The sequence below is a fragment of the Pristiophorus japonicus genome, chromosome 2 (genome assembly GCF_044704955.1).
Source record: "Pristiophorus japonicus isolate sPriJap1 chromosome 2, sPriJap1.hap1, whole genome shotgun sequence".
Taxonomy (NCBI): Eukaryota; Metazoa; Chordata; class Chondrichthyes; family Pristiophoridae; genus Pristiophorus; species Pristiophorus japonicus.
In genome coordinates, this window is record NC_091978.1 from 276,732,837 (window position 1) to 276,804,925 (window position 72,089).

At 47.1% G+C, this 72,089-nt stretch overlaps 1 protein-coding gene across 1 annotated transcript in view; it reads left to right on the plus strand.

Moving 5' to 3' along the window:
• The first annotated feature begins 69,889 nt into the window (after nucleotides 1-69,889).
• The window catches only part of plrg1 (pleiotropic regulator 1), a 68,516-nt gene continuing 66,316 nt past the window's right edge, over nucleotides 69,890-72,089 (plus strand). The window contains exon 1 of the mRNA XM_070871418.1: nucleotides 69,890-70,049. Within this exon, the coding sequence (XP_070727519.1) occupies nucleotides 70,041-70,049 (9 nt within the window). The 5' untranslated portion in view covers nucleotides 69,890-70,040. The remainder of the gene's footprint in view (nucleotides 70,050-72,089) is intronic.

The following is a 72,089-nucleotide window of genomic DNA, read 5'->3' on the forward strand; positions in this document are numbered from 1 at the left end:
CCCATCTGGCGTGGGTGGCTGTCTTTCGGGAGCCACTGCTCAGGAATCCATACCACCACGACCGCAGTTTTAGGTGGCAAGCGGATGAGAGGGCTGTGTTTGGCAAGGTGACCAGGGTCAGGGATCTTCTCGACGGCGGAGGAGCGGGCTGGATGGTGCCAGAGGAGCTGGCATGGCGCCTGTCCTGGGCCGAATTCCCGCGCGCAGCCAATGCTATTGAGTCGCTAAAAACAGCGCTGGGCCCTGACTCCATTAGGTGTGTCAAGAAGGCTGAAGCACGTGGGGCGTTCCCGTCCGAGCTGATCCCCGTCCGGATGGAATTCCTCATTGGCACCAAGCCCCGAAACCTCCCTCAGGAGCCGCGCCTCACAGCTTGAGCTTCCTCCAGGAAATCCCCTCGATGCCTTTCAGTTCTGCGCGGAGGGGATTCCTGCACGGGCTGCTCTTGCACACTCTCCACTTTGCCATCCTCGTCTGCTGTCCGGACACGCCATGGCGCACCATCTTGCCATCCGGAGGAGGTGGGGATCCCCAATGGAGTACTCTCTAAGCAGGACTCCTCCCTTTATTTATTAGGGACTTGGCCTGGAGTGTGTTGCATGGAGCAGTCCTGTGCAATCGGTTTCTAAGTCGGTCCATGGACTCCCAGGCCGCCTGTAATTTCTGCGGTCTGGAAGAGTCCATGTTCCATGTATATGTAGAGTGTGCGAGGTTGCAGCCCCTTTTCCATTATTTGAATGGGCTGCTCCTCAAATTCTGGTTGTACTTCAGTCTCACACTCCTGATCTGTGGGCACCCTGTGCGGAGGGGAGCGGGCAGGTCGGAAGGCCTCCTCGTAGGACTGCTCCTGGACATAGCCAAGGTGGCCACCACCCGGTCCAGGCAGTGGACGGTCGAGGGGGTCGTTCAGCCCGAAAGCCTGCCTCTTTTCTGCGGTTACATCCGAGCCAGGGTGGCCCTGGAGATGGAGCACACGGTATGCTCGCGGCCTTCCGTGAGAGGTGGGCGCCGGAGGGACTGGAGTGCATTATCATCCCTGGCAACCACATTTTAATTTGAATTAAGTTGATGGCCAAAATTTAATTTGTTTACTTGTTGGTTTTAGTGCCCCCTCTAATAAGGGGGCATTTGATTGATGAACTCAACTAAAATAGTTGTAGAGCTGTTGCATTGAGAGTGGCTTAGCCAGTCACATGATGTTCAGAAGACTCAATAAAAGCCCAGTCAATTGAGTCTAGGTCATTCTCGATGAGGTATGCAGTTGTGAGCCTAGTGGATGAACTGATGTATAGTTTGATAAACTGTTGTTAATAAACCAACTAGTTCTTAATAGCAATGTGTTGCTATGAATTGTTAAGCAAAGAACCCATGAAGCATACACACATTACATTGGGTATTGCTAAAAAAAAAGGGGTGGCAGCAATGTTCCCTCTAATTTTTTTTGGTGCTGCATAGCCCCTTTAAGGGGCTGCATGGGCCATTCAAAATATAGAGCATGCGCTATTTTTGTATTGAAAAGCCAGCAAGCTTTTCAATACAATACGTGGGATCCCTGGAGCACAGCCACGCAGCTTACAGGGAACATTGGGTAGCAGTATTGATCAAAGATACTGTTACAGCACTAGAAGGGATGATGCACTTTAGGGTTCAAAGACTGAATCTATTTAGTTAGAATTAAGGAGCAATCGAGGAGCTATTATGCTGCTGGGTGTATTCTGTAGTACCCCAAATAGTGGGAAGGAGATAGAGGAGCAAATTTTCAGGCAAATTGCAGAAAGATGCAAGAACTTTATAATAGTAATAATGGGTGACTTCAATTATCCTAATATAGACTGGAAAATAACACCAAAGGATAAAGAGGGGAAGGAATTCCTGAAATGTGTACAAGAGACCTTTCTTGATCTGTATGTTTCCAGCCAATGATGAAGAAAGCAGTGCTGGGGAATGAAGTGTGGCAAGTGGAGCATATTTCATTGAGAAAGCACTTGGGAAACAGTGATCATAAAAGTTGCGGCCTCACCAGGTATGTACGTAGTGCGCAAACGCCCGGCGAGGCCTCGCAAAAGCCAGTCTCGTGCGATGCGCAAGCGTCGAGAGCCAGCTTTTCTGATCTGTCAAAATTTCCTCAGACAGATTCTATGCATCCCCGCAGGGATGACATCTGCGGGGCAGAGATTGGGCTTTTGCCCAACACATGCTCAGCGAATGTCCTTCAAACTTTTACGCCTGGTTAAAAGCAGACATAAAGTCTACTTTTACCAGCGTAACACTTTTAAGACAGAGAAAAAAATAAATGTAATCATTCCTTTTTATATTAAAAACCTTATTAAAACACATTTTTTTTAAATTCCAAAAAATATTTTTTTTTCTAAAACATTTAATTACATTTAATTTCAATTAATATTAAATGTGAGTTTTTATTTTATTTATTCTGCTGTGTATCTTGTTTTAGGGGGTTATTCTCATAGATAGTTATTGGGAGCCCGTACAAATAGAGCTCCCATTTTTATCAATGAAAATACTAGATAATGATCGGTGGTTCAGGCCCACGTAATTCCAGCAGATGTGTTGTACATAGAAGACATCTTCCCCCGTGCTGTGCAGCGAATGAAGGCCTCCGACCGGAATCCTACGTTCCTCTGTATTATGTATGCAATAAAGGTACAAACTGGGTACTGTTTAACTGAATAAGGTACAACCTTGGCGTTGCTTTATTACGGACCAAAGTGCCTGACTCACAAAATGGCTGGACTTTTATACCAGAGCAGCACCATGTGCATGTTGCTCAGTGGCCTCCAACAATGACACCATCTGGTGGCTACAAACAGCATGTACATACATGACAATACCCTCCTCTGAGATCTTATCACAGTCTTTCACAGGTTGAGACAGTCCGGTGCTTTATGCTCTCGGGTTGACTGTCTCAGTTCGATTCTGACCTTGGGTGAATGTGCGGAATCAGTTGTGGCTGGTGGCTGGATGGCTGACTTGTTGGGGGTGGCAGTGGTGGCCATGTCCGGAATTGCAATCCATTTTTATTGAACAAGTCCGTAATGGAAATTCCGGGTTCACTGGTGACCCTTGAGTCCACTGAAGGCTGCGGGTAGGTTGGTTGGTCGTTGACACTTTCTTCGTCTGACTGCTCTGGCTCGTCTGTGTGCCTCAGCTTTGTATGATCCATGTGTTTCCTGCAAGTTTGCCCATTCTTGAGCTTAATAACAAATACTCTGTTGCCCTCCTTGGCCGTGACCATACCAACGATCCATTTGGGACCCTGACAATAATTGAACACATAATAAGGATCATTCACAGAAATCTCATGTGACACAGTTGCGCGATAGTGGTACCTATGTTGACTCTGTCTTCTGTATTCAACATGATTACTTAAATCTGGGTGTACAAGAGATAACTTGGTCTTAAGACCTCTTTTTATCATGAGTTCAGCAGGCGAGACCCCTGTAAGTGTGTTGGGTCTTGTCCTGTAACTCAGCAGTATGCAGGACAAGTGGGTCTGCAGTGACCCTTGGGTTGCTTGCCTCATGCTTTGCTTGATAATTTGTACTACAGGTTCTGCTTGCCCATGGGTTGCAGGCTTGAACGGTGCTCACCTAACATGTTTTATGCCGTTAAGTTTTACAAACTCCTGACTGGTGAAGCATGACCCATTGTCGCTTACCACTATGTCAGGCAGACCATGTGTCACAAACATGACATTGAGATTCTCTATGGTTGCCGTGGATATACTGGATGACATGATTATGTATTCTATCCACTTCGAATAAACATCCACCACCACTAAAAACATCTTGTCCAGGAAGGGACCTGCAAAATCTACATGGATCCTGGACCAAGGTTTGGATGGCCATGACCACAGACTCAGCGGCGATTCCGCTGGTGCTTTGCTAAGCTGCATGCAGCTGTTGCACTGATGTGAGCATGCTTCCAGCTCAGAATCAATTCCTGACCGTCCTTCGTGGGACCTGGCGATGGCCTTCATCATCACTATTCAAGGATGTGTGCTGCGTAACTCATGCACAAACTTCTCTCTCCCTTTCTTAGGCATTACAACTCGATTGCCCCACAATATGCAATCTGCTTGAATAGACAGTTCGTCCTTGCGACGAATGTATGGTTTGGCCTCCTCCCACATTTTCTTAAGTATGGCAGGCCAATTCCCTTTGAGGATGCATCCCTTTACCACCGATAATATTGGGTCCTGGCTGGACCAGGTCTTAATTTGTTGAGCTGTGACAGGGGTGCCTTCACTCTCTCAAAAGCATCCATGATTAACATTTGTAGGGGGTTTTTGCTCTGCTCAATTACGGGGGTCTTTGGTGGCTGTTGGTGTATTGGGCCTCTCTGTCCCTTCTAGGGGACGGTCCAGCAGCTTATGGCTCTCTGACCACTAAACTGGCAGTTTCGAAGCGCCCTAGTACCCCTATCTGGTTCTAAGCTCAGAATTTTGGTGGATTATGAGCTTCCACGAGGGAAAACAAAACACTTAGGGACAGTGGTCCTTGGAACGAAAAAAAAATGGGTAAGTCCAATTTATTAACCACGGTAAGTTTCCAACAAGGTCAAACTTCATCAAAACACATATCTGACACACACTTATAAACTATGAAAATCTATGGGAAGAAACGGACACAACGAAAACCTTACAGAATTTTATCTTTACAAGACATTTCCAATACCACCTCCACACCCCTTTTTACCTGACTGACCTAGGCTGACAGTTGGGAAAAGAAACCCCAGGATAATACTTACGATCCCTTTTGACAGTTATTTTTTTAGCCTTAGGATGGTTGGTTTACGGGGTAGCTGGAGTGAATGTTGCCTCTCCCAATTACTTCGGTCTCTGGTTCTTCAGCTGGTTGGCCTCGGAGCGGTGTTCAGTGTGTGGCTTGGCTTCTTGAGACGATGTTGGGCCTCTCGGTAGTTGGGTTGTATATTCTGCACATAAGTCGAGTCCAGGGCCCGTTCGATGGTAGGTTTCCCAGCCAGTAACAGTCCATCTCCGTTCTCTCTCGGTTTCTGTCTGTCTGCGACTGTTACTGCTCCTCGACTCCTTCTCCTGCTGCTCCAGCTGCTTCTCCCCTCTCGGTGGTTCCGTAGGTCCTATATTTGTATCCAATTTAGTTCTGGCTTCTTCGCGCCCAAACTCAGTTGGTGGTCCATTGTGTAAGTTTGGGCAGGGCGATAGCTTTGAATATTTAATCAGAAGATGTCACTGGTGTGAGGACAGGGGTATTGTTTCAAAGTCTGCTGGTCCATTGTAACAGTCCTGGGAGTCAATCGGTTTGAGCCTCCCCTTTGATGGGCCATCACCGTAGTGATCTCAGGACTATTGTCCACTGTCCATATTAATCAGGTAGATGATGGTCCACATTCATAATGTGATTAGGGGTGAGTCATATTTTCGAACTGGGCCGGGTAATTCCCATTGGTTGAGGATTTCCCCACTTCAGGCCCGACTCGACCCGATTGGCCTACCAGAATGCACTTTTCCCCCATTGGCCAGTGCCTCTGTCTCGCTTGTGAGCCAGACTCCACAATGTCTGTATCCGCCCACACGTTTCCCAGCCTGCCTGGTCTGAGGATTTTATTTGGCCAAAAGTTTTCATTTAAAATGTATAGGACGATCCCATATTAGTTTTCTTGTCCTTGGGGTGTTCCAATAAAACGCGGCCGTGGATTTTTAAATCTTACACTCCCCCATCTTGACACACCCAGATATAGACGGAATGTGTCAAAAGGTTTGCAAGAAAATCCTAGAGCTCCCCAAGTTTCAGCCATCCCCATAATTACTCTAAACTACAGACCCGCATAAACCAATGTGCACAAACAATATTTCTATCCATAATTTGTGCACTACCCACGCTCCTTTACAGGTAAATTACAAACAAGGTACCATTGTGCTTTTAGTTACATAGAGTTAAGTACATAATTATAGCACATCATGTCGCGTGTTCCTTGCATTCCTTGAAAGATTTTTCCGCCATCACAGCATATCGAACAGATGTATATACACTGTGCAAATGTATATCTGTGATAAGTAAGTCCGTATTGTGTTCTGTCATGGATAGTTTTAACAGCTTACGTAGTTGACAGTGCTAGTCAGTTTCCAGGTACGGGCTTTCGCGGTGCTACAGTAAACCAGAATGTTCCCTTTTGTTTAAAACCACCTGGAAACAAAATGGCATTCTTGTGTGTTAGACTGGGCTGTCCTTCTGTTGTTTCTGGAATATTTTAAGATAACCCCGTGCTATTCGGGCTCTTTTGGATCTGCAGGCATTGATGATGAGACATAGGACAATGACCTGTTGTACAATCACCAGTGTGTGGGAGGCCATGCGAAGCCAAACCGGGATATCTACTCTCGTACCCCATTCCCACCACGCTGGTGACTGTAAGTCCGCAATTTCGAGGGCTATGACTTTGGTCTTTTGCTGCAGGGTGTAATAATGTTTTTGGCTGAGATCCACTGCCTTCAACAGGGCAGTGAGTTTCTCAGGTAGTAAGGGTATGGGGTACCCAAAATGGGCAACATAGTTCTGCAGATCATTTGCGTTATACTGTACCGTGAGGTGGACCGTGGAGGGTTCTGGGATTGGGATGATCCCTTCCTGGACCACTTGAACTTCTGCCCTAGGTTTAAAGCAAAAACTGCTGTCCGGAATATCACACCACTTACTCGGGCCGTGTCTATACCGGTGGGCAGTCGTGACGACATAATACGTCCCACCACCTACATATGCTATCTGTGGAGATACATGGCCAGGTGCCATCACCTCCATCGTGAAATTTATAGGTTCTGCCCCAGCAGTGCTAAACCCGCACTGTGGCCTCCAGAAGGCGTTCAAGTGCTGGGGACATAGGATGACCTGTGCTCCCCGGCTACGGCAGCCAGATAGGTCTGTACCCCTCATTGCGCGCTCCCACACAATGACATAGGGTGGGACCATTGCGAAACGGATGTGTACCCCCCCGCGAATGACTCCAATGTTCTCCACACGGAACAGGGGTGCTGGCTTGGCGGATGGCCCCATCACTGGCATTCGCACAACTACACCCATAATAGTGTGGTTGGATTTCCCACAGTCAGCAGTGACAGGATAGGCTTCCGACGCCACGTGGAGTTGGCAGGGACTGAGGGTGTTGCTGGATGGGTGTAGTGCCTCCAGGTGCTGGTTGCTGATCCAGGAGGGGACCCGACCTTGCCTAAGGTCTTCCAAATTGCTCCATCCCTCTCCCAGCAACCAGGCCCCATAGAGTACACACACCTCGTTCTGTGCAGCCTGATCCGAGGCCAGCCGGTCCTCCTTGATCAAGGTGTCTATTGTCCGGGCGTGAGCCTCTAGCTGCGCAATAATTTCTTTCAGATGCACAGTCATAGCCACCCCCTCGTGAAGCGTGGAACCCAACACATTATTCTCTTTCCCTAGGATGCTGCGCAGCTGTGACTTTAACCCATTGATCTGTAGGGCCAGCTGCACATCATCCAGGCTGCCCCAGTGTTAAATCCGGTGAAAACGTCATTCATGACCCCCCTGCGTTATCGGCCCCGCTCGGTTGTACCTTCTTGTCTATACAGATCCGCCACATTGACGTCCCCAAAGTCCAGCTTGTAGAAGCTCCTGAACATTTCCTTTAGCAGAGCTTGGTACAACAACTCTGTTTCTCTGGGGCAGAAAACAGGTAGGCGTACTTCTGTCAGGTTTAGAATTACTGAAGCAACAGCATAATGTACTCCCTGGTATACTAACTTATCTGTCGGTACTAACACTAACCCATTCCCAGGTCCCCTCGTGGTGGGCGGACATCCATAACAGTCAATGGGCTTGGGCGTGGGCAGGGGTTTTTTCACCTGAGCCAGCAGCTTGGTGGCGTTGACTGGTACCAGGAAGCGAGGGAGCACACAGTCTTCCCTGCTGCGATCTCATTCCATCCCCTTCCCCGAGTCCTACCACCATCTGGCAAAGGATTTTGACAAACCCGCTGGGCACACCTGGGCCGACCCCTTTAGGCATATATAGATCCCCTGTGCCTGCCTCTCTTCCGCGCGTACATCCGCGCCAGGGTGTCCTTGGAGATGGAGCATGCGGTGTCCACCGGTACGCTCGCGGCCTTCCGCGAGAGGTGGGCGCCGGAGGGACTGGAGTGCATCATCACCCCCGGCAACCAAATTTTAATTTAATTTTATATGTTTTAAAGTTTAATTTGTTTTATTGCCGGTTTTAGTGTCCCCCTCCCCTTTTATAGGGGGCACTTGTAAAATTTTTGATTTTAGAGCCCAAAAAACCCCCCCAAAAATTTTTTTTAAAAAAGGGCAGTTGAAAGTGTCTGGAGTGTCCCCCAGATCGGCAGTGAAGATCGGGGGGGGGGGGGGGAACACTTGATTTAATGTTTATTTTTGTTTCCAAAAAGAGTTGTATAGATCCCCTGATCATAGGCCCACCATTTCTCCCAACACACTGTGACCTCCCCGGTGACCCCGTGATCGTCCGGTAGGTGTCATTGCTCAGACGTTCCCAGTCTGAGCTGCTGTCCCCGACACCACCAGCATCCCAAAGGTATGTCCCCAACACACGTTAAACACTACTCTCCTTCCCTCTGTCACCCTAACCCGGGACGTGGCCATCTCGATTTTGGGGCAAGGGATGGAGGCCTCCCCATAGGTAAAACTCTCGTGGCTCGAATACCGGGCGGAATTCGAACCCAACCACCCAGGCCATCTCCCCTTGTGGAAGTAGGTGGCCTGGTCTTCTGCCTCCATGATCCCTTCTCCCGTTGTCACGATTGGCGCCCTGCCCCCGGAGCACCCATATGTCAAAGACATCTCGTTGTCGAGTTTCTGTCCGGTGCAGGTCCCCAGGTAGGTAAATAACATCACGACGGTCCGGAGCATCTTCTGAAACACAAGATTGAACACAGTCTTGCCTGAGACTTCTTCAGGCTCAACTGGAGTAACATCACAAAATAAAAAACACCATCCCCTCACTTTAAAATCTCCCTAAACTATAGACAGAACACCGGGCTATATACAATGCCACCCGTCTCTGGGTGGCCAGGCCAGTCTCTGATACTGACTTGGCTTTTGTCGGCCATCTTGCTGACCTTGCCCCAGGAGCTGGATGCCCCCTTTTGCAGGGCTTGCAGGAGGACTTCTTTTAAATATCCTGCTTCCATTTCTGTGAGCCCTTCGGTGTCTGGGATTTTTCCCGGGTCTTTCGGTGGTGTCGCTTTTTACCGCACAGAGTCTACCATTCTTGTGCTTCTTTTCTCGTTTGACTCTGGGACGGGCGGGAAGGTATACAGGGGACCAAGGCATCCTAGGCTGCCCTATTCTGGAACTACGCCAAGCCAGGGGCGTGGAGTCCCATGCTACGGGCTGCACCCCTTGGTCCTCCCACTGGTCTATCCCTTCCTCTATCTGTCCTGTCGTTATACTGCACAGAACTCCCTTCTCCTGTGCTAAGTCCCTTTCCTGCCTATCAGGCTGTGCCACTTCACTTTGCTGTGTGATGGTCCGACTGTGGCAGTGGGCTATTCCGGGTTGTGGGGCTTCGGGGCTGGGGTTGGCCTCTGTTACAGCCTCCACATCCACCAGAATGTCCTCTGCCTCCCGTGAGGTTTTTTTACCTGTGGGAACCTTCCTTTTTCCTGCCCTAGTAGGGTCGAACCGCATCCTCATCACTGGTTATGATACTGAAGAACACCTCCACAACCTGGAGGAGGTGCTACGCAGACTGGACCGGGTAGGGCTGCGACTGAAAAAGGCGAAGTGCGTCTTCCTAGCTCCAGAGGTAGAATTCCTGGGGATGAGGGTAGCAGCAGACGGGATCAGCCCTACTGCGTCCAAGACGGAAGCGATCCAGAGAGCACCCAGATTCCGTAACACGACGGAGCTGCGTTCGTTCCTGGGGGTCCTGAACTACTTTGGTAACTTTCTTCCCAAATTGAGCACGCTGCTAGAGCTGCTACACGTGCTCCTACGCAAAGGTCACAAATGGGTCTGGAGGGACAGCCAGGAAAGGGCTTTTAATAGAGCACACAATTTGTTATGTTCCAACACTCTGTTAACACTATACGACCCATGTGAGAAACTTGTGTTAACGTGCGATGCGTCATCCTATGGTGTCGGGTGTGTGTTGCAGCATGTCAATGCCAAGGGTCAGTTGCAGCCGGTAGCTTATACCTCCAGGAGTCTGTCCCAGGCAGAAAGAGGTTACGGGATGGTAGAAAAAAAGGCGCTCGCATGTGTATATGCTGTAAAGAAAATGCACCAGTACCTGTTGGCAGGAAATTTGAGCTGGAGACAGATCACAAATCCCTAACGTCCCTTTTGGCCGACAACAAGGCCATAAATGCAAACGCATCGGCCCACATACAGAGGTGGGCACTTACATTAGCCGCCTATGACTATACAATTCGGCACACACCGGGCACCGAAAACTGCGCCGATGCACTCAGCAGGCTCCCACTAGCCACCACTGAAGGGGCTACCGAGCATGCTGCTGAGATGGTCATGGCTGTTGAAGCTTTCGGAAGCGCAGGCTCACCCGTGACAGCCCGTCAGATTAAAGTCTGGACAAATAGAGACCTGCTATTGTCTCTAGTCAAGAAATGTGTCCTGAATGGGGACTGGGCAGCCACGTACAGGGCATGCCCTGAGGAATTTAAACCATTTCACAGACGCAGGGATGAACTCTCGATTCAGGCTGATTGCCTTCTGTGGGGAAACCGCGTAGTCATGACCCAGATGGGCAGAGAGGTGTTCATCAGAGAACTCCACAATGAGCACCCGGGCATTGTCATGATGAAGGCAATTGCCAGGTCACACGTTTGGTGGCCAGGGATAGACGCAGATCTGGAACTTTGTGTTCGCAGGTGCGACACGTGTGCCCAGCTGGGCAATGCATCCAGGGAAACCCCCCTTAGCCCCTGGCGTGGCCCGCCAAGCCTTGGTCACGCATCCATGTGGACTACGCAGGTCCTTTCATGGGAAAAATGTTTTTGGTTGTAGTAGACGCCTACTCCAAATGGATCGAGTGTGACATTTTAAATTCAAACACATCCTCTGCCACGGTAGAAAGTCTACGGGCAATGTTCGCCGCCCACGGTCTACCGGATGTTTTGGTCAGCGACAATGACCCGTGCTTCACAAGCACTGAATTCCAGGACTTCTTGGCAGCAATGGAATTAACCATGTCAGAACGGCACAGTTCAAGCCGGCCTCAAACAGCCAGGCAGAACGAGCAGTGCAGATAATCAAACAGGGGATGCTCAGAATCCAAGGGGGTTCCCTACAAAGACGCTTATCACGCCTCCTGTTGGCCTATAGATCCCGACCACACTCGCTCACAGGGGTTCCACCCGCAGAGCTGCTATTGAAAAGGATGCTCAAAACCTGGTTATCCCTTATACACCCCACCATGAAAGAAATTGTCGAGAGCAGGCGCCAGCCACAATATGATTACCATGACAGGAATGCGAAGGCGCGATATATTGATGTAAATGATCCTGTTTTTGTCCTCAACTATGCTGCAGGGCCCAAATGGCTCGCAGGCACTGTGATTGCCAAAGAGGGAAATAGGATTCTGGTAGTTAAACTTACCAATGGACAAATCTGCCGCAAACACGTGGATCAAACAAATAAGACTTTGGCGGGGAGGTGATGCCATGTATTCAACCAGCATTGTAACCCATGTATAATCTGAGCTAAGTTGTACACTGTGAGAACAATGACCACTAGGTGGGAGACACTCCTAACCTGGGCCTTCAGGTACAAAAGGGGAAGCTCCACCCACCTTCATCACTTGGAGTACTGTATAGTAAGGACCTATCAGCCACCCCGCTTCCTTTTCCTTTCTGTCTATCCTTCCTAAATGTTGAATACCCTTGGATGTTGAGTTCCCAGCCTTGGTCACCCTGGAGCCATGTCTCCGTGATACCATCCACATCGTATCCGTTAACTGCTATCTGCACAGTTAATTCGTCCACCTTATTCCGAATACTCCTCGTATTGAGGCACAGAGCCTTCAGGCTTGCCTTTTTAACACACTTTGACCCTTTAGAATTTTGCTGAAAAGTGGTCCTGTTTGTTTTTTGCCTTGGGTTTCTCTGTCCTCCACTTTTACTCATCTCCTTTCTGTCTTTTGCTTCTGTCTCCATTTTGTTTCCCTCTGTCTCCCTGCATTGGTTCCCATCCCCCTGCCATATTAGTTTAACTCCTCCCCAACAGCACTAGCAAACACTCCGCCAAGTGCATTGGTTCTGGTCCTGCCTTGGTTCTGGTCTTGCCTAGGTGCAGACCGTCCGGTTTATACTGGTCCCACCTCCCCCAGAACTGGTTCCAATGCCCCACGAATTTGAATCTCTCCCTGCTGCACCACTGCTCAAGCCACATATTCATCTGAGCTATCCTGCGATTCCTACTCTGACTAGCACGTGGCACTGGCAGCAATCCCGCGATTACTACTTTTGAGGTCCTCCTTTTTAATTTAGCTCCTAGCTCCTTAAATTCTTCTCGTAGGACCTCATCCCATGTTTTACCTATATCGTTGGTACCAATGTGCAGCTTGGCAGCCTTGATCCAACTCCCACTCGACCCCTTTGTGTAGGAGCCTGAGTAGAGGGGCTGCGGTTGCTGCATAATCTTCTATGTAATCTCTGCAGTAGCCTGTGATCCCTAAAAAAGATCTGACTCCGGATACCAGGAGTTCCTGCACGGCTTGCCTTCGGGCCTCATCTATACCTCGTTCCCATGGTCTGAGTGTTAGACCCAGGAATTTTACTTCCTTTAACCCTATCTGGGCCTTCTTGGGGTTGACCTTAAAACCCCCCTCCTTGAGCACAGCCAACAGTTCTGCCAGCAGGGGACCATGCTCTTTACTGTTGTCAGTAAAAAGGAGCAGTTCGTCCACATACTGCACCAACTGTTGCGGCTGGCTGAAGCTCTTTAAACAGTTCGCCATGCACTGGTGGAAGATGCTGGGACTGTTGTGGAATCCCTGAGGGAGGCAGCTCCAGGTATATTGCTGTTCCTTAAAGGTGAAAGCAAACTTGTGCTGGTCCTCTCTCCTCACAGGGATAGACCAGAAGCCATTTGAAATGTCTAGGACTGTGAAGGTGGTTGCAGACGCAGGGATTTTCTGATCTGGTCTGCCACTGCTGCCGCTGTAGGAGCACAAGCCGGGATGTTTCTGTTGAGCACCCGGTAGTCCACGGTGGCCCTCCACGAATTGGCCACAGGGGAGAGTTCACGTGCGTGGCTATGGGTCTCAACACACCCTGCTCCGCCAGTGAGCTCAGTGACGCTTCCAAGTTGGCTTCTGCCTCTCTTGGGAAGTTATACTGCCTCTGAGGTCGGGACATGGGATCCCCATCTATCCTGACCTCTACTCCGGTGACTCTCCCACAGTCGTGTTAGTGGGTGGCAAATGCTGTGAGACTGGCTCGCACATAGGTCCTGTACTGACCAGAAGCTCTAAGTTATAACCCCCTTTTGGCTTCACAGTACACAGAGCCCCTTTGTCTTGTATCCTTTCTATAAGCATGACCTCATTGTTTGTACCTGGGTCTACTGTTCCCCATAAACAGTGATTTCGCAGATCCACCAGGATCCGGTGGGCTATAATGAAGTCGGCCCCCAATATACCTTTGTTAGCCTGCTCCCACCTTATCAGGATGCACTTCCATTTGGTGGTCAGTGCTCCCAACTTAAGGGTCAGTGGAATCGAAAAATACCCTGTTTTTTCGTTCCCCGTGAAGCCGATTAGCTCGTAGGGCACACTGCTGGACAGGGGCGAGGAGGCCGGGTCCTCTGTGTGGACAAGGGTGCTTGAAGCCCCCGTGTGCAACAAGTAAGTTCCCTGGTTCCCCTCCACCTCCATTTTTACCCATGGTCTTCCCCACGAGTCATAGTCCAGCGGACACAGGTAGGCAGGCTTGGTGGGTGCTAGTCATGGTTCCTGCCGTATGGGAGCTGTGGGGATCTCTCTACCCACCGCTACATTGATACGGCCGGGACCTGTCAGCAGTTGCCTGAGGGTTTCTACAGCAGTTTCAAACACTGTTGTGGCACCCGCTTTCTCATTACCCGGTTTCACCTCCGTGGATGTTTTTACTTCTTTCACGCGATAGGGGTTGGCCCTGCAGTTGTTGCGGTAGTGGTCAGGCTTACCGCACCGTAACACACCCCCCTTCTATCGGGAGGATGTCCACCCTCCTGATGCCACTCTCTCTTGGGGGTTTGTTTGGGTTGCACCGCATGCACCCGGCCTTTTACTGTTTTCTCTGGCTTCCCCTCTTCCTCCCCATCCCGCCGCCGTGTGGCAGCCAGTGTGCCTATCACGATGGCTTTGGTGAGATTAGGGTCTCCTGGGATGAACCAGAGATCTGCCCTTTCAATTATGGTGCGAAACCATGCTTCCCTTTGTTCCGCTTAAGATTGCTTCTGACAAGCAGGCCACCACATGCTGTGCTGTAGACCAGCCATAATCTTTCCACGTATATCTGTGGGGCCTCTCCTGCTAACTGGTGTGTTTTCGGTATCCTTTCAAAGGGACTCCCTTCGTTCCACCCCATGGCCTCTAGGATAGCCCTTTGTAGTGATGCGAGGGTGCTTTGTCCCCCGTGACAATCTGGGGGAAGAGCCTGGTAGATCTTCCCGTCAATGGAAAAAAGGAGCACTTTAACTGCTTCCGCATTATCGCATGTGTTCGTGTCCACTGCCTGCGCTATCTCCAGGAAGTGAGCATACGGATCTCCCAGTCTAGTGAGCTTTGGGATATGTGACACCATGGCCTTTAATGCAGCAACTGAATGCGGAATGATAAACTCGCTGTCCAGCGGTCCTTCAGGTTGTGCACCTTGTGGGGGACCGTACTTCTTCTGCACAGCCAGGCACATCGGTCCCGCGGCAGACACCACCACTGGCTCCCCCCTTTACTCAGCCTCAACTGCCTCTGAATTTAAATCTACAGACTCGACCCTTTCTGCGGGTGTCCCATACCCCTTTGGCTGGACCGGCTCTACCTGGCCGATCCCATGCCCTGTGGGTTTCTTGGGCTGCACCCTCTGATCCTCCATAAGGCCTGCCGGACACACTACCGGTGCCTCAGGAGGCGGTCGACTGTTCTCTGCCGCCGGATCCTCTTCCACTCCCCAATACCCTGGATCGTTGGTTGCCTCCCTGGGCCCCAACAGACAGACTGCCCCCTTTACCTGGGACAGAGCCTGGAGGAGGGATTGGATCCGCTTATGGCAGGGCGCATGATCTGCCTTCTCATGGCTTATTTCGGTGTTAACTTTATAGGCTGTGCGCAAATCCCTTAATTGGACCTGAAGCTCTTGGACCTGCTGGGCGTAAGCTGCACTCTGCTCCCTGTACTTCTATTCCGTAGCCCGTGACACTGTAATCTGACTCTGCAGCTACTCCTGATGGTTGCGGAACATTTCCTCTAATCGTGCCCTTCTATTCCTTTCCTCTATTAACTCTTCTGGGAGCTTAGTACCCGCGGGCCCCCTGGTCGTTGAGGTGATAACGTCATCCTTTAATTCCTCCTGTAATTTTCCTACCTGGAGGTCTAACTCCCGAACCTGCCTAGTTAAACATATCAGTCAAATTGCCTTTTCTACCCTTTTGTCATGTGTAGGCCCTTCTGTCCACTGGGCTGCCGTGTCCGCTGGACATGGCGCCCTGGTCAGGTTCTGAACCCATGTTTTGGCAAAATTGACCTTGGAGAAAACATATTACCTTAATACTCTCCTCCAGTTTAGATTTTTCCAGTACCACCCTCTCTGAGGTAGTAAGCTCATTCTCCCACTGAGCGCCTACGTGGCTCGCCATGAGTGTTGGGGGTTTTTGCTCTGCCCAATTACGGGGGTCTTTGGTGGCTGTTGGTGTATTGGGCCTCTCTGTCCCTTCTAGGGGACGGTCCAGCAGCTTATGGCTCGCTGACCACTAAACTGGCGGTTTCGAAGCGCCCTAGTACCCCTATCTGGTTCTAACCTCAGAATTTTGGTGGATTATGAGTTTCCACAAGGGAAAACAAAACACTTAGGGACAAGTGGTCCTTGGAACAAAAAAAAACGGGTAAGTCCAATTTATTAACCACAGTAAGTTTCCAACAAGATCAAACTTCATCAAAACACATATCTGACACACACTTATAAACTATGAAAATCTATGGGAAGAAACGGACACAACGAGAACTTTACAGAATTTTATCTTTACAAGACATTTCCAACACCACCCCCACACCCCTTTTTACCTGACTGACCTAGGCTGACAGTTGGGAAAAGAAATCCCAGGATAATACTTACGATCCCTTTTGACAGTTTTTTTTTTAGCCTTAGGATGGTTGGTTTACGGGGTAGCTGGAGTGAATGTTGCCTCTCCCAGTTACTTCGGTCTCTGGTTCTTCAGCTGGTTGGCCTCGGAGCGTTGTTCGGTGTGCGGCTCGGCTTCTTGAGATGATGTTGGGCCTCTCGGTGGTTGGGTTGTATATTCTGCACATAAGTCGAGTCCAGGGCCCGTTCGATGGTAGGTTTCCCAGCCAGTAACAGTCCATCTCCGTTCTCTCTCGGTTTCTGTCTGTCTGTGACTGTTACTGCTCATCGACTCCTTCTCCTACTATTCCAGCTGCTTCTCCCCTTTCGGTGGTTCTGTATGTCCTATATTTGTATCCAATTTAGTTTTGGCTTCTTCGCGCCTAAACTCGGTTGGTGGTCCATTGTGTAAGTTTGGGCGGGGCGATAGCTTTGAATATTTAATCAGAAGATGTCACAGGTACAGGTAGGTGTGAGGACAGGGGTATTGTTTCAGTCCACATTGGTGCCTCAAAGTCTGCTGGTCCATTGTAACAGTCCTGGGAGTCAATCGGTTTGGGCCTCCCCTTTGATAGGCCATCACCGCAGTGATCTCAGGACTATTGTCCACTGTCCATATTAATCAGGTAGATGATGGTCCACATTCATAATTTGATTAGGGATGAGTCATATTTTCGAACTGGGCCGGGTAGTCCCCATTGGTTGAGGATTTCCCCACTTCAGGCCTGACTCGACCCCTGATTGGCCTGCCAGAATGCACTTTTCCCCCATTGGCCAGTGCCTCTGTCTCGCTTCTGAGCCAGACTCCACGATGTCTGTATCCGCCCACACGTTTCCCAGCCTGCCTGGTCTGAGGATGTCACTTGGCCAAAATGTTCATTTAAAATGTATAGGACGATCCCATATTAGTTTTCTTGTCCTTAGGGTGTTCCAATAAAATGCGGTCGTGGATTTTCGAATCTTACACATTAAATCTGCCGATTGTGTCGTTTCCACCTCCAGTGTGGGTACCAGCAACCGGCTCAAAGCATCGGCACAATTTTCTGTGCCAGGTCCGTGGCGAATGACATAATCATAGGCAGATAATGTCAGTGCCCACCTTTGGATGCGGGATGAAGCATTGGTATTGATATCTTTGCTCTCGGAAAACAACAAAATGAGCGGCTTGTGATCGGCCTTTAATTCAAACCTCAGACCGAACAGGTATTGATGCATCTTTTTAGCACCGTACACACATGCTAAAGCTTCTTTTTCTACCATACTGTCAGCTCTTTCTGCTTTAGACAAACTTTTGGATGCATACACGACAGGTTGAAGTTTCCCCGACTCATTGGCTTGTTGTAGCATGCAACCAATTCCGTATGACGATGTGTCACAAACCAAAACTAAACGTTTACATGGGGGTCATAATGTAACAGCAGCTTGTTCGAGCATAGCAGCTTGGTGGCTTTCTCGAAAGCTCTGTCTTGCAATGTGCCCCACACCCAGTTATTGCCTTTTCTCAATAGCATGTGCAGTGATTCAAGTAAGGTGCTCAATTTAGGTAGGAAGTTAGCAAATTAGTTGAGTGCACCCAGGAACAAATGCAGCTCTGTCACGTTCTGCGGCTTGGGTGCATTCTTGATGGCTTTGGTTTTCACGTCAGTAGGTCTGATGCCATCAGCGGCGATTTTCCTCCCAAGGAATTCGACCTCTGGTGCCATGAAGACGCACTTCAAGCATTTAAGTCTGAGTCCAAGTCTGTCCAAATGCAGTAGAACCTCTTCCAGGTTGTTCAGGTGTTCCTTGGAGTCACGACCGGTGATCAGGATGTCACCTTGGACCACGACGGTTCTGGGAACGGACTTCAGTAGACTTTCCATATTCCTCTGGAATATTGCTGCAGCTGAGTGAATTCCAACAGGCACCTGTGGTAGATAAACAGTCCTTTGTGCGTGTTAATGCACGCAAGTCTCTTCGATGTCTTGACGAACTCATGCGTCACACAGGCCGATGTCAAGTCCAGTTTTCTGAACAACTTCCCTCCGGCTAGCATCGCAAACAAGTCATCAGTCTTCGGTATCAGATACTGATCTTGTTTCAAAACCCTGTTGATCGTAGCCTTGTAGTCTCCAAGGATCCTGACTATGCCATCACTTTTCAGCACAGGAACAATGAGGCTGACCCATTCATTAAATTCGACTGGTGATATGATCCCTTCACGCTGGAGTCTATCCAGTTCAATTTTGATCTTCTTCCTCATCATATACGGCACTGCCCGAGCTTTATGATCGACGGGTTTTGCATCTGGATCTGCACCTTGGCTCACGTGAAGTTGCCGATACCCGGTTCGAACAGCATGGGGAACTTGCTCAATACTTGGGCACATGTATCTTCCGACGACAATGCTTTTATGTTTTTCCAGTCGCATCGGATTTTCTCCAACCAGCTCCTGCCGAGCAGTGTTGGGCCATTACCTGGAACAATCCACAGTGGTAACTCGTGAACCACACTGTTATACGACACGTTAATTTGTGCACTGCCAATCACTTTTATCAGTTCTTTGGTGTACGTGCAGAGCTTGGCGTTAACCGGGCGCAGCCTGGGCCTCACAGTCTTATTAAATGCCCTCTCGTTCATGATCGATTGACTCGCCCCTGTGTCCAGTTCCATCGATACCGGTATCCTGTTAAACTTCACGTTAATCAAAATTGGTTTACTCTTGGTTATGAAAGAGTACAGGCCATACCCTTCCTCCTCTGGCATCTCGGATTGCGATCCGGATCCGCGCTAGTCAGACTCTCATCCTCCATGTGGTATGTCACAGCTTGCTTGCTCATCTGCGGACACTTGTGCTGGAGATGCCCCTCTCTCAGACAGCCTTTGCAACGATATTGCTTAAATCGGCACTGCTGATGCTGATGATTTCCCCCACAACGCCAACACGGAGAAACATAGAAACAGAAAATAGGTGCAGGAGTAGCTCATTTGGCCCTTCGAGCCTGCACCGCCATTCAATAAGATCATGGCTGGTCCTTCACCTCAGTACCCCTTTCCTGCTTTCACTCCATACCCCTTGATCTCTTTAGCCATAAGGAACATATCTAACTCCCTCTTGAATATATCCAACGAACTGGTATCAACAACTCTCTGCGACAGAGAATTCCACAAGTTAACAACTGTCTGAGTGAAGAGATTTCTCCTCATCTCGGTCCTAAATTGCTTACCCCTTATCCTTAGACTGTGTGCCCTGGTTCTGGACTTCCTCAACATCGGGAACATTCTTCTTGCACCTAACCTGTCCAGTCCCGTCAGTATTTTATATGTTTCTATGAGATCCCCTCCCATCCTTCTAAACTCCAATGAATACAGGCCCAGTCGATCCAGTCTCTCCTCATATGTCAGTCCTGCCATCCCGGGAATCAGTCTGGTGAACCTTCCCTTCATTCCCTCAATAGCAAGAACGTCCTTCCTCAGAGTAGGAGACCAAAACTGAACACAATATTCCAGGTGAGGCCTCACCAAGGCCCTGTACAACTGCATTAAGACCTCCCTGCTCCTATACTCAAATCCTCTAGCTATGAATGCCAACATGCCATTTGCCTTCTTCACCGCCTGCTGTACCTGCATGCCAACTTTCAATGACTGATATACCATGACACCCATGTCTCGTTGCACCTCCCCTTTTCCTAATCTGCCGCCATTCAGATAATATTCTGCCTTCGTGTTTTTGCCACCAAAGTGGATAAGCTCACATTTATCCACATTATACTGCATCTGCCATGCATTTGCCCACTCACCTAACCTGTCCAAGTCACCCTGCAGCCTCTCAGCATCCTCCTCACAGCTCACACCGCCACCCAGCTTAGTGTCATCTGCAAACTTGGAGATATTGCACTCAATTCCTTCATCTTAATTATTGATGTATATTGCAAATAGCTGGGGTCCCAGCACTGAGCCCTGCGGTACCCCACTAGTCATTGACTGCCATTCTGAAAAGGACCCGTTATCCCGACTCTCTGCTTACTGTCTGCCAACCAGTTCTCTATCCACGTCAATACATTACCCCCAATATCGTATGCTTTAATTTTGCACACCAATCTCTTGTGTGAGACCTTGTCAAAAGCCTTTTGAAAGTCCAAATACACCACATCCACTGGTTTTCCACCTGTCCACTCCACTAGTTACATCCTCAACAAATTCGAGAAGATTTATCAAGCATGATTTCTCTTTCATAAATCCATGCTGATTTGAACCGATCCTGTCACTGCTTTCCAAATGCGCTGCTATTTCATCTTTAATAATTGATTCCAACATTTTCCCCACCACTAATGTCAGGCTAACCGGTCTATAATATCCCGTTTTCTTTCTCCCTCCTTTCTTAAAAAGTGATGTTAAATCAGCTACCCTCCAGTCCATAGGAACTGATCCATAGTCGATAGACTGATGGAAAATGATCAACAATGCATCCACTATTTCTAGGGCCATTTCCTTAAGTACTCTGGGATGCAGACTATCAGGCCCTGGGGATTTATCGGCCTTCAATCCCATCAATTTCCCTAACACAATTTCGTGACTAATAAGGATTTCCTTCAGTTCTCCCTTCTCACGAGACCCTCTGTCCCCCAGTATTTCCGGAAGGTTATTTGTGTCTTCCTTCATGAAGACAGAACCAAAGCATTTGTTCAATTGGTCTGCCATTTCCTTGTTCCCCATTATAAATTCACCTGATTCTGACTGCAAGGGAACGTTTGTTTTCACTAATCTTTTTCTCTTCACACATCTATAGAAGCTTTTGCAGTCAGTTTTTATGTTCCCAGCAAGCTTCCTCTCATACTCTATTTTCCCTCTCCTAATTGAACTTTGTCCTCCTCTGCTGAATTTTAAATTTCTCCCAGTCCTCAGGTTTGCTGCTTTTTCTGGCCAATTTATATGCCTCTTCCTAGGATTTAACACTATCCTTAATTTCCCCTGTTAGCCACGGTTGAGCCACCTTCCCCGTTTTATTTTTACTCCAGAGCGGAATGTACAATTGTTGAAGTTCATCCATGTGATCTTTAAATGTCTGCCATTGCCTATCCACCATCAACACTTTAAGTATCATTCGCTGTCTATTCTAGTCAATTCACGTCTCATACCATCGAAGTTACTTTTTCCTAAGTTCAGGACCCTAGTCTCTGAACTAACTGTGTCACTCTCCATCTTAATAAAGAATTCTACCATATTATGGTCATTCCTCCCCAAGGGGTCTCGCACAAGATTGCTAATTAGTCCTTTCGCATTACACATCACCCAGTCTAGGATGGCCAGCCCTCTAGTTGGTTCCTCGACATATTGATGTAGAAAGCCATCCCGAATACACTCCAGGAAATCCTCCTCCACCGTATTGCTACCAGCTTGGTTAGCCCAATCTATATGTAGACTAAAGTTGCCCATGATAACTGCTGTACCCTTATTGCATGCATCTCTAATTTCTTGTTTGATGCTGTCCCCAACCTCACTACTACTGTTTGAAGGTCTGTACACAACTCCCACTAGCGTTTTCTGCCCTTTGGTATTCCGCAGCTCTACCCATACAGATTCCACATCATCCAAGCTAATGTCCTTCCTTACTATTGCGTTAATTTCCTCTTTAACCAGCAATGCTACCCCACCTCCTTTTCCTTTCTGTCTATCCTTCCTGAATGCTGAATACACCTGGATGTTGAGTTCCCAGCCTTGGTCACTCTGAAGCCATGTCTCTGTAATCCCAATTACATCATATCCGTTAACAGCTATCTGCGCAGTTAATTTAAGAACATAAGAACATAAGAATTAGGAACAGGAGTAGGCCATCTAGCCCCTCGAGCCTGCTCCGCCATTCAATAAGATCATGGCTGATCTGGTCGTGGACCCAGCTCCACTTACCCGCCCTCTCCCCGTAACCCTTAATTCCACATTTGGTTAAAAATCTATCTATCTTTGACTTGAAACCATTCAATGAGCTAGCCTCAACTGCTTCCCTGGGCAGAGAATTCCACAGATTCACAACCCTCTGGGAGAAGAAATTCTTTCTCAACTCGGTTTTAAATTGGCTCCTCCATATTTTGAGGCTGTGCCCCCTAGTTCTAGTCTCCCCCACCAATGGAAACAACCTCTCTGCCTCTATCTTGTCTATCCCTTTCATGATTTTAAATGTTTCTATAAGATCACCCCTCATCCTTCTGAACTCCAACGAGTAAAGACCCAGTCTATTCAATCTATCATCATAAGGTAACCCCCTCATTTCTGGAATCAGCCTAGTGAATCGTCTCTGTACCCTTTCCAAAGCTAGTATATCCTTCCTTAAGTAAGGTGACCAAAACTGCACGCAGTACTCCAGGTGCGGCCTTACCAATACCTTATACAGTTGCAGCAAGACCTCCCTGCTTTTGTACTCCATCCCTCTCGCAATGAAGGTCAACATTCCATTTGCCTTCCTGATTACCTGCTGAACCTGCAAACTAACCTTTTGGGATTCATGCACAAGGACCCCCAGGTCCCTCTGCACCACAGCATGTTGTAATTTCTCCCCATTCAAATAATATTCCCTTTTACTGTTTTTTTTCCCAAGGTGGATGACCTCACACTTTCCGATATTGTATTCCATCTGCCAAACCTTAGCCCATTCGCTTAACCTATCCAAATCTCCTTGCAGCCTCTCTGAGTCCTCTACACAACCCGCTTTCCCACTAATCTTAGTGTCATCTGCAAATTTTGTTGCACTACACTCTGTCCCCTCTTCCAGGTCATCTATGTATATTGTAAACAGTTGTGGTCCCAGCACTGATCCCTGTGGCACACCACTAACCACTGATTTCCAACCGGAAAAGGACCCATTTATCCCGACTCTCTGCTTTCTGTTCGCCAGCCAATTCTCTATCCATGCTCATACATTTCCTCTGACTCCGCGTACCTTTATCTTATGCAGTAACCTTTTGTGTGGCACCTTATCGAATGCCTTTTGGAAATCTAAATACACCACATCCATCGGTACACCTCTATCCACCATGCTCGTTATGTCCTCAAAGAATTCCAGTAAGTTAGTTAAACATGATTTCTCTTTCATGAATCCATGTTGCGTCTGCTTGATTGCACTATTCCTATCTAGATGTCCCGCTATTTCTTCCTTAATGATAGTTTCAAGCATTTTCCCCACTACAGATGTTAAACTAACTGGCCTATAGTTACCTGCCTTTTGCCTGCCCCCTTTTTTAAACAGAGGCGTTACATTAGCTGCTTTCCAATCCGCTGGTACCTCCTCAGAGTCCAGAGAATTTTGGTAGATTATAACGAATGTATCTGCTATAACTTCCGCCATCTCTTTTAATACCCTGGGATGCATTTCATCAGGACCAGGGGACTTGTCTACCTTCAGTCCCATTAGCCTGTCCAGCACTACACCCCTAGTGATAGTGATTATCTCAAGGTCCTCCCTTCCCACATTCCTCTGGCCTGCAAATTTTGGCATGGTTTTTGTGTCTTCCACTGTGAAGACGGAAGCAAAATAATTGTTTAAGGTCTCAGCCATTTCCACATTTCCCATTATTAAATCCCCTTTTTCATCTTCTAAGGGACCAACATTTACTTTAGTCACTCTTTTCTGTTTTATATATCTGTAAAAGCTTTTACTATCTGTTTTTATGTTATGTGCAAGTTTACCTTTGTAATCTATCTATCCTTTCTTTATTGCTGTTTTAGTCATTCTTTGCTATTGCTTAAAATTTTCCCAATCCTCTAGTTTCCCACTAACCTTGGCCACTTTATACGCATTGGTCTTTGATTTGATACTTTCTCTTATTTCCTTGGTTATCCACGGCTGGTTATCCCTTCTCTTGCCGCCCTTCTTTTTCACTGGAATATATTTTTGTTGCGTACTATGAAAGAGCTCCTTAAAAGTCCTCCACTGTTTCTCAATTGTGCCACCGTTTAGTCCTTGTTTCCAGTCTACTTTAGCCAACTCTGCCCTCATCCCACTGTAGTCCCCTTTGTTTAAGCATAGTACGCTTGTTTCTGACACAACTTCCTCATCCTCAATCTGTATTACAAATTCAACCATATTGTGATCACTCATTCCGAGAAGATCTTTTACGAGGAGATCGTTTATTTTTCCTGTCTCATTACACAGGACCAGATCTAAGATGGCTTGCTCCCTTGTAGGTTCTGTTACATACTGTTCTAAGAAACAATCCCATATGCATTCTATGAATTCCTCCTCCAGGCTACCCCGTGCGATTTGATTTGACCAATTGATATGTAGGTTAAAATCCCCCATGACTACTGCCATTCCTTTTTCACATGCCTCCATTATTCCCTTGATTATTGCCCGCCCCACCATGAAGTTCTTATTTGGGGGCCTATAAACTACGCCGACCAGTGACTTTTTCCCCTTACTATCGCTAATCTCCACCCACAATGATTCAACATTTTGTTCATTGGAGCCAATATCATCCCTCACAACTGCCCTGATATTATATTTTATTAACAGAGCTATTCTACCTCCTTTCCCTTCTTGCCTATCTTTCTGAATCGTCAGATACCCCTGTATGTTTAATTCCCAGTCTTGGCCACCTTGCAACCATGTTTCTGTAATGGCCACCAAATCATACCCATTTGTAATGATTTGTGCCGTCAACTCATTTACTTTATTTCGAATGCTGCGTGCATTTAGGTAGAGTGTTTTCATCCTAGTTTTTAAACCATGATTTTTAGATTTGACCCTTCCTGCAGCCCTTTTATATTCAGTGGCCCTTTTTGTTTCTTGCCTTGGGTTTCTCTGCCCTCCACTTTTACTCATCTCTTTTCTGTCTTTTGTTTTTGTCTCATTTTTGTTTCCCTCTGTCTCCCTGTATTGGTTCCCATCCCCCTGCCATATTAGTTTAACTCCTCACTAACAGCACTAGCAAACACTCCCCCTAGGACATTGGTTCCGGTCCTGCCCAAGTGCAGACCGTCCAGTTTGTATTGGTCCCACCTCCCCCAGAACCTGTTCCAATGCCCCACGAATTTGAATCCCTCCCTGCTGCACCACTGCTCAAGCCACGTATTCATCTGTGCTATCCTACGATTCCTACTCTGACTAGCACGTGGCACTGGTAGCAATCCTGAGATTACTACTTTTGAGGTCCTACTTTTTAATTTAGCTCCTAGCTCCTTAAATTAGTCTCGTAGGACCTCATCCTTTTTATTTACCTATGTCGTTGGTACCAATGTGCACCACGACAACTGGCTGTTCTCCCGCCCTTTTTAGAATGTCCTGCACTCGCTTGGAAACATCTTTGACCCTTGCACCAGGGAGGCAACATACCATCCTGGAGTCTCGATTGCGGCCGCAGAAACGCCTATCTATTCCTCTTATGATTGAATCCCCTATCACTATCGCTCTCCCACTCTTTTTCATGCCCTCCTGTACAACAGCGCCAGCCACGGTGCCATGAACTTGGCTGCTGCTGCTCTCCCCTGATGAGTCATCTCCCTCAACAGCACTCAAAGAAGTGTATCTGTTTTGCAGGGGGATGACCAGATGGGACCCCTGCATTGTACTAATCTTCCTGCTGGTCTTCCATTCCCTAGCTGGCTGTGGATCCTTCTCATGCGGTAAGACCAACTCACTACACGTGCCACTTATGTCATTTTCAGCATCGTGGATGCTCCAGAGTGAATCCACCCTCAGCTTCAATTCCGTAACGCGGTCCGTCAGGAGTTGGAGGCAGATACACTTCTCACACACGTAGTCATCAGGGACACCGGAAGTGTCCCTGAGTTCCCACATGGTACAGGAGGAGCATATCACGTGACCGAGCTCTCCTGCCATGCCTTAACCTTTAGATACACTTAAATTGGTAATAACAATGTTACAGTTTACTTACTGATATAAAAATAAAAAGAAAAGCTACTCACCAATCACCAGCCAATCACTTACCCCATTGGCTGTGATGTCACCTTTTGATTCCTTTCTACTTTTTTGCTTTCTCTCCCGCTGTAGCTGCACAAGTACGCTTTTATAGGCCACTCCGACACTGCTCCCACCTCTCACCAACTGCCGCTGGCTCTCGAGCTCCCGCTGGGCCTTTATAGGCCATTCCGACACTGCTCCCACCTCTCACCAACTGCCTTATTACGAATACTCCTCGCATTGAGGCACAGAGGGTTGTCTTTTTAACACACTTTGCCCCTTTAGGATTTTGCTGTATTGTGGCCCTTTTTGATTTTTGCCTTGGGTTTCTCTGCCCTCCACTTTTACTTTTCTTCCTTCTATCTTTTGCTTCTGCCCCCATTCCACTTCCATCTGTCTCCCTGCATAGGTTCCCATCACCCTGCCATATTAGTTTAACCCTCCCCAACAGCACTAACAAACATTCCCCCGAGGACATTGGTTCTGGTCCTGCCCAGGTGCAGACCATCCGGTTTGTACTGGTCCCACCTCCCCCAGAACCGGCTCCAATATCCCAGGAATTTGAATCCCTCCCTCTTGCACCATTCCTCAAGCCACGTATTCATCTTAGCTATCCTGCAATTCCTCCTCTGACTCGCACGTGGCACTGGTAGCAATCCTGAGATTACTAACTTTGAGGTCCTACTTTTTAATTTAACTCCTAGCTCCCTAAATTCAGCTTGTAGGACCTCATACCGTTTTTTTACCTATATCGTTGCTACCTACATGCACCACGGCAACCCTCCCCCTCCAAAATGTCCTGCAGCCGCTCCGAGTTTTCCTTGACCCTTGCACCAGGGAGGCAACATATCATCCTGGAGTCTCGATTGCGGCCACAGAAACGTCTATCTATTCCCCTTACAATCGAATCCCCTACCACTATAGCTTTCCCATTCTTTTTTCTGCAGCAGAGCCACCCATGGTGCCATAAATTTGGCTGCTGCTGCCCTCCCCTAGTGTGTTATCCCCCCCAACAGCACCCAAGATGGTGTATCTGTTTTGGAGGGGGATGACCGCAGGGGACCCCTGCACTACCTTCCTTCCACTGCTCTTCCTGATGGTCACCCATTCACTATCTACCTGAGTAACCTTTAGCTGTGGTGTGACCAACCCACTAGACGTGCTAATCATGACATCCTCAGCATCGCGGATGCTCCAGAGTGAATCCATGTGCAGTTCCAGTGCTGCAGTGCTGTTGGATACATTCCCTCTGGAGGACTTTGGGCAGCCACAGGTTTCGCGAACACAGCCGGATAGGTTGGTTTTTTAGACCAATATGTCGAGGAACCAACTAGGGGGGAGGCCATCTTAGACTGGGTGTTATGTAATGAGAGAGGATTAATTAGCAATCTCGTTGTGCGAAGCCCCTTGGGGAAGAGTGACCATAATATGGTGGAATTCTGCATTGGGATGGAGAATGAAACAGTTAATTCAGAGACCATGGTCCAGAACTTAAAGAAGGCTAACTTTGAAGGTATGAGGCGTGAATTGGCTGGGATGGATTGGCGAATGATACTTAAGGGGTTGACTGTGGATGGGCAATGGCAGACATTTAGAGACCGCATGGATGAACTACAACAATTGTAAATTCCTGTCTGGCGTAAAAATAAAAAAGAGAAGGTGGCTCAACCGTGGCTATCAAGGGAAATCAGGGATAGTATTAAAGCCAAGGAAGTGGCATACAAATTGGCCAGAAATAGCAGCGAACCTGGGGACTGGGAGAAATTTAGAACTCAGCAGAGGAGGACAAAGGGTTTGATTAGGGCAGGGAAAATGGAGTATGAGAAGAAGCTTGCAGGGAACATTAAGACGGATTGCAAAAGTTTCTATAGATATGTAAAGAGAAAAAGGTTAGTAAAGACAAACGTAGGTCCTCTGCAGTCAGAATCAGGGGAAGTCATAACGGGGAACAAAGAAATGGCGGACCAATTGAACAAGTACTTTGGTTCGGTATTCACGAAGGAGGACACGAACAACCTTCCGGTTATAAAAGGGGTCGGGGGGTCTAGTAAGGAGGAGGAACTGAGGGAAATCCTTATTAGCCGGGAAATTGTGTTGGGGAAATTGATGGGATTGAAGGCCAATAAATCCCCAGGGCCTGATGGACTGCATCCCAGAGTACTTAAGGAGGTGGCCTTGGAAATAGTGGATGCGTTGACAGTCATTTTCCAAAATTCCATTGACTCTGGATCAGTTCCTATGGAGTGGAGGGTAGCCAATGTAACCCCACTTTTTAAAAAAGGAGGGAGAGAGAAAACAGGGAATTATAGACCGGTCAGCCTGACATCGGTAGTGGGTAAAATGATGGAATCAATTATTAAGGATGTCATAGCAGTGCATTTGGAAAGAGGTGACATGATAGGTCCAAGTCAGCATGGATTTGTGAAAGGGAAATCATGCTTGACAAATCTTCTGGAATTTTTTGAGGATGTTTCCAGTAGAGTGGATAAGGGAGAACCAGTTGATGTGGTATATTTGGACTTTCAGAAGGCGTTCGACAAGGTCCCACACAAGAGATTGATGTGCAAAGTTAGAGCACATGGGATTGGGGGTAGTGTACTGACATGGATTGAGAACTGGTTGTCAGACAGGAAGCAAAGAGTAGGAGTAAATGGGTATTTTTCAGAATGGCAGGCAGTGACTAGTGGGGTACCGCAAGGTTCTGTGCTGGGGCCCCAGCTGTTTACACTGTACATTAATGATTTAGATGAGGGGATTAAATGTAGTATCTCCAAATTTGCGGATGACACTAAGTTGGGTGGCAATGTGAGCTGCGAGGAGGATGCTGTGAGGCTGCAGAGCGACTTGGATAGGTTAGGTGAGTGGGCAAATGCATGGCAGATGAAGTATAATGTGGATAAATGTGAGGTTATCCACTTTGGTGGTAAAAACAGAGAGACAGACTATTATCTGAATGGTGACAGATTAGGAAAAGGGGAGGTGCAAAGAGACCTGGGTGTCATGGTACATCAGTCATTGAAGGTTGGCATGCAGGTGCAGCAGGCGGTTAAGAAAGCAAATGGCATGTTGGCCTTCATAGCAAGGGGATTTGAGTACAGGGGCAGGGAGGTGTTGCTACAGTTGTACAGGGCATTGGTGAGGCCACACCTGGAGTATTGTGTACAGTTTTGGTCTCCTAACCTGAGGAAGGACATTCTTGCTATTGAGGGAGTGCAGCGAAGGTTCACCAGACTGATTCCCGGGATGGCGGAACTGACCTATCAAGAAAGACTGGATCAACTGGGCTTGTATTCACTGGAGTTCAGAAGAATGAGAGGGGACCTTATAGAAACATATAAAATTCTGACGGGGTTAGACAGGTTAGATGCAGGAAGAATGTTCCCAATGTTGGGGAAGTCCAGAACCAGAGGTCACAGTCTAAGGATAAGGGGTAAGCCATTTAGGACCGAGATGCGGAGGAACTTCTTCACCCAGAGAGTGGTGAACCTGTGGAATTCTCTACCACAGAAAGTTGTTGAGGCCAATTCACTAAATATATTCAAAAAGGAGTTAGATGAGGTCCTTACTACTAGGGGGATCAAGGGGTATGGCGAGAAAGCAGGAATGGGGTACTGAAGTTGAATGTTCAGCCATGAACTCATTGAATGGCGGTGCAGGCTAGAAGGGCCGAATGGCCTACTCCTGCACCTATTTTCTATGTTTCTATGTTTCTATGGCCCTGCCATGTGCCGCTCTGCCTAACGCTGAATCAATCGCATTTACAGTACTTGCCGAGGTTTGGTTCTTCACCGATATTTGCTTTAGACTCCTGTCCGACGTCATACATGATTGAGCGATCTAGTTGACCCTTTTTAAATCCAACTCCTCCACCACCAGAAGTTTGCACAGGATCACCTCATGGTTGATACTGATAACAAATAAGTCCCACAGCATGTCTGACAATACCATCCCGACAGTTATTGGAGGTTCCACCGAGATGCATACTCTCTGTCCTGTGAGTGAAACGGATACAGGCATAGTGCCTCTCCAGTGAAAGGCTTCGGTGGCCAAACAAGGTGAGCCTTTGCTCACAAGAGGTTTCTTCACTGTTGAATCGCAGATGTAATCTGTTGTCCACAGTGGAGGTACTGCATCTACAAGACTCGGCATTTAAAAGTTAAAGGTATTTTTTTTATAACCATTTCTTTCTCAGCTCGCCAGCAGAAGAGAACAGGTTCTGGAAAAAACCTCGAGACAGCCCGGGGAAGGTTTCAGTAGGTAAGGGAGCGCTAGTCGATCGAAAAGGGTTCCAGGTTCTTATGTGATAAGATTTTTATTGTTTTTAATTCGGAAGGGGTTCTTATGTGATAAGACTATATAAAAAAAAAGAGCGCAATCAATCAAAGAGTTTGGGTACGGAACCTTAAGTTTTATCAGTTTTTATTAGGATAAGTTAAGGACTCGGTCTGTAGTGGCGTACAACGCAGACTGAGAATTTGTTTAGAGGTTATGATTTGTGTACTCACGGGAATATTGTTTGTTGTCCTTGTATTACTGTTGTGTGCAATACCTTTGTGAGTCATTGCCATTAGAGAAACGGGAAGAGTCACTCGGGAAAATTGTGATTCGGGGAAAAAAAAACACACAAGGATTGATTAAGAAAAGAAACAGTAACTGATTGATCAACTACGATTGGTTCGTGCCAACATATCTCACACACCCAGACTGAGCCCGAATTAAGAGCCTTTTCAGGCCACGTAACGGCCAGGAGAAGTGGGCGTAGAGAACTCGGTTGGCCGAAAGGATTGTGAGATCAGAAACTGTGGGAAAATCTTAATCATCCAGAATGGGTGCCGGAGCAAGTTAAAACACCACAAAAGGCACACCAGCCTATGTCATGCTCCAGAATTGTGGTCAGTCTTCAATTGACCAAAGAAACAAAAACGGTAAAGTGGACTAAGGGTGAAAACAGGCCATTTCCACCCGATGGTTCATTTAATTTAGAGAGAACAACATGTCTAGAGGAGTGTCTTATAAACAGAGATCCAGGTAGAAAAAAAAAGGAAAGTAATAGAAAAGGCCTGGGTTCCGATTCTTCAAGCTCATGTAAAATTAACAGAGGAAGTAAATCAAAAAAAAAAGAGAACCTGATAGTGACTTATGGATTCAAAAAAAAAATGAAGCTAGCAAAAGAAAAAGCTTTATTGAATGGAGAGAGACTTGTGAATGTCTTGTCTTTGAATGAGAGTGCGTGAATGTCTTGTCTTTGAATGAGAGTGCTTCTGCCTTTTTTTTCCCTTGTGTCTGGAAACCTGTTTGGAAAGGTTGTGGAGCTGCCTGTTTGTTTTAGCTCCACTCACTTTTTCAAACAAAGTGAAGTTTTTTAACCCTTCATAGTGTTGTCCTGTATATGGGAAGTTTAAGACATTTTAAGGTAGAAGCGCAGGTGGGGATTTATTCGGATGAGAGGTTACAGAGCTAGGAAATGCACAAAGGATAGGTTTGTTGAGACATGGTCCCGGTGGTTAAAAGTTGTAATGCCTTTTTTTTTAAAGCCTTTGTGGGTCTCTCGAGGTGCAGGCTGGGGGAGTACACTCTCATTGTCCTTGGTGTAAAATCTTGGTACAAAAGCTTCTAGCTCAGTAAGAGGATTTTTTTTAGATAAAGAGTGACAGTACAATATTTGAATTGGGATTTTGAGATATTTCAGGTGATCTCCTTGATCAACATTTTGGGTGTATTGGAAAAATCTTGGGTTTGGAAGCCTTTTAATAAAATTAGAAAACAAGTACTTTACATTCTGTGATCTGTGAATCACTATAAGCATAAATGAGAAGTCCGTGTAACACACAGATTCGTCCAGTTCAGAAGCCCACACAAATGGAGGTGTGTCCAAGACCTATGAGCTGTGAATGAATCTACTATATTCTCACAATGCTTAAAGGATGTGGAATGAAGTATCCCGGAATGCTTTCCAGAGTCTTAAGCAGTCCCTCACTTCAGCACCAGCCTTGGGATTACCAGATTACACTAAGCTATTCAACTTATTTGTGCATTACAAGTCGGGTTTTGCACAATCTGTTTTGACTCAGTTACATGGGGACAGGCAGCGACCGGTAGCATATTTCAGTACCCAACTAGACCCAGTGGCACCGGACTACCAGGACGTCTTCCTTCATTGGCAGCATCTTATTATGCTATGCAACAGGCTCAGACAATAACTCTAAATCATCAGACCATTTTATATATCCCACACTCTGTTGAGATTTTACTTACTAAGTGTGCCACCTAACCTCCGCAAGAACCACTAAATATGAGGTCGAACTGTTATCAAATCCGAACCTTATCATCAAAAGATGCACTACCTTAAATCCAGCCACTCTACTCCCCACGGAAGACGACGGCGAACCCCATTCATGTGAAATGGTAACCGAATTAGTGACTAAACCACGTATCAATTTAACAGATGTAAATGTGTAACCCTGATCTAATGTACTATGTTGACGGATCAGCCTTACGAAATGATAGGGGCCAACCTAGAGCGGCTTATGCAATTGTAATTCAGTTTAATGTTGTCGAAACAGCCTCTCTTCCAGACTCCTTTTCAGCCCAACAAGCCGAATTGTTTGCGTTAACTCGAGCCTGTATTCTGGCTGAAGGACACACAGTTAATATCTACACTGAATCCAGGAATGTTTTTGGGGTATCACATGACTATGGACAAATTTGGACGATTCGCGGGTACCTGACTTCTTCAGGAACCCCTATCAAAAATGCAGAACAAGTGGAAAATCTCCTGCGAGCCATTCAATGCCCCTTAAAACTTGTCATTATCAAATGCCAGGCACATACAGGCCAGTCGAATGAGGTGGCACTTGGGAATGCCAGAGCTGATAATGCAGCTAAGTCAGCAGCTCTGTCGAAAGGGGGGATGCAGGTGTCATTGTTCCCACTAAGGAAAAATAATTGCTCAGACCCGCCACCCACTATTAATGACGTGCTGGCCTTTCAGACACAGGCCAGTACGGAGGAGGTGGTGACCTGGACGAAGGATCAATGTTATAAAAATCCAGAAGGAATATGGGTTCACCATGATGGCCGCGTGGTGGCCCCTAGATCCTTACTTCCATGGATTGCCCGATGTGTTCATACATTCACACATGCAAGCTGAGGGGGATTGGCAGATTATATTTTGGCAACTTGGTATGCACCAGGTATTTCGGCAATTGCAAAACAAATCTGTGAAAATTGAGTTACCTGTCAGACAATGAATCCGGGTAAGACGGAAAAAGTAGAATCTGCCTCCCACCCAAATCCAGTCGGGCCTTTTGTACATTTACAAATGGATTTTATTGAATTACCTATGTGTATGGGATTCAAGTATGTATTAGTTATTGTAGATGTGTTCTCTAGATGGATTGAAGCCTTTCCATGTAAAAAGGCCGATGCCACTATTGTTGCTAAATGTTTGTTAAAAGAAATTGTACCGCGCTTCGGAATCCCTGCTAAGCTTTCCAGTGATAACGGGTCACGTTTCACGGGAACTGTTATAAGAGAAATGTATAAAGCTTTGCAGATTAATCAACGTTTTCATTGCAGTTATCATCCACAATCAGCTGGACTTGTTGAAAGATATAATGGAATGCTTAAAAATAAGCTGGCAAAACTATGCAATGACACTGGACTGAAATGGACAGAACTGCTGCCCTTAGCTTTGATGGTAATGCGATCTGCAACCAACAGAACAACAGGCCTGTCACCGCATGAGATAGTTATGGGACGTCCCCAACGACTACCTTTTACAGCACCATTTACTGCAAAACAAATGGACATCCACAAAATGGAGGAAAATATGTTGAATTATTGTATTGCACTAACCAAATGTATTTCCAGCTTTCATTCACAGGTAAAGGAAGCCCAAGTCAAGCCAGCGGAAGGGAAGTGTCATAACCTGGAGCCAGGGGAATTCGTTTACATCAAGATTTTTAAAAGGAAAAGCAGTCTACAGCCAAGATTCGAAGGACCATACCAGGTCTTGCTGGCGACCAATACTGCAATCAAGGTAAAGGAAAGACCAACATGGATCCACGCATCCCATTGCAAATGGGCACCCGACCAGGAGGAAGGGATGAAGGAATCAGAGGAACAGAAAAAGGAAGACTGAATAAGGAACTGTATGGACTATGGGGACTAATGGTGCTGGGCTTGACAGGGTTTTACTTCACATTATTGATTACACCAGGGGTACAGACCGAAGGCAATTGCACGTAAACGTATTTATGGCTCTGAGTCATAGGTATGCTCAAGAAAGAAACTTGTCGAGTTGTTGGATATGTTCCCATGTACCTGTCCACTCCAGGGGGGGTATTCCCCTGAGATCTGTCCCCTTTAACGAATCAGAAATGGTAGAATGATTGACAGTGCAAAACAGGACATAACTAACTAAGGGGCCAGAAACGAAGGAGCAAACAGAATGGAGGTCGGCAGGGTATAAACTTACAGCCTTCCAGGGATGGTACCAGCCCAATTATGATAATAACCATCAGCCTCCCTTCCTAAGCATTACTCCCAGAATAAGAAATCCTGAAGGTATAATATGCCTATTGAGTAATGAAACTAAAGGACCAGAAATGGGACGCAGCAAGTGTTCCCAAATGATTAAATGGCAAGCCACAACTAATCCCACTGAGAGAAAGATAGCAACCGTTGGCTGGACAACGGTCCATAACAAAGCCCCAGGTGAAGGGTGGGAAGGTGAGACCACTCGAGTAGGGATAGTGCAAAAGGACCAGGAGCTGACGCCCTATAATTGCACCTACTTTATTTGTGGCCATAAAGCCTACCCATGGTTACCAGCCAACTGGATAGGGTCCTGTTACTTAGGATATGTGGTACCCCTTATCAGATCAGTAAGGACTCTAAGGGAGGCCTATGGAAGTCATAGATTTAAACGGGATTTGACGTGGCTAAACGGAATATTCAAGGTAATGGTGCCACCCTATGGAATAGCATCGACCGAATGGCAGTTATGGGAACTGGCTAACTTAGTGGAATCAGTATCCAACGCAACTTCCCAAGCCTTTGAAGGGATAAATGACGAAATGGTAGCTATAAATCAGAAGATATCGGCAGTCTAGCTGAAAACATCGGGATGGTTGGGAGCCCTGGGGAAATCTGTGGTACAGGGTTTGATCATATTCCTGCTGATAGTCTTCGCCCTGTATCTATTATTTGTCATTGTTAAGTGTTGCTGTGCCAGGGTGGGAGAAACTATGTTACCTACCGAGACCACGGCTAGAGTTATGGTAGCAATAACTGCTGAAGGCTCTTGTGTGGAAATGGAAATGGAGAGACTGTACAAGATCAGAATGGATTGAGTTGTCCTTGTGAAGGACAAAATGGGGGAATGTGGAAAGTATTTTTATCTAAGCTGATACCATACGGTATTTGTGTGCCTTTTGATTAAAATGGAGTCCTGGCCCTTCCAGAACTTTCTGCATTTTAGCAGTCAGCTTGCATAAACAGCTAAACCTGCTGTGAGATGGCTGATGGCCATCAGACAGCTAGGAGACAAGTCATGCTGAGACAAGTAACCCCCATGGTGCTCTCCTATTGTCTACACTACAGGAGTTCCATGTCACCCCACCCTTATCTTCTAGCCATTATCTCTTTCCGAGACCTCATCCATTTGATGCAAACAGATAAACTGACCAGGAAATTGAAACAATCCTGACACAATACAAGACAGGTGATAGCCCATTACCTATGACTCATGGAGTAATGGCCGTTTGGCTTTCTGATAACCCTGACAAAAGGAAATATCTGGATACGATGTCAGGACCAGGATATAGTAATTAACTCTTTATCTGTATTCACTGACTGAGACAGAGCAATACACAGGGAGAGGCCAGAACTTTGGTTTTACTGTATAAATATCTTGATAAACTGAACCATTTCGGAGGTGTTCACTTAGCCCTTGACTGAGTGTGACCTACCCCTTGCGAGCAAGTAAATTAAAAAGGAAACTTCTACCGGAGCTGTAAGTGTCGGAGTCATTCTTTTCGGAGGTCGAGATTTCGACAGTCCCGCTAGACGTCTCAGGTCGGCAACGAATTCCGCCGCGCTCTGGCCGATCGAACATGTGTATAAAACCTGTATCTCGAGATGATGATGCTGTCGTCTGGCTTGAGGTGCTCTCGTACCAATGTACACAACTCCTCGTACGTTTTTCTGTTGGATCACTAGGCATGAGTAGATTCTTTATCAGACCATAGATCTTTGAACTGCACACAGTGAGGAACACAGCCCGGTGCTGATCTGCATCGTCGACCCCCTTCATTTTGTTGGCCACAAAGTACTGGTTCAAACGGCTCACAAAGTCTGCCCAATCCTCTCCCTCCACGAATCGCTCTAAAAATCCAATCGTGCTTGTTAAGTCCTGACTCTAATGTACTGACTTACACGAGACACATGCTGAAGTCAAGGTCACTCAGGACCTGCACCTTTAATTCCAGCTCTCCAATGCCGCACTTGCCTGAGACTTCCCTTTATATACCTCAGTGGGACAGGTATGGAGTGTCTCCTGCAAGTGCACCCCTGGTGGTAACGTATGTTTATTGTTACAGGTCAAATCCAGTTATAGTCATGTATAGCATGGTAAGATACAGTTATATACAGTAATGTGAGATACATGACAGTGCTCCTTTTGCAAACAATGGTTCTTGTATTCTCATTGCCAAATGTAATGTATGCAATAAAGGTAAAAACTGAGTACTGTTTAACTGAACAAGGTACAACCTTGGCTTTACTTTATTACGGCCCAAAGTGCCTGACTCACGAAATGGCTGGCCTTTTATACTAGAGCTGCACGCACATGCAGCACCATGCGCGTGCTGCTCAGTGGCCTCCAACAATGACACCATCTGGTGGCTACAAACAGCATGTACATACATGACACTCTGGGACCAACAGAGAGTTTTGTAGATTTTTTTCGTGTCGGAGGCGTTCGTACGAAGGAAACCTCCGACCGCAATTTTCAGCCCAGTATCATTAGGTTCAGAGTAGTTATGGAAAAGGATAAGGAAATAAGCAAATGTGAAAATATTCAATTGGAGGAGGGCAAATTTCAGCAAGTTGAAAGGCTTTCTGTCCCAGGTGGATTGGAACCAATGATTGGCGGATAAACAGTAAATGAACAATGGGAGGCCTTTCAAGAGGAGATAATTCAGGTGCAGGCTAGACACATTGCCACAAGGGGGAAAGGAAGAGCATCCAAAGTGAGAGCTCCCTGGATGACTAAAGATATCGGGGCTGAAATTTACCCTTTCTATAAGGCCTGTGGCTGCCAGAAAGCGGCGGCCATGGGTCGGTTCGGATTGGCCGCTGAGTTGCCGAGGGGGCTGCCATTTTGTATATTGCCCTCCTTTAGTTTTGGAGCAGTGTAGGGGACCGCCCCGCCCATTTTCCCACCATGTTGTGCACGCACCGACCCCTTACCGACTGGTGGTGACCCCCTTTCCAAAATTGCCCTGTAGGAAATTGCCCCGTGTGGAGTGACGCCTCTGCCGGTCAGTGCCACTGACAGTTTTTTCTGTCAGTACCCTTTTTGTGGCTAGGCAGCACAGCCACCCTTAAAGGGAAGGTGGTGCTGCCAGCGACTCCATCTTATTTTTTATTGTCGGCTGACTGCCAGGTCGGGCCGTCAATTATGCCCGCGGGTTTGGCTGGGCCTCCAACAGGCAGCCTGGCACCCCTCTTTTTGGGTGCCAGATCATTGGCCAAGCCGAAATCTTCCCTGATGGCCCAGTGTTTGCCACAAAAGTGGCTGCAGAGTTCGCAGCGGCCTTCCCCTTTAACTGAAGGGGAGGCACGTTGTGATGCACCAGCGCGATGACGATGACTTTGTGCATCGGCCACTCCAACCCACCCCCACTTCCGCCCCGCTAGTGGTGGCTTCTCCAACTCGACCGGACTTGCGCCCCTCTACCCACACCAACATTGCTCCGACCGGGAACAATCAACCAAAGAGCTGAAAATCACCGGAATGTCCACCCCATGCACTGGGGCGGACAGAGCACCTAAAAAACGGTAGGTTAATAATTCAGTAGAGAACCAAGATGAATGCGAAATTATAGGGGAGAACTGAAAAAGGAAATAAGAGGTGCAAAGAGAATGTATGAGAATAGATTTGCAGATAACATAAGAGGGAACCCAAATGTCTTCTTTTAACATAGAAATAGTAAAAGGGTAGTCAAAGGAAGGTTGGGGCGATTAAAGACTAAAAAGATCTTCTTGTGGAGGCTTAGGGCATGACTGTGGTACTAAATTAGAACATAAGAAATAGGAGTAGGCCATTTGGCTCCTCGAGCCTGCTCCACCATTCAATAACATCATGGCTGATCTTCTACTTCAACTCCACTTTCCTGCACTATCCCCATATCCCTTGATTCCCTTAAAATCCAAAAATCTATCAATCTCTGTCTTGAATATACACAACGACCGAGTAAACACAGCCTTCTTGGTTGAGAATTCTGAAGATTCACCACCTTCTGAGTGAAGACATTTCCCTCATCTCAGTCCTAAATGGCCGACCCCTTATTCTGAGACTGTGACCCCTTGTTCTAGACTCCCCAGCCAGAGGAAACATTCTCCCCACATCTACCCTGTCAAGCCCTGTAAGAATTTTGTAGCTTTCAATGAGATTACTTCTCATTCTTCTAAACTCTGGAGAATATAGGCCTAGTTTACTCAATCTCTCCTCATACAACAACCCCCCCATCCCAAGAATCAGTCTGGTGAACCTTCATTGCATTCCCTCTATGGCAAGTATATCCTTTCTTGAGGTCATCCAAAACTCGGCAGCCCATGTCCTAATTCACAACAAGTCCCGTTCACTCTCACTGACCTACATTGGCTCTCGGTTTGAGCAGCGCCTCAATTTCAAAATTTTCATCCTTGTTTACAAATCCCTCCATGGCCTCGCTCCTCCCTATCTCTGTCATCTCCTTCAGCCTCACAACCCCCAACATGTCTGCCTGATTTTAATCGCTCAACCATCGGTGGCCATGCCTTCAGCTACCAGGGCCCCAAGTTCTGGAGCTCCCTGCCTAAACATTTCTGCCTCTCTACCTCTTTTTCCTCCTTTAAGACATTCCTTAAAACCTACCTCTTTGGTCAAGCTTTTGAACATCTGCCATAATTTCTTCTTATGTGGCTCGGTGTCAAATTTATTTATTTTGTCTTATAACACTCCTGGGACATCTTACTACGTTAAAGACGCTACATAAATACAAGTTGTTGTTATTCCTTAGGTAAAGAGACCAAAACTGTACACAATATTCCAGGTGTGGTCTTATTAGGGCCCTATATAATTGCAGTAAGACATCTTTACTCATACTCAAATCCTCTTTTAATAAAGGCCAACATACCATTTGCTTTCTTAATTGCTTGCTGTATCTGCATGTTAACTTTCAGTGATTCGTGAAAAGGACACCTAGGTCCCTCTGAACACCAACTTTTCCCAATCTCTCATTATTTAAAAAATACTCTGCTTTTCTATTTTTCCTACCAAAGTGGTTACTCCACATTAGATTTCATTTGACAAGTTCTTGCCCACCCACTTAGCCTGTCTATATTCCCTTGAAGCCTTTTTGCATTCTCCTCATAACTTAAATTCTCACCTAGCTTTATATCATCAGTAAACTTGGATCGATTACATTTGGTCCCCTCATCCAGATCATTGATATAAATTGTGAATAGCTGAGGCCCAAGCACTGATCCTTGTGGTACCCCCTCAGTTACAGTCTGCCAACCCAAAAATGACCCGTTTATTCCGACTCTGTCTTCAGTCCATTAACCAATCCTCAATCCATGCTAGTACGTTACCCCCAATCCCAGGAGCCCTGATTTTGTTTAATAACCTCTAGTGTGACATCTTATTGAATGCCATATGAAAATCCAAATACACCACATCCACTGGTTCCCCTTTATCTATTCTGCTAGTTGCAACCTCAAAAAACTCTTAGCAGATTTGTCAAACATGATTTCCCTTTCATAAATCCATGTTGGCTCTGCCCAATCCTATTATTAGTTTCTAAATGCCCTGTTACCACGTCCTTAATAATAGATTCTAGCATTTCCCTACTACTGATGTCAGGCTAACTAGTCTGTAATTTTTCGTATTCTCTCTCCCTCCTTTCTTAAATAGTGGGGTTACATTTGCTACCTTCCAATCCGCAGGAACCGTTCTAGAATCTATAGAATTTTGGAAGATGACAACCAGTGCATCCACTATTTCTACAGCCACCTCTTTCAAAACCCTCGGATGTAGGCCATCAGCTTAGGGGATTTATTAATTTCCCATTAATTTCTCCAGTACTATTTTTTACTAATACTAATTTCTTTCAGTTCCTTATTCTTGCTAGACACTTGGTTCTCCATTATTTCGTGAAGACAGATACAAAGGGGTTGAAATACGGTATTGCTGATGTTGAGATGGTAACAGCGACTGAGTGCAGATTTTAATGCATTTGCCGCCTGGAACCGCAAAATTCTGTTTTGCCCCGAAGGGCTGCTGAGAGGTGGGTGCAAGGGTGCTCAAGAGTCTTGATGCACTAGCTGTGAGGATGGAGGAGTCTGCCTCAAAGTTTGCACCCGTCTCTCAGCAGCCCACCGAGCCCATTGGATGCTCTATGTAACAAGTGACCATGGGGTCTCAGACATGGTGGCACGGCCTATGGCTGATGTTGCAATAGCCATTGAATACCAAGCTGACGCTATTGGAAGCCTGTATAATGTAATGTATTCAGTGTGTGGTGGTATCAAACAGCTCTGTGGTGTGCTGCACTCGCAGTTTGTGTAAATGCAGAGGCAAATTGATACCACAGACGTACTGACCGCTGCCATGGTGTCTGGGACCCCATCAGTTCAATGGGGACCTAACGTTGCCAAAGCAGAGCAGCAATCTGTACTCACCCAGATTGGTCCAGATGCTGATGCTCTGCCCCGGGGGAGTAGCAGCATGTCGGGCCTGTTGGAACCTGATGTCCTCTCTCAGGATGACATTGTTCCATCTTTGCACCTGCCACTCACTGCAACCCATCCACACCAGAGTGCTGCCGCCCATGCTGAGGTGATGCAGTCCGCAGATGGGCCTTCCAGAGCCCAAGCTGGTCGGGGACGTCGTGCTCGACCATGTGTGGCAACGGCTCAAAGTGAGCAACCGACTACCAGCCTTGCTGCAGGCCCTGAGACCCCATTGAGGAAGAGCAGTAGGTGGGGGAGAAGGGAAGGGGTGGGAAAGCACTCAGCAAAATGCATTAAACAACTGGGGGATGGTGGCCACAGATGCTGGCCTTGTTAAACCTTGTTGAAAATGAACTCATGTAAATAGTTGCACTTGGATGTGGCTTCAGAATGTTTGAACGGGTCTTGTGGGTTTGATTATTTGCTGAGGATTATGGCGTTGTGTTGTTATTTTACAGCACACTATGGTTTTTCTGTGAAATGAATTTTTGTGTTTTGACATTGTGTTGAGAGTTTTATACAGGGAGACTTGCAGGGTGGGGAGCAATGTGTTCAGTAGATGTCAAGGTGTATAGGGTGGCCATTCAGCTCATCTAGCATCATTCATTGGAATTGATGCGTGAAGAGTCTCTGATGAGCAGCCCTTTCAGCTGCAGCAGTGTCAGGCTCCATCACCAACTCCTTGCCGAACCGGAGTCATCTTATGCATTGTTCCTCGGACCTATCAAGGTAAGCGTAGTGCACATGGAAAACCCTGCGTGTGTATGCCCCCCTGCCCTGACATCTGGGGCCTCTCCTCTGGTGTGAACCCACATTTGCTATAAATCGCCTCTGTAGCCGGCGCCTTTGAAGTCTTCGCCGCAGGATGACGTGGTGTGCCATCACTGCCCCCATTGAGTTGCAGAGGTAACAGTGAGATATGAGTTGCCAATGTCAATGACCTGAAGCCCACCAATGTTTGGGAAATCCTCGTAGTCAAGCTGAGTAGTCAGCAGATGCAGCACACCAACACCTACACACTGTGCGAGGACTAAATGTTGCACTGACTATGACCTCTGTGCCCTGTCTGCAACTCTGTTTAAATGCCGTCCCAGAATCCTTACCCTGCCTTGTGAACACCAACTTTTTGTGACGTGTTGGCCACCAGCCAGTGAGGCGGCAAAAGTGAATCTGGCGAGGCCGATACCAACGAGGCATTGCATGCACGCTAACTGAAGTCATGATTTCCATAGATGTAGTTGGCATCGCGGCAATTCTTTATGCCCTTGAAAATCAGAAACGAACTTTGCATCAGGCGGCGTGCAAATCTGATGCTGCCCAGTCAACGTCTAACGTTATCAGCTGCCGTTAGCAATCGAATTTTGGCCCCACAGTATTTGTTTAATTTCTCTGTCATTTCCTTATTCCCCATTATAATTTCTCCTGCCACAGCCTGTAAGGAACCTACATTTAATTTCGCTAATCTTTTCCTTTTTACATTCCTATGTTTTTATGTCTCTCACTATTTATTCTCATATTCTATTTTCCCTTTCTTTATCAATTTCTTGGTCCTCCTTTGCTGAATTCTAAAATTCTCCCAATCATCAGGTTTACTGTTCTTTTATGGCAACTTTATTTGATCTAATACTGTCTTAAACTTCTCTTGTTAGCCACGGTTGGACCACTTTTCCTGTGGGGTTTTTGTGTGTCAAAGGAATGTATATTTGTTGTAAATTATGTATCAATTCTTTAAATGCTCATCATCATAGGCAGTCCCTCAGTGTTATGGATGACTTGTTTCCACACTAAAAATGAGTACTCATGACCGATGAATTCATTTTAAATGGTGGAAGATCCCTGTGCATGAATTCTTTTAACATGGGGTGGTCGTTGCACACCAGCCATTACACAGGCTTGATGGAGCAAGGTCTTGGTCCAGTGGAAAGGGGATCAAAGATGACTGGAGACCAGGCTCCGCCACATGTGCCAATAAATACATGCTAGCCATTGCTTGTCTACCGTCATACCTTTTAATATAGTTTCCCAATCTACCGTAGCCAACTCACCCCTCATACCTATGTAGGTTGCCTTGTTTAGATTTAAGACCCGAGTTTCAGATATAATTATAAAATGTTATCATATTATGGTCACTCTTCCCTAAGGCCCCTTCATTACAAGGTTATTAATTAACCCTTTCTCATTGCAAAATAATAGATCTAAAATAGCCTGCTCCCGAGTTGGTTATTCAATATATTGATAACATAAGAACAGAAGAACATAAGAATTAGGAACAGGAGTAGGCCATCTAGCCCCTCGAGCCTGCTCCGCCATTCAATAAGATCATGGCTGATCTGGCCATGGACTCAGCTCCACTTACCTGCCCGCTCCCCGTAACCCTTAATTACCTTATTGGTTAAAAATCTATCTATCTGTGACTTGAATACATTCAATGAGCTAACCTCAACTGCTTCCTTGGGCAGAGAATTCCACAGATTCACAACCCTCTGGGAGAAGAAATTCCTTCTCAACTCGGTTTTAAATTGGCTCCCCCGTATTTTGAGGCTGTGCCCCCTAGTTCTAGTCTCCCCTACCAGTGGAAACAACCTTTCTGCCTCTATCTTGTCGATCTCTTTCATGATTTTAAATGTTTCTATAAGATCACCCCTCATCCTTCTGAACTCCAACGAGTAAAGACCCAGTCTACTCAATCTATCATCATAAGATAACCCCCTCATCTCCCGAATCAGCCTAGTGAATCGTCTCTGTACCCCCTCCAAAGCCAGTATATCCTTCCTTAAGTAAGGTGACCAAAACTGCATGCAGTACTCCAGGTGCGGCCTTACCAATACCCTATACAGTTGCAGCAGGATCTCCCTGCTTTTGTACTCCATCCCTCTCGCAATGAAGGCCAACATTCCATTCGCCTTCCTGATTACCTGCTGCACCTGCAAACTAACTTTTTGGGATTCATGCACAAGGGCCCCCAGGTCCCTCTGCACCTCAGCATGTTGTAATTTCCCCCATTCAAATAATATTCCCTTTTACTGTTTTTTTTCCCAAGGTGGATGACCTCACACTTTCCGACATTGTATTCCATCTGCCAAACCTTAGCCCATTCGCTAAACCTATCCAAATCTCTTTGCAGCCTCTCTGTGTGCTCTACACAACGCGCTTTCCCACTAATCTTAGTGTCATCTGCAAATTTTGTTACACTACACTCTGTCCCCTCTTCCAGGTCATCTATGTATATTGTAAACAGTTGTGGTCCCAGCACCGATCCCTGTGGCACACCACTAACCACCAATTTCCAACCCAAAAAGGACCCATTTATCCCGACTCTCTGCTTTCTGTTCGCCAGCCAATTCTCTATCCATGCTAATACATTTCCTCTGACTCTGCGTACCTCTATCTTCTGCAGTAACCTTTTGTGTGGCACCTTATTGAATGTCTTTTGGAAATCTAAATACACCACATCCATCAGTACACCTCTATCCACCATGCTCGTTATATCCTCAAAGAATTCCAGTAAATTAGTTAAACATGATTTCCCCTTCATGAATCCATGCTACGTCTGCTTGATTGCACTATTCCTATCTAGATGTCCCGCTATTTCTTCCTTAATGATAGTTTCAAGCATTTTCCCCACTACAGATGTTAAACTAAACGGCCTATAGTTACCTGCCTTTTGTCTGCCCCCTTTTTTAAACAGAGGCATTACATTAGCTGCTTTCCAATCCGCTGGTACCTCCCCAGAGTCCAGAGAATTTTGGTAGATTATAACGAATGCATCTGCTATATCTTCTGCCATCTCTTTTAATATCCTGGGATGCATTTCATCAGGACCAGGGGACTTGTCTACCTTGAGTCCCATTAGCCTGTCCAGCAGTACCCACCTAGTGATAGTGATTGTCTCAAGGTCCTCCCTTCCCACATTCCTGTGACCAGCAATTTTTGGCATAGTTTTTGTATCTTTCACTGTGAAGACCGAAGCAAAATAATTGTTTAAGGTCTCAGCCATTTCCACATTTCCCATTATTAAATCCCCCCTCTCATCTTCTAAGGGACCAACATTTACTTTAGTCACTCTTTTCCGTTTTATATATCTGCAAAAGCTTTTACTGTCTGTTTTTATGTTTTGCGCAAGTTTACCTTTGTAATCTATCTTTCCTTTCTTTATTGCTTTTTAGTCATTCTTTGCTGTTGTTTAAAATTTTCCCAATCCTCTAGTTTCCCACTAACCTTGGGTACCTTACACGCATTGGTCTTTGATTTGATACTCTCCTTTATTTCCTTGGTTATCCACGGCTGGTTATCCTTTCTCTTACCGCCCTTCTTTTTCACTGGAATATATTTTTGTTACGCACTATGAAAGAGCTCCTTAAAAGTCCTCCACTGTTCCTCAATTGTGCCACCGTTTAGTCTGTGTTTCCAGTCTACTTTAGCCAACTCTGCCCTCATCCCACTGTAGTCCCCTTTGTTTAAGCATAGTACGCTCATTTCTGACACAACTTCCTCACCCTCAATCTGTATTACAAATTCAACCAAACTGTGATCACTCATTCCGAGAGGATCTTTTACTAGGAGATCGTTTATTTTTCCTGTCTCATTACACAGGACCAGATCTAAGATAGCTTGCTCCCTTGTAGGTTCTGTTACATACTGTTAGAAACATAGAAAATAGGTGCAGGAGTAGGCCATTCGGCCCTTCTAGCCTGCACCGCCATTCAATGAGTTCATGGCTGAACATGCAAATTCAGTACCCCCTTCCTGCTTTCTCGCCATACCCCTTGATCCCCCAGTAGTAAGGACTTCACCTAACTCCCTTTTGAATATATTTAGTGAATTGGCCTCAACTACTTTCTGTGGTAGAGAATTCCACAGGTTCACCATTCTCTGGGTGAAGAAGTTTCTCCTCATCTCGGTCCTAAATGGCTTACCCCTTATCCTTACACTGTGACCCCTGGTTCTGGACTTCTCCAACATTGGGAACATTCTTCCTGCATCCAACCTGTCTAAACCCATCAGAATTTTAAACGTTTCTATGAGGTCACCTCTCATTCCTCTGAACTCCAGTGAATACAAGCCCAGTTGATCCAGTCTTTCTTGATAGGTCAGTCCCACCATCCCGGGAATCAGTCTGGTGAGCCTTCGTTGCACTCCCTCAATAGCAAGAATGTCCTTCCTCAAGTTTGGAGACCAAAACTGTACACAATACTCCAGGTGTGGCCTCACCAATGCCCTGTACAACTGTAGCAACACCTTCCTGCCCCTGTACTCAAATCGCCTCGCTATGAAGGCCAACATGCCATTTGCTTTCTTAATGGCCTGCTGTACCTGCATGCCAACCTTCAATGACTGATGTACCATGACACCCAGGTCTCGTTGCACCTCTCCTTTTCCTAATCTGTCACCATTCAGATAATAGTCTGTCTCTCTGTTTTTACCACCAAAGTGGATAACCTCACATTTATCCACATTATACTTCATCTGCCATGCATTTGCCCACTCACCTAACCTATCCAAGTCACTCTGCAGCCTCATAGCATCCTCCTCACAGCTCACACTGCCACCCAACTTAGTGTCATCCGCAAATTTGGAGATACTACATTTAATCCCCTTGTCTAAATCATTAATATACAGTGTAAACAGCTGAGGCCTGTGGAAATGTATTTTTATCTAAGCTGATACCATACGGTATTTGTGTGCCTTTTGATTAAAATGGAGTCCTGGCCCTTCCAGAACTTTCTGCATTTTAGCAGCCAGCTTATTATGAACAGCTAAACCTGCTGTTAGATGGCTGATGGTTATCAGACAGCTAGGAGACAAGTCATGCTGAGACAAGTAACCCCCCATGGTGCTCTCCTATTGTCTACACTACAGGAGTTCCATGTCACCCCACCCTTATCTTCTAGCCATTATCTCTTTCCTTTACCTCATCCATTTGAAGCAAACAGGTAAACTGACCAGGAAATTGGATAATCCTGATACAATACAAGACAGGTGATAGCCCATTACCTATGACTCATGGAGTAATGGCCGTTTGACTTTCTGATAACCCTGACAAAAGGAAATATCTCGAGACCATTTCAGTACCAGGATATAGTAATTAACTCTTTATCTGTATTCACTGACTGTGAGACAGAGCAATACACAGGGAGAGGCCAGAACTTGGGTTTTACTGTCTAAATATCTTGTGAAGCTGTACCATTGCGGAGGTTTCATTTGACCCTTGACTGAGTGAAACTTACCCCTTGCGAGCAAGTAAATTAAAAGGGAAACTTCCATCGGAGCTGTAAGTGTCGGAGTCATTCTTTTCTGAGGTCGAGATTTCGACAGGCCCCAGCACAGAATCTTGCGGTACACCACTAGTCACTGCCTGCCATTCTGAAAAGTACCCATTTACTCCTATTCTTTGCTTCCTGTCTGACAACCAGTTCTCAAGCCATGTCAGCACACTACCCCCAATCCCATGTGCTTTAACTTTGCACATTAATCTCTTGTGTGGGACCTTGTCGAAAGCCTTCTGAAAGTCAAAATATACCACATCAACTGGTTCTCCCTTGTCCACTCTACTGGAAACATCCTCAAAAAATTCCAGAAGATTTGTCAAGCATGATTTCCCTTTCACGAATCCATGCTGACTTGGACCTATCATGTCACCTCTTTCCAAATGCGCTGTTATGACATCTTTAATAATTAATTCCATCATTTTACCCACTACTGAGGTCAGGCTGACCGGTCTTTCATTCCCTGTTTTCTCTCTCCCTCCTTTTTTAAAAAGTCGGGTTACATTGGCTACCCTCCACTCGATAGGAACAATCCCGTTCTAAGAAACAATCCCATATGCATTCTATGAATTCCTCCTCCAGGCTACCCCGTGCGATTTGAGTTGACCAATCGATATGTAGGTTAAAATCCCCCATGACTACTGCCATTCCTTTTTCACATGCCTCCATTATTCCCTTGATTATTGCCCGCCCCACCATGAAGTTATTATTTGGGGGCCTCTAAATTACGCCGACCAGTGACTTTTTCCCCTTACTATCTCTAATCTCCACCCACAATGATTCAACATTTTGTTCATTAGAGCCAATATCGTCTCTCACAACTTCCCTGATATCATCCTTTATTAACAGAGCTACCCCACCTCCTTTCCCTTCTTGTCTATCTTTCCGAATCGTCAGATACCCCTGTATGTTTAATTCCCAGTCTTGGCCACCCTGCAACCATGTTTCTGTAATGGCCACCAAATCATACCCATTTGTAATGATTTGTGCCGTCAACTCATTTACTTTATTTCGAATGTTACGTGCATTTAGGTAGAGTGTTTTCATCCTAGTTTTTAAACCATGATTTTTAGTTTTGACCCCTCCTACAGCCCCTTTATATTCAGTGGCCCTTTTTGTTTTTTGCCTTGGGTTTCTCTGCCCTCCACTTTTACTCATCTCCTTTCTGTCTTTTGCTTTTGTCTCCTTTTTGTTTCCCTCTGTCTCCCTGCATTGGTTCCAATCTCCCTACCATATTAGTTTAACTCCTCCCCAACAGCACTAGCAAACACTCCCCCTAGGACATTGGTTCCAGTCTTGCCCAGGTGCAGACCGTCTGGTTTGTACTGGTCCCACCTCCCCCAGAACCTATTCCAATGACCCAGGAATTTGAATCCCTCCCTGCTGCACCACTGCTCAGGCCATGTATTCATCTGCGCTTTCCTGCGATTCCTACTCTGACTAGCACGTGGCACTGGTAGCAATCCCGAGATTACTACTTTTGAGGTCCTACTTTTTAATTTAGCTCCTAGCTCCTTAAATTCGTCTCGTAGGACCTCATTCCTTTTTTTACCTATGTCGTTGGTATCAATGTGCACCACGACAACTGGCTGTTCTCCCTCCCTTTTTAGAATGTCCTGCACCCGCTCTGAGACATCCTTGACCCTTGCACCAGGGAGGCAACATACCATCCCGGAGTCTCAGTTGCGGCCGCAGAAACGCCTATCTATTCCCCTTACAATTGAATCCCCTATCACTATCGCTCTCCCACTCTTTTTCCTGCCCTCCTGTGCAACAGAGCCAGCCATGGTGCCATGAACTTGGCTGCTGCTGCCCTCCCCTGATGAGTCATCCCCCTCAACAGTACTCAAAGCAGTGTATCTGTTTTGCAGGGGGATGACCGCAGGGGACCCCTGCACTACCTTCCTTGCACTGCTCTTCCTGCTGGTCTTCCATTCCCTAGCTGGCTGTGGACCCTTCACCTGCGGTAAGACCAACTCGCTACACGTGCTACTCACATCATTCTCAGCATCGTGGATGCTTCAGACTGAATCCACCCTCAGCTCCAATTCTGCCAGGCTGTCCGTCAGGAGCTGGAGGCGGATACACTTCCCGCACACGTATTCGTCAGGGACACCGGAAGTGTCCCTGAGTTCCCACATGGTACAGGAGGAGCATATCACGTGACCGAGCTCTCATGCCATGACTTAACCCTTAGATACCCTTAAATTGGCAACAACAATGTTAACAGGTTACTTACTGATATAAAAAATAAAAAGAAAAGCTACTCACCAATCACCAGCCAATCACTTACCCCCTTGGCTGTGATGTCACCTTTTGATTTCTTTCTACTTCTTTTTTGCCTTCTCTCCCCGCTGCAGCTGCACCAGCTGGCCTCTGCGCTGCCGCTGGGCCTTTATAGGCTGCTCCGACACCACACACTGATCTAGAAAACTATCTTGTATACATTCCATAAATTCATCCTCCATGTTATTACTGCAAATTTGGTTTGCCCAGTCTATATGTAGATTAAAGTCTCCCATGATTTCCGTATTACCCTTGTACATTCGCCTCTAATTTTCTGATTTATACTCTGCCCTACATTACAACTACTGTTTGGGGGCCTATCAACAACTCCCAAATGTTTTCTGCCCCTTGCTGTTTCTTAGCTCCACCCAAACTGATTTTACTTTTTAATTTTCCGAGCTACGATCCTTTCTCTTTACTGTCTTTATCCCATCCTTTATTAGCAGGGCTACTCCTCCTCCTTTTCCAAATCGCCTATCTCATCTAAAAGTTAAGTATCCTGGAATATTTAGTTCCCAACCTTGGTCACTTTGTAACCACGTCTCCGTAATGGCTATTAGATCAAACCTATTCATTTCTATCTGCGCTATTAATTCATCTATTTTGTTGCGAATGCTTCGCGCATTCAGATATAGTGCCTTTAGCTTTGACTTTTTTCTATTTTTCCCTGATGGCACCTTAGTCACTGATGCCTTATTACCTTTGTTATTCTCGCTGTTCCTTCCTGACCCACTCTGCTTATTTTTACTCAAAACTCTGCTCTGCTCTAGAGCCTTGACATTTATCATGCTGCTTTTAAATGTACTGTTTCCTGAATCCTTCCACCCCATTTTCATTAGTTTCATCATAGGCAGTTCCTCGTATCGAGGATGACTTGCTTCCACACCAAAAAGGGATGAGGTCAATGAGTTCACAGGTGTTTCAATGAATACTCCAATTCTCGAACTACATGTTAAAGGGTGGAAGATGCCTGTACGTGGATTTTTTTAACGTGTGGTGGCCGTTGCACCCCAGCCACCACACGGGCCTGACAGAGCTAGGTCTTGATCCAGTGGCAAGGATTAACCAAGACAACTAGAGACCATGGACCTAGTGCTCACACATATTGCAGTGTGGGCTGGCCTGTAATGCCCCTGGGCCCTCGTCTCTTCTGGGCCGTGAACTCATGCCTCTCCTGGCCCCCGATCACGTCACTCCATGATCTCTCGCCGCTCCTCCACCCCGACCTCGTCACTCCTTCACACCGACCTCGCCGCTCCTTTGCCTCGACCCCGCTGCTCCTGATATACCTGCGCACGCTCCAATCAGCAACCTGGATTTTGGTGACATCCAATCCAATCGCCATTTTTTACAGCCGTTGCTCTCCTGCACCAGCATGCGCTGTACCTTGAAGTGCGATGCTACACGCTGCTCTTTTAAGACCCCGACCTGCTGCTGATGGTCCTCGCAGGTCGGGGCCACTGCGCTGAATGCCAGCACCATGCTGCTCTTTTAAGTCCCAGTATGCCACCAGTAAGTCCAACCCTGCAGTGCTTGAGGTTACTAAGGATTTGGAAGAGGAAGATTTACAAGACAGGATGGATGTCGACAAAGATGCACCACTTGTGGATCAACTTACTGATCAAGAGATTGTGCAAATGGTACAGCAGGGAGAAAGTAAAGATAATGAAGCCAGTGATGATAAAGGTAATGAGAGTGAAGTTGAAAGAATTTCTTTCGATAAGTGCATTCAGTTGGCCACAGATTTTATAGCAGGACTGGAGCAAAGAAGTTTCATTTCGGAGCAAGAGATCATGTCTATCTAAAGAAAAACCGAACGACATGAGGCAAGTCAAGCTGCAAGATTGGTTCAAAAAGACTCCAGATGTCACCACAGCCGAGACCCCAGATGTAACTCAAATGTAATTTCAGTTAGTTACCAGTTCTTCTTTTGTGGCTCGGTGTCAAATTTATCTGTTTTATCTTGTTACACTGCTGTGATGCGCATGGGACGTTTTACTCTGATAAAGGCACTATATAAATAAAAGTGATTTTTAAATTATTATTATTACTGTACTATATTATTATTATCATTACATCATTAACACTTGGGACTTTGAATCACATCACTAATTAGCATCACTGGTGCTTCAGCTTGATATCAAAATACTGGGAAGACGGGTATATCTTCAGACCAGAACTAAGGGCCATAAATATAGGGGCCGAAATTCATCACCTCACCGCCTGCTGCCGCCCACTGCTGCCGACATTGCTCTTCTTGATCCGCCCAGTGCCACTTTCGAGGAGAGAGATGCCGGGAGCCGCCCGCTGACATCAGCGGACGGCCAAGTGGCGCAACCGAGCTCCCGTCCGCCGGGCTCCCAGATTCCTACGGGCGGGAGTCGGCGGGACTCGATGGCAGAATGGGGGTGGACCACTGCGTGGAGGCTGGTCTTCCCGACGGTGAGTATGAAGAACCTGAAAAAAAGGTAAGAGACCATTTTTTAAAACATTTTTCACAGTGACTTACCTGCATGGGATCCCCTGGAGATCTTCCAATAGTTTATTTATTTTTTACTGCTGCATTTTTTTTTTCAGGTCTTCGACTCCATCCTCAGTGGCACTTGGGTGGCAAGCACCTCTGCCGCCAAGAATGAAACCTCCTGCCCGCTGCTGCCCAGATTGGCAGTGTACGTCGTCCATTTTCCACCCGCCGACCTTCGAGGGATCTCGGTGATGAATATCCTGCCGAAAGTACCGTCCGGTATCTCGGCGTCACTTCAGGCGGCACTTGGGCGGGTGAAGGCCTTGATGAAAATCGGCCATAAGATAGTCATGAATAAATCCAATAGGGAATGCAGGAGAAACTAGTTTAAAGCCCTATTCGATTCACCAGGACACTGGTTCCAGCCCGGTTTAAATGGAGCCGCTCCCAACGGATCAGCTCCCTTTCCCCAGTACTGGTGCTGAATGAGTAAAATGAGCACTTTACATCTGCCTTCACTAAAGAAGAGGATGCTGACAATGTCTCAGTAAAGGAGGAGGTAGTAGAGAAATTGGAAAGGATAAAAATAGATAAAGAGGAGGTACTTGAAAGGTTGGCAGTGCTCAAAGTAGAAAAGTCACCTTGACTGGATGGGATGCATCTTAGGTTGCTGAGGGAAGCTCGGTGTGAAATTACAAAGGCTCTGGCCTCAATCTTCTAATCCTCTTTAGATATGGGGGTGGTTCCAGAAGATTGAAGGACTGCAAATGTTACACCCTGTCATGTTTGTAACCTTCACATAACTGTAACCAATATGTAACAACACTGTACACTGTATACAACTGTGAAATATACACCTTGACCACAGGGGGTGAACTTGTGGGAGACACTCCTCACCTGGTCAGCCAGGTACTTAAAGGGAGGTTCCACGCAGGCTCAGCACTCCTTGGTCCTGGGAATAAAGGTGCAGGTCATGTAGTATGTCTGCAGTATATACCTCGTGTGACTTTATAGTACAGTGCAGAGACACCACATTTGGCGACGAGAAAGGGGAATCAACGGCTCACGAGAATGGCCACTGGTAGCACAGATGAAAGGTACTGTGTTGGTGAGGACTGGGACGATTTCGTTGAGAGGCTCCAGCAGAGCATTGTCACGAAGGACTGGCTGGGAGAGGCAGCAGCCGACAAGCGAAGGGCGCACCTACTGACCAGCTGTGGGCCTAAGATGTACGCACTGATGAAAGACCTGCTTGCACCTGAGAAGCCGGTGGACAAAACCTTTGAGGAGCTCAGTAAACTGATCGGTGAGCACCTCAAACCGGCGAGCAGCGTACACATGGCCCGACATCGATTCTATTCACACAGACGCTGGGAGGGACAAAGCATACCAGACTTCGTTGCGGACCTTCGGCGTTTGGCCAGCCTCTGTAAGTTTACAGATGCCTGCAGGGGGGAGATGTTAAGTGATTTCTTCATTGAGGGCATTGGTCATGCCAGGATTTTCAGGAAGCTTATTGAGACCAAGGACTTGACTTTGGAGAGGGAAGCTTTGATAGCTCAGACCTTCATGGCAGGGGAAGAGGAGACCAAGTTAATTTACGCAAGCAGCCCTGGCTTCAAAGTGGCGATGAACCAGGGAGTTAATGTTGTAAAAGCGATACAGAACCCCGCAGGCAGGCAAGGACAATTCGACACTGCCCAGGCAGCAACAGATTCCAGGTTGGGACAGCAACAGAGACAATGGCAGGAGGATCGGCAATTCACACCATCACAAGGGACAATGTGTCCCGGGATGGGACCATTGACACACAGCAACAGAGTGAGCAGGAGTAATCAAAGAGACAATCAGAGAGGAACGCCTGGTAACAGTCCCTTTGTCCACAACAATCTCAGCTCATGCTGGAGGTGCGGGGGCAGACACAATGCGAAAACCTGCGGGGTTCAACATTTTATCTGCAGCAGCTGCAATTTCAAGGGACATTTGGCTAGAACGTGCAGAAAACCCAGAGCGAGGTTAGTTTACGAGGCAGAGGAACCAGACGAAGAGTCTGCAAGGCAGTTGGATGCTTGGGGCACAGCCATGGATGGTGAAGTCCAGAGGGTTCACGTGGCAGACATCCACAGCTCATACACTAAAACGCCGCCTATGATGATGAAAGTTCTATCAATTGGCATGCCGGTACACATGGAGCAGGACACAGGAGCTAGCCAGTTACTTATGAGTGTCCAACAATTCGAAAGACTATGGCCACTCAAAGCTAGCAGACCCAAACTAGAACGCATTGAGACGCAATCAGGAACGTACATGAAAGAGATCATCCCAGTGTTCGGCAGTGCAAATTTGGTGGTCACATATAATGGATCAGAGAACCGGCTGCCATTCTCGATTGTCCCGGGGAATGGTCCCGTGCTTTTGGGGAGGAGCTGGCTAGCCGAGATGAACTGGAAATGGGGGGATGTGCCCGCCATTTCATCTGTGGAGCAAAGTTCATGCTCACAGGTCCTACAGAAATTCGAATCACTATTTCAACCTGGGGTCGGGACCTTCAAGGGCACCAAAGTAGTGATACGCATCATCCCGGACGCCAGACCAGTACACCACAAAGTCAGAGCCATGCCGTATGTGATGCATGAGAAAATTGAGAGTGAGTTGGACAGGCTGCTAAGGGAGGGCATAATATCGCCTGTTGAATTCAGTGACTGGGCAAGTCCCATCGTCCCTGTCCTTAAAGTGAATGGCTCGGTCAGGATTTGTGGCGACTACAAGGCCACCATCAACCGAGTGTCACGACAGGGCCAATACCCGCTTCTGAGAGCGGAGGAGCTTTTTGCCACACTGGCAGGTGGCAAGCTGTTCACCAAGTTGGACCTCACTTCAGCCTACATGACCCAGGAACTGGCCGAAGAATCCAAGCTACTAACCACCATCACTACGCACAAGGGGCTATTTGTATACAACAGGTATCCATTTGGTATTCGTTCAGCAGCTGCTATAGAAACATAGAAAATAGGTGCAGCAGTAGGCCATTTGGCCCTTCGAGCCTGCACCGCCATTCAATAAGATCATAGCTGATCATTCATTCATCCTTAATGATTGACTCCAACATTTACCCCACTACTGATGTCAGGCTAATCGGTCTATAATTACTCGCTTTCTCTCTCCCTCCTTTTTTAAAAAGTGGCGTTACATTAGCTACCCTCCAGTCCATATGAACTGATCCAGAGTCGATAGATTGTTGGATAATGATCACCAATGCATCCACTATTTTTAGGGCCACTTCCTTAAGTACTCTGGGATGCAGACTATCAGGACCCGGGGATTTATCAGCCTTTAATCCCATCAATTTCCCTAACACAATTTCCCGCCTAATAAGGATATCTTTCAGTTCCTCATTCTCACTAGACCCACTATCCCCTAGTACATTCGGAAGGTTATTTGTATCTTCCTTTGTGAAGACAGAACCGAAGTATTTGTTCAATTGGTCTGCCATTTCTTTGTCCCCATTATAAATTCACCTGAATCCGACTGCAAGGGACCTACGTTTGTCTTTACTAATCTTTTTCTCTTCACATATTTATAGAAGGTTTTGCAGTCAGTTTTTATATTCCCTGCAAGCTTCCTCTAGCACTCTATTTTCCCCTTCTTAATTAAACCCTTAGTCCTCCTCTCTTGGATTCTAAATTTCTCCCAGTCCTCAGGTTTTTTGCTTTTTCTAGCCAATTTATATGCCTCTTCCTTGGTTTTAACACTATCCTTAATTTCCTTTGTTAGCCATGGTTGAGCCACCTTCCCAGTTTTATTTTTACTTGCCCAGACAGGGATGTACAATTGCTGAAGTTCATCCATGTGATCTTTAAATGTTTGCCATTGCTTATCCACCATCAACCCTTTAAGTATCCTCTGCCAGTCTATTCTAGCCAATTCACACCTCATACTGTCGAAGTTACCTTTCCTTAAGTTCAGGACCCTAGTTTCCGAATTAACTTTGTCACTCTCCATCTTAATAAGGAATTCTACCATATTACGGTCACTTTCCCCAAAGGGCCTCGCACAACAAGATTGCTAATTAGTCCCTTCTCATTACACATCACCCAGTCTAGGATGGCCAGCTCCCTGGTTGGTTCCTCGACATATTGGTCTAGAAAACCATCCCTAATACACTCCAGGAAATGCTCCTCCACCGCATTGCTACCAGTTAGGTTAGCACAATCTATATGTAGATTAAAGTCGCCCATGATTACTGCTGTACCTTTATTGCACATGTCCCTTATTTCTTGTTTGATGCTGTCCCCAACCTCACTACTACTATTTGGTGGTCTATACACAACTTCCACTAGCATTTTCTGCCCTTTGGAATTCTGCAGCTCCATCCAGAGGAACATGGAAAGCTTGCTTAAATCCATTCCTGGCACAATCGTATTCCAAGATGATATCCTAATCACGGGTCGCGACACCGAGGAACACCTCCACAACCTGGAGGAGGTGCTACACCGACTGGACCAAGTAGGCTTGTGACTAAAGAAGCCCAAGTGTGTGTTTTTGGCCCCAGAGGTCGAGTTTTTGGGCAGAAGGGTTGCCGCAGACGGGATCTGGCCTACCGAATCCAAAACGGAGGCGATCCGTCATGCGCCCCAGCCCGGCAACACATCGGAGTTGCGGTCATTCCTGGGACTCTTAAACTACTTCGGGAACTTTCTGCCGAACTTAAGTGCATTGTTGTAGCCACTACACGTGCTCTTGCGTAAGGGTTGCGAATGGTTTTGGTGGAACTGTCAAGAATGGGCTTTCAATCGGGCGCGGAACCTGCTTTGTTCTAATAAGCTGTTGATCTTATACGACCCCTGTAAGAAACTGGTTTTAACGTGTGATGCATCATCCTATGGGGTTGCGTGTGTGTTGCAGCAGAGTAATGATGAGGGCCAACTTCAACCTGTGGCTTATGCCTCCAGGTCACTCTCCCAGGCAGAACGGGGATATGGGATGGTTGAAAAGGAAGCACTCGCATGTGTCTATGGGGTAAAAAAGATGCACCAGTACCTTTGGCAGAAGGTTCGAGTTAAAAACAGACCACAAGCCATTAACATCTCTGTTGTCCGACAGCAATACCAATGCGTCAGCTCGCATACAGCGATGGGCTCTCACGCTGGCTGTGTATGATTACACCATACGGCACCGGCCAGGCACCGAAAATTGCGCTGATGCGCTCAGCAGGCTCCCACTGATGACCACCAAGGGGGCGTCGGAGCAAAGCGCGGAGATGGTCATGGCCGTTGAGGCTTTTGACACCGCAGGCTCCCCCATCACAGCCCGCCAGATCAAAATCTGGACCAACAGAGATCCCCTCCTATCACTGATAAAGAAATGTGTCCTAACTGGGGATTGGGCGCCCGCACACGGAGTGTGCCCCAAGCAGGTCAGACCGTTTCACAGACGGATGGACGAGCTCTCCATCCAAGCCGACTGCCTACAATGAGGCAGCCGGGTAGTCATGCCCCAGAAAGGAAGGGAAGCTTTCATCAGGGAACTCCACAGCGAGCACCCAGGCATCGTGCTAATGCAGACCATTGCCCGGTCACATGTATGGTGGCCAGGAATTGACTCAGACCTGGAACACTGTGTTTGCAGGTGCACGATGTGTGCTCAGCTGGGAAATGCCCCTAAGGTGGCCCTCCTCAGCCTGTGGCCCTGGCCCACCAAGCCATGGTCACACATTCATGTAGACTACGCGGGCCCGTTTATGGGAAAAATGTTCCTGATTGTTGTCGATGCATACTCGAAATGGATCGAGTGCATCATATTGAATTCGTGCACGACATCCACCACTGTGGAGAGTCTGCGCATGGTATTTGCGATCCACGGCTTGCCAGACATCCTAGTTAGCGACAATGGCCCATGTTTTACTAGCTATGAATTCCAGGAGTTTATGTCCGGTAATGGTATCAAACACGTCAGGACAGCGCCATTCAAGCCGACTTCCAATGGTCAGGCGGAACGTGCGGTTCAAATAATAAAACAGGGCATGCTCCTGATTCAAGGACCCTCTCTTCAGTACCGCCTATCACGCCTCCTGTTGGCCTATAGGTACCGCCCACATTCGCTCACGGGAGACCCGCCCGCAGAACTACTCATGAAACGCAAGCTTAAAACGTGGCTGTCCCTCATTCATCCTGCTCTGTCGGACATTTTTGAGGGCAAGTGCCAGTCCCAAATCGAGTGCTATGATCGCAACTCAGTGGGGAGATGCATAGAAATCAATGACCCTGTATTCGTTCTCAATCACACATTGGGACCCAAGTGGCTTGAGGGCACTATAACAGGCAAAGAGGGGAATAGGGTCATAGTGGTCAGACTAAACAATAGGCAGATATGCCGCAAACATCTGGACCAGGTAAAGAAAAGGTTCAGCATTGACACTGAGGAACCTGAAGAAGACCATGGGATGTCAACCACACCACTGCCAGTGAACGAGCAAAAGGACATTCAACAGCTTGCACAGTCCCTGCGTCCAGCCCAGACCGGCCGGAACCAACTCAGGCGACAGAGACGCATGCCACGGCCCAACCACCAGAGCCACAACTGCGGCGCTCCACGAGAGAGCGTCGACCGCCTGAAAGACTCAATCTTTGACCCAAAGACATTAGGGGAGAGGTGATGTCATGTTTGTAACCTTCACATAACTGTAATCAATATGTAACAACACTGTACACTGTATACAACTGTGAAATACACACCTTGACACACCTTGTGAGCTTGTGGGAGACACTCCTCACCTGGTCAGCCAGGTACTTAAAGGGAGGTTCCACGCAGGCTCAGCACTCCTTGGTCCTGGGAATAAAGGTGCAGGTCATGTAGTGACCTTGTCTGCAGTGTATGCCTTGTGTGACTTTATAGTAGTGCAGAGACGCCACACACCCCTGTTCAAAAAAAGGGAGAGGGATAAAACCGGTATTTACAGGCCAATCAGCCTAACGTCGGTGGTGGGGAAACTTTTAGAGATATTAATCTCGGATAAAATTAATTGACACTTGTAAAAATATGGGTTAATAAATGAAGCCAGCATGAATTTGTTAAAGACAAATTGTGTTTGACTAATTTGATTGAGTTCCTTGATGAAGGAACGGAGAAGGTGGATGAGGATAGTGCGGTTGATGCATATATGGACTTTCAAAAGGTGTTTGATAAAGTACCACATAATAGACGTTAATAAAAGAAGCAGAGAGTAATGGTGAACAGTTGTTTTTCTGAACTGGAGGGAAGTGTGAATTGGTATGCCCCAGGAGTCGGTGTTGGGACCACTGCTCTTTTTGATGTATATTCATGAACTGGACTTGGATATACAGGGCATAATTTCAAAGTTTGCAGTAGATGCTAAACTTGGAAATACAGTAAACAGCGAGGAGAATAGTAAGACTTCAGGGGATTATATACTGGTGCAATGTGCAGACACATGTAAGATGCAATTTTACACAGAGAAATGTGAAGTGATGCATTTTGATAGGAATAGTGAAGAGAGGCAGTATAAACAAAATGGTACAATTTTAAAGGGCATGAAGGAACAGCGAGGAGTGGAGGTATATGCACAAGTCTTTGAAGGTGGCAGGGCAAGTTGAGAAGGTTGTTAATAAGGTATACAGGACCCATGGCTTTATAAGCAGAAGCATAGAGTGTAAAAGCAAAGAAGTTTTGCTAAACCTTTATAAACACTGGCTAGACCCCAGCTGGAGTATTGTGGCCAATTCTGGGCACCACACGTTAGGAAATATGTCAAGGCCTTAGAGAGGGTGCAGAGGAGATTTACTCGAATTACATCAGGGTTGAAGTACTTCAATTTTTTAGAGTTAATAAAGAGAAACTGTGGCAGAAGGGTCAGTAACCAGAGGACACATATTTAAGAAAATTGCCAAAGGAATCAGAGGTAACATAAGGAAAATACGTTTTATGCAGCGAGTTGTTGTGATATGGAGTGCATTGCCTGAAAGGGTGGTGGAAGTAGATTAAATCATAACCTTCAAAAAGGAATTGGATAAATACTTGAAAAGGAAGGGTGAGAGAGAGTAATTGTTTTAACAGGGACTAGGGCATCAAAGGTGGTGGTGAGGTTGTGATTGAGCAGATTGTTAGCTGCAGAAATGTCATGGTGAATGGAGGGCCAAAGGCATAGGTGCAGTTGTAAGAGAGTCGGGAGAGAGATTTTTCCAGGGGCGGACAAAGGAGGTGCATTCTGTGGCAGTTCTTGAATGATGGTGGTTGCAGTGACTGCCTCTGCTACTTCCCTCCAGATAGCCTTCTATGAGGTATCCTGTCTTAAGTGGCCATCAGACAGTCTCTCCTGGCCCTCACCTCTGCCCGCAGCAGCTTCACAAACACATTGTAAAATTAGGGAACCCTTCCAGCTGTTGATACTCCAATAGCTGATGTTCCTTCTGCCACCTTGCTGAGAAACGATACATAGGAAAGATAGGAAAATGAGTGGGACATTCAGCCCCTCAAGCCTGTTCTGTCATTCAATTAGATCATGGCTGATCTTAACTCAATTTACCCACATTTGTTGTATATCTGTCAAAAACCTTACCCAACAGTCTTGGAAATCTCAGTTGATCCAGGATCAACTGCCTTATGGGGGCTGAGTTCCAGATTTCCACTACCCTGTCTGTGTCACAGTGCTTTTTGAGTTCACTTCTAATGGCCTAGCTCTAACTTTAAGATTGTGCCCTCTTGTTCTGTATTGCCCACCAGAGGAAATAATTTCTCTGTATCTATGCTATTAAATCCCTTTATTATTTTAAACACATTGATTAGATCGCCCCGAATCTTTTAATACCAAGGGAATACAAGCCAAGTTTATGTAACCTGTCCTCATAATTTAATAATTTAAGCCCTGGTATTATTCTGGTGAATCCGAACTGTACCCTTTCCAAGACCAATATATCTTTCCTGAGGTTCGGTTCCCAAAACTGAACACAGTGCTCCAGATGATGTGACATTACACTTTAACTGGGTGCACCAGCGCCAAATTTCCCTCCTGCTCTCCCAGTGGTGGTAAGCCAATGAAGGGCATTTTTTTAGCCTGCAAACTGCTCTGCAAGCCTAATGAAGGTTGTAGGAGGAGACTGTAGCAGGTTAATGGTAGTTGCATGTTGGCAGGTGTAATGATCATCCCACCACAAACCCACTAATGTGAAAAAAATCAAAGTTTGAAAGTGTGTAAATTAATAGTTTAAAAGAGATTCTTTCAGAAAAAGCAGGCCATATACCTGTACAAATACCACCTACAGGTTCAGGCCCATCTCAAGTTTTGCTACTACAGGGTGAGCATCCGAAATCCAGAAACCTCAGGACCGAGGCCGTTCTGGATTCCAGGTATTTCCGGATTTTGGAACATCTTTTCCTGGGTTGAGGTAGGTGGGGTCTGGCAGCCGAGGTAAAGGGGAGAAGGGGGGGAGCTGGGGCCAGTAGCAGAAGGGGGGGAGCCAGTGCCGGAGGGAGAAGGTGGGGGGAGCCAGGGCCGGGGGGAGAAGTGGGGGAGTCAGGGGCCTGGACGACATCGGGCCGCCAAGGGCCGGGGCAGGCGAAGTCGTGGTGAAGTCAGGCCGGAGGTCAGGCCACCAAGGGCCGGAGCGAGGTAGGGCCAGGGTGAGGTCGGGTCGCCGAGGGCTGGGGCGAGGTAGGGCCGCCGAGGCCGAGGCAAGGTTGGGCCGCCGAGGGCCAGGGCGGGCGAAGTCGTGGCGGAGGTCGGGCCACCGAGGGCCGGGGCGAGATAGGGCCAGGGCGAGGTCGGGCCGCCGAGGGCCGGGGCGAGGTTGGGCCGCCGAGGGCCAGGGCGGCGAAGTCGCGGCGGAGGTCGGGCCACCGAGGGCCGGGGCGAGATAGGGCCAGGGCGAGGTCGGGCCGCCGAGGGCCGGGGCGAGGTTGGGCCGCCGAGGGCCGGGGCGGGCGAAGTCGCGACGGAGGTCGGGCCACCGAGGGCCGGGGCAAGATAGGGCCAGGGCGAGGTCGGGCTGCCGAGGGCCGGGGCGAGGTTGGGCCGCCGAGGGCCGGGGCGGGCGAAGTCACGGCAAAGTCGAGCGGAGGTTGGGCCACCAAGGTCGGGCCGCCGAGGGCCGGGGCAAGGTCACGTTGCCAAGGGCAGGAGTGAGGTCGGGCCGGGGCGAGGTCGAGCCACCGAGGGCTGGGGTGAGATCGGGGCGGGCGAAGTCAGGCCGCCGAGTTGGGGGGAGTCCGGATTTCGGAACATTTTCCAGTTTCCAGATGACCCCACGATGGATCGGCCTGGAGTCCGGATTCCGGAACATTCCGAATTTTGGAACTCCGGATTTCGGACGCTCAACCTGTACTCAATTTGCAATCAGAGTAACAGCTAAAAATATTTAAAGTTATCAAAGTTCAGCCATTTTTGATACAGCACTCTGTCCTGGCACCCATGTTACTTAACGCTTACACCAATGACCTGCCCAAAACTGAGTCAAGCAAGTTTGTATATGCTGATGATATTGCCTTGGCCACGCAAAACATGAATCTGTCCTTCACTGAAGAGACCCTAACCAGTGATTTACAGAGGATGGAGGCCGACTTCCGCCGATGGCAACTTTGGCCAAACCCGCAAAAGACCGTCACCTCGCCATTCCACCTCAACTCAGGAGGTGCGTCGCTGAGGCGTGAGTCCGGGATCAGCGAGAGGCCTATAAAGGCCACGAGTTCAGCAGTCGGGAGGTGCGTCGCTGAGGCGTGAGTCCGGGGTCTGCGAGAGGCCTATAAAGGCCACGAGTTCAGCAGTCGGGAGGTGCGTCGCTGAGGCGTGAGTCCGGGGTCTGCGAGAGGCCTATAAAGGCCGCGAGTTCAGCAGTCGGGAGGTGCGTCGCTGAGGCGTGAGTCCGGGGTCTGCGAGAGGCCTATAAAGGCCGCGAGTTCAGCAGTCGGGAGGTGCGTCGCTGAGGCGTGAGTCCGGGGTCGGCGAGAGGCCTATAAAGGCCGCGAGTTCAGCAGTCGGGAGGTGCGTCGCTGAGGCGTGAGTCCGGGGTTGGCGAGTGGCCTATAAAGGCCGCGAGTTCAGCAGTCGGGAGGTGCGTCGCTGAGGCGCGACTCCGGGGTCGGCGAGAGGCCTATAAAGGCCGCGAGTTCAGCAGTCGGGAGGTGCGTCGCTGAGGCGCGACTCCGGGGTCTGCGAGAGGCCTATAAAGGCCGCGAGTTCAGCAGTCGGGAGGTGCGTCGCTGAGGCGTGAGTCCGGGGTTGGCGAGTGGCCTATAATGGCCCAGCTTGTGCAGCTACAGGGAGAAGGCAAAAGAAGTAGAAAGAAATAGAAAGGTGACGTCACAGCCATGGGGGTAAGTGATTGGCTGGTGATTGGTAAGTAGTTTTTCTTTTGTCTTTTCTATATCAGTGAGTAACATTTAGCATTGTTGTTGCCAATTTAAGTGTATCTAAGGGTTAAGTCATGGCAGGAGAGCTCGGACATGTGTTATGCTCCTCCTGTACTATGTGGGAAATCAGGGACACCGGCTGACGATTACGTGTGCGGGAAGTGTATCTGCCTCCAGTTCCTGACGAACTGCGTTGCGAAACTGGAGCTGCGGGTGGATTCACTCTGGAGCATGCACGATGCTGAGAATGACATGAATAGCACATTTAGTGAGTTGGTTTTACCGCAGGTAAAGGGTACACAGCCAGATAGGGAATGGAAGACCAACAGGAAGAGCAGTGCAAGGAAGGTAGTGCAGGGATCCCCTGCGGTCATCTCCCTACAAAACAGATACACCGCTTTGAGTACTGTTGAGGGGGATGACTCATCAGGGGGGAGCAGCAGCAGCCAAGTTTATGGCACCGTGGCTGGCTCTGCTGCACAGGAGGGCAGGAAAAAGAGTGGGAGAGCAATAGTGATAGGGGATTCAATTGTAAGGGGAATAGATAGGCGTGTCTGCAGCCGCAACCGAGACTCCAGGATGGTATGTTGCCTCCCTGGTGCAAGGGTCAAGGATGTCTCGGAGCGGGTGCAGGATATTCTGAAAAGGGAGGGTGAACAGCCAGTTGTTGTGGTGCATATAGGTACCAATGACATAGGTAAAAAAATGGGATTAGGTCCTACGAGGCGAATTTAGGGAGCCAGGAGCTAAATTAAAAAGTAGGACCTCAAAAGTAGTAATCTCAGGATTGCTACCAGTGCCATGTGTTAGTCAGAGTAGGAATCGCAGGATAGCTCAGATGAATACATGGCTTGAGGAGTGGTGCAGAAGGAAGGGATTCAAATTCCTGGGACATTGGAACCGGTTCTGGGGGAGGTGGGACCAGTACAAACTGGACGGTCTGCACCTGGGCAGGACTGGAACCAATATCCTAGGGGGAGTGTTTGCTAATGCTGTTGGGGAGGAGTTAAACCAATATAGCGGGGGATGGGAACCTATGCAGGGAGACAGAGGGAAATAAAAAGGAGGCAGAAGCAAAATATAGAAAGGAGAATAGTAAAAGTGGAGGGCAGAGAAACCCAAGGCAAAAAACAAAAAGGGCCACATTACAACAAAATTCTAAAGGGGCAATGTGTGTTAAAAAAACAAGCCTGAAGGCTCTGTGCCTCAATGCGAGGAGTATTCGGAATAAGGTGGATGAATTAACTGCGCAGATAGCAGTTAACGGATACGATGTGATTGGCATCACGGAGACATGGCTCCAGGGGGACCAAGGCTGGGAACTCAACATCCAAGGGTATTCAGCATTTAAGAAGGATAGACAGAAAGGAAAAGGAGGCGGGGTGGCGTTGCTGGTTAAAGATGAAATCAATGCAATTGTAAGGAAGGACATTAGCCTGGATGATGTGGAATCTGTATGGGTGGAGTTGCGGAATTCCAAAGGGCAGAAAACGCTAGTGGGTGTTGTGTATGGACCACCAAATAGTAGTAGTGAGGTTGGGGACAGCATCAAACAAGAAATAAGGGATGTGTGCAATAAAGGTACAGCAGTAATCATGGGTGACTTTATTGGGCAATGCGGTGGAGGAGGATTTCCTGGAGTGTATTAGGGATGGTTTTCTAGATCAATATGTCGAGGAACCAACCAGGGAGCTGGCCATCCTAGACTGGGTATTGTGTAATGAGAAGGGACTAATTAGCAATCTTGTTGTGCGAGGCCCCTTGGGGAAAAGCGACCATAATATGGTAGAATTCCTTATTAAGATGGAGAGTGACAAAGTTAATTCGGAAACTAGGGTCCTGAACTTAAGGAAAAGTAACTTCGATGGTATGAGGCGTGAATTGGCTAGAATAGACTGGCAAATGATACTAAAAGGGTTGACGGTGGATAAGCAATGGCAAACATTTAAAGATCACATGGATGAACTTCAGCAAATGTACATCCCTGTCTGGAGTAAAAATAAAACTGGGAAGGTGGCTCAACCATGGCTAACAAAGGAAATTAAGGATAGTGCTAAAGCCAAGGAAGAGACATATAAATTGGCTGGAAAAAACAACAAACCTGAGGACTGGGAGAAATTTAGAATTCAACAGAGGAGGACTAAGGGTTTAATTAAGAGGGGGACAATAGAGTACGAGAGGAAGCCTGCGGGGAATATAAAAACTAACTGCAAAACCTTCTGTAAATATGTGAAGAGAAAACGATTAGTAAAGGCAAACGTAGGTCCCTTGCAGTTGGATTCAGGTGAAATTATAATGGGGAACAAAGAAATGGCAGACCCTTTGAACCAATACTTCGGTTCTGTCTTCATGAAGGAAGATACAAATAACCTTCCGAAGGTACTAGGGGACAGTGGGTCTAGTGAGAAGGAGGAACTGAAGGATATCCTTATTAGGCGGAAAATTCTGTTAGGGAAATTGATAGGATTGAAGGCCGATAAATCCCCGGGGCCTGATAGTCTGCATTCCAGAGTGCTCAAGGAAGTGGCCCTAGAAATAGTGGATGCATTGGTGATCATTTTCCAACAGTCTATCGACTCTGGATCAGTTCCCATGGACTGGAGGGTAGCTAATGTAACACCACTTTTTTAAAAAAAAGGGAGAGAGAAAACGGGTAATTATAGACCAGTTGGCTTGACATCAGTAGTGGGGAAAATGTTGGAATCGATCATGAAGGACGAAATAGCAATGCATTTGGAAAGCGGTGACAGGATGGATTTATGAAAGGGAAATCATGCTTGACGAATCTTCTGGAATTTTTTGAGGATGTAACTAGCAGAGTGGACAAGGGAGAACCAGTGGATGTGGTGTATTTGGACTTTCAGAAGGCTTTTGACAAGGTCCCTCACAAGAGATTGGTGTGCAAAATCAAAGCACATGGTATTGGGGGTAATATACTGACGTGGATAGGGAACTGGTTGGCAGACAGGAAGCTGAGAGTCGGGATAAATGGGTCCTTTTCAGAATGGCAGGCAGTGACGAGTGGAGTGCCGCAGGGCTCAGTGCTGGGACCCCAGCTCTTTACAATATACATTAACGATTTGGATGAAGGAATAGTGTAATATCTCCAAGTTTGCGGATGACACTAAACTGGGTGGCGGTGTGAGCTGTGAGGAGGACGCTAAGAGGCTGCAGGGTGACTTGCACAGGTTAGGTGTTTGGGCAAATGCATGGCAGATGCAGTATAATGTGGATAAATGTGACGTTATCCAGTTTGGGGGCAAAAACACAAAGGCAGAATATTATCTGAATAGCGGCAGACTAGGAAAAGGGGAGGTGCAACGAGACCTGGGTGTCATGGTTCATCGGTCACTGAAAGTGGGCACGCAGGTACAGCAGGCGGTAAAGAAGGCAAATGGTATGTTGGCCTTCATAGCTAGGGGATTTGAATATAGAAGCAGGGAGGTCTTACTGCAGTTGTACAGGGCCTTAGTGAGGCCTCACCTGGAATATTGTGTTCAGTTTTGGTCTCCTAGTCTGAGGAAGGACGTTCTTGCTATTGAGGGAGTGCAGCGAAGGTTCACCAGACTGATTCCAGGGATGGCTGGGCTATCATATGAGGAGAGACTGGATCAACTGGGCCTTTATTCACTGGAGTTTAGAAGGATGAGGGGGATCTCATAGAAACATATAAGATTCTGACGGGACTAGACAGGTTCGAAGCAGGAAGAATGTTCCCGATGTTGGGGAAGTCCAGAACCAGGGGACATAGTCTTAGGATAAGGGGTAGCCATTTAGGACTGAAATGAGGAGAAACTTCTTCACTCAGAGAGTTGTTAACCTGTGGAATTCCCTGCCGCAGAGAATTGTTGATGCCAGTTCACTGGATATATTCAAGAGGGAGTTAGATGTGGCTCTTACGGTTAAGGGGATCAAGGGGTATGGAGAGAAAGCAGGAAAGGGGTACTGAAGGAATGATCAGCCATGATCTTATTGAATGGCGGTGCAGGCTCGAAGGGCTGAATGGCCTACTCCTGCACCTATTTTTCTATGTTTCTATGTTTCTAACACCCGTCAAGCAAACCAAGCTTTAAAAGTCTCCTTTGCGGCACAGAGGTAAACTATGCAAAAAAAACCCTTCTATTTAGGAGTAACACTTGATCGCACCCTGTCATAGACATCCCCAGAACCATGGGAAGAAACTAAAGAGTAGAGTTAGCTTGATCCAGAAACTTGCCGGATCCACATGGGGAGCAGACACTCACATCGTCCGTCCAGCAGCAGTCAAGCTGGTGTACTCTACAGCGGAGTACTGTTCTCCGGAATGGCTAACGAGTCTGATTGTCAAATCCGTTGATGTCCAACTGAATTCTATTCTGAGAATTATCATCGGTACGCTTTTGACACCTACACCTTGGCTGCCCGTGCTTGAAAATATCGCACAACCACACCTATGCCGTGAATATGCAATCTCCAGAGAATACAACTGTTAGACCAGCAAAGACATGGCTGACTTGAACAACCTCCCACCAACCCATCTCAAATCTAGAAGGCCATTTTGAACCATCACCGAATCTCTTCAGCGATCTCCCCTCAGCCTTGATGATCGTTGCCAAAATGCTTGGAAGAACTGCGACATATAGAATGGATTCCTTTTCGAGGACTCCACAGTACAATCTGAAGGATCAAACCTCTCCGCAAACAGTGGACAACCATCAATTGCCTCAGAACTGGTCATGGTAGATGCTGCCACTTTCTCCAAAGATGGAAGATTAAAGCATGTGAATGTGGAGCTCCTAATTAGACCCTGTTGCACATCATTAAGCACTGCCCTCAGAGGAAACTTGCAGGCAGCCTACAAGATAGCCATGCTGGTTACACTGGAAGCTTTGACCTGGATATCCAACTTAGATACTGACATTTCATTTGATTTGCGACTATCATACGAAAGAAGAAGACAGCACTCTGTGGCTAGATCTGGATTGGTCCTGATTGGAGATATCAGCAAAATACATTTAGTGGGTCCAATTCTCGAATGACAGTCCTTGTCACAGATGGTGCTGGCATAAGTCACAGGGACAGATGATGAAGGCCATACAGTAATGATTCCTAAAACTTGATGCGATTTCCTCCTTGCTCTCTTTTATTTCATCTTTCACAGCCGTAGCATTGCCAACTCTGGTTGGATTCAATCCAGGTTTCATCACCGCTCTGCCCCCACACTCTCACCTTTAGTTGCCCGACACGTACATCCTCACACCGCACTGCCTTCCTATTCCACTTGGAAAGCAAATAGACTATTCACTGCCTGTCAAACAGTCTTTTTACCCCATCTCCAATATTTTTATAACTAATGAAAATGTTCAAAGAAAATGAAAAAAAAACAATTTTTAGACTGCCTACTCCACCTCTGTAACATCGTCCGACTCTGCCTGTCTCAGCTCATCTGTGCTGAAACCCTCATCCATGCCTTTGTCACTGCCAGACTTGACTATTCCAATGTTCTCCTGGCCAAGCCTATTTAGCACTCTCCATAAACTTGAGCTCATCCAAAACTCTGCTGCCCGTGTCCTAACTCACACCAAGTCCCGTTCACCCATCATCCCTGTCCTCGCAGAACTACATTGGCTCCCGGTTAAGCAACATCTTGATTTTAAAATTCTGATCCTTGCTTTCAAATCGCTTGATGGCCTCACCCCACCCTATCTCTGTAATCTCCTCCCCCAAAGATATTGTGCTCCTCTAATTCGGCCCTCTTGAGCATCCCTGATTATAATCGCTCAACCATTGGTGGTCGTGCTTTCAGCTGCCAAGGCCCTAAGCTCTGGAATTCCCTTTCTAAACCTCTCCGGAGGCCTCTCTTTCCTCCTTTAAGGCATTCCTTAAAACTTCCCTCTTTTATCAAGCTTTTGGTCACCTGCCCTAATACCTCCTCATGTGGCTCGGTGTCAAACTTTGTCATAACATTTCTGTGAACCGCCTTGAGATGTTTTACTACATTAAAGATGCGTTATAAATGCAAGTTGTTGTTGCTATGTTATTATCTCTGTTCCCGGTTGGATATTTTGCTCGCTTGGATCCTGGGTTTGATTTGACCGATCTTTATCCCGAGCTTGTGGCAAAGCCCGGGATAACAGCGTCGAGAAATCTGTGACGTTCAGCGCTCCAGTTCACCTGTACATATGGTCTATGGCCACTGAGGGTAGATATCGCTGTCGCTGGCGGGCAGGAAAGGTGAGACGAGAACAGGACCTTGTGACGGGGCTTCTCTTTCTCGTCCCTTCACCCCTCGATCCTCCTCCAATGGGAAAGCTCGACGCTTGATCTCGCGGTACTGATCAGCCAGCGCGTGGGTTGCTGGGTGGCCGAAGAAAGGTTCTGGTGTTTGTCCGAATTTCGAACTGTTTTGAAAAGCGGCTCGAGCTTTTGCCGGTAGTGAACGCGAGCCACAGCCATGGTGGAGGTGGGGCTATTGTTGTTCAAGTATATTTAATATAAAGTTTGGTCTCTCGCTTGCCGTGGGACTGCGGACCGAGCTCTGTAAGCATAGCGTTCGGAGAGTGAGCTGCCACGAGTAGAGGGTCTGAGAGTTTCGGTAACGACCTGGCATTGCTGATTGCCGTGCACAGAAAGCAAAAGGGCTACTTTCAGCATGTTGGAGAGGAAAAAGAGAAGGGGGAGCATAAGAGGAAGGCAGTACTTCTGGTTCTGCATATACCCCATTGTATATAATGGAAAATAAAATAAAATGCACTTTTAATTAAATTAATTTATTTATTTCTACTCCTCTGGAGTAATTCTGTCACCACACTTTAGGAAGGATGTGAAGGCCTTAGAGGGGTGCAGAAAAAAATTATGGGAAAGGAATGAGGGACTTCAGTTAGGGGGCTGGACTGGAGAAGCTACGGTTCTCCTTAGAGCAGAGAAGATTGAGAGGAGATTTGATAAAGGTGCTCAAAATTATGAGGAATCTAGACAGAAAGAGATCCATTAGTAGAAGGGTTGAGAACCAGAGGGGTCAAATTTAAGGTGATTGCCAAAAGAACCAAAGGTGACTTGTGAGAAAACTTTTTTATGCAGCAAGTGGTTAGATCTGGAGTGCACTGGCCAATGGTGGTGGAGGCAGACTCAATTTCCAAAGGGAGTTGGATAAGTGCCTGAAGAAAAGAAAATTGCAGGGCTATGGGGAAAGGGTGGGGGAGCAGGACTAGCGGAGGTGCTCTTCCAGAGAGCCGGCATATGCTCGACAGACTGAATGGCCTCCTCTGCTGTAACCATTCTATGATTCTATTGCTCCATCCCACCTGAGTCTACTTGTTGGTCCACTCCAATACCATTGCAGGTGGACAGAAGACTTGGAAGCAGTGGGGGCCACTTCAATGGACCGCTCTAATACTCTGCACAGATGCATAGTTGTACACCTTTGATTCAAAGGTCCTCCATTTTAAACACATTGTAATTTGTTAGATATGGTGCTTATGGCCAAGGGGTATGGAGAGAAAGCAGGAAAGGAGTACTGAGGTTGAATGATAAGCCATGATCTTATTGAATAGTGGTGCAGGCTTGAAGGGCTGAATGGCCTGCTCCTGCTCCTGCTCCTGCACCTAATTTATATGCTTCTATTAGACATTTTCCTATCAGTTTTTCTCATTCATCTGTCCTTCTTTTCAAGTTAAAATTTGTGTTAATGAACATTGGTCATGCCACCATGTAAATGTGGTAAGAGTGGGATGATTGGGGCTGTTTTTGTTAAAATGGAAGAAGTTATGGGGTAATTTGATTAGAGGTGTTAAATTTTATAAAAGGGTGGGACAGAGTAGATGGAAACTAACTGTTGCTATACTTTTAGGATCTAGAATGAGGGATTGTACATAAAAGATTAAATGTAAATGATTTAAAAAGCAGATTAAAATTTTGGAAGAGCATTGTGGGGCTGTGTAATGCACTATTGAAAGTAGTGATTGAAGCTGAGACCAGGTCAACTTTTAAAAATAGGTTAGTCAGGTGGTTGAAGGAAATGGGATAAATGAATGTGGGAACAAACATGTCAGATTAGGGCTGCTCATCGTGTGGAAGATAAACAGCAACACAGGTCAATTGGGACAAATAACCTGCTTCTGCATCATTTTGATGGAATTCTGTGACTGGATATTGGGTGAAGATTTACTGCTCCTTTCCCTCCCCCCCCAACCCCCCTCCTCTTTCTCCCACAGCCACCCTCTCCTTCTCCCCTCCCCACCCCTCCCCCCAGCCGCCCTCTCCTTCTCCCTCCCCCCCCCCCCCAGCCACCCTCTCCTTCTCCTCTCCAGCCCCCCCCCAGCCGCCCGCCCTCTCCCCCCCCCCCCCCCAGCCGCCCTCTCCTTCTCCCCCCCCCCCCCCAGCCGCCCTCTCCTTCTCTTCCCACAACCCCCCCGCAGCCGCCCTCTCCTTCACCCCCCCCAGCCGCCCTCTCCTTCTCCCCCCCCCCTCCCCCCAGCCGCCCTCTCCTTCTCCCCCTCCCCCC